We start from the raw sequence: 61185 nt of genomic DNA, 5'->3' as shown, positions 1-61185 counted from the left end.
GTCTGCAAGTGACTGCTTTAGTAGATGTTTGGGTCCCAGAACAAGCAGATCAATACTGGCTCTTGGGCGCCCCCTAGTGTATCAATAGGTAATGAGCTGGCGCCTATCCACCGCCTCTCTGCATTAAGTTCTGTCACCAGCTGTGGCTGTGAGGTCATGTGAGGCTGGAGCAGAGCACCCATCACATAGGCAAATGTGGCTTCTGGTTCCTTCCAGAGCTTGTGTGGTCTATTAAAGGGGGACAATGGGACATAGTAGGGTCTGCTGACAGACTGGGAAAGAGAGGCTGCCAATCTGACCCAGAGCAATCTATTCCAAGAAAGGTAAGATCAGCTGTGCCTCAAACACCGGGCAGAATTAGATCTTCAGGAACTCAACTGTCTCCTTTTCCTTTTGTCAGGAGGCATGGTTCCAGGATCCCCTGGTATGTTTCCCTTGCAGAAACCCAGACCCACTTCCATCCACAGAGCATCCACTGCAGTCTCAAGACATCACAGGGCATTACAGACTTTTAGTCACCTAGGTCTAACCAAAGTCTAGTCTAGACATTGGTAGAGACAGGCACCATGTCAGTTCGCTCCTTCGTGACCATGGATGAACTGGAGTTTAGAAACTTCCCAACGCATGACTCAGTAGGTACGATTCATCTGGGCAAAATGAGGGGCACAGGTACTTAGGGTGCAGCCAGAACTCAGTGAGTTTCCTGCTCATTGCACACTGCCAGTTCAGTCTTAGAGAACAAATGTGTGTACGTTAAGTTGTCATGTGCTGCTTGTGCGCAATGAGCTGGCTCTGAAGAGGGCCTTCCTACTTCACACCCAACCATATTTTGTCTCAAAAAGTCTACAACAGGCTTGTGATACGGAGAAAGGAAAACAGCAAAATAACCAGAGTAAAGGCCACAGTTTTGTTTCCAGTGGCTAAGAAAAAGATCCACACTAGGGTAGGTAGTCTAGGGATCAGCTGGAAGGCACCCCCTTGCCTCTGAGCACCAAGAGTCCCATGAACATACAGAATGTCCCCACATAGCTTGATCTTTGAGAGAAAAAGACAGACAGCAGCTGTTCTTTGTTCTTGTTAAATTTTATTGGCATCACGTTCGTCTCTTTACAGAAGAACTCAGCCTACACCCTAGAATGTAGACTTCTGAAGGGGAAGTGCTCCGGGAAGCAAGCCATGATGCAGGGCAGGACCTCGGGAAGGGACAGAACTGCCAGGGCTCAACCCAAGAGACGGTGGGTTAGTGCTGGGCCACACTTGGGTGGGTGGGAAAGGAGGAGGGTCTGCTAACCTACAGGTACCACAACCCTGAAAGGAGCGCCTTCTAGAACAAAGGTAGAGTCACTGGGACAGTGTGGTGGGCTCTCCTTCCTCTTTGAGTAGGATAGTGATATAAGGGCATCATAAAGTGTTGAATATAAGGAAAAAACAGAAAGGGAGAAAATGAGAATTTTAATTTTTGAAGTAACAGCAATTTATCCATTGTATACACTACTATATTATGCAAATCAACCTTTTGGAAAATTTAGCCACAGAAGGGAACTGTCTAGTTCAGTTCTCCCTTCAGAGAGATGAAAAGCTTTTTGGCTCTTAAGTCTGTGATAAAAGGCGTACATAATTCTTGTGTCTACTGTACAGAATACTGCCGCTAGCTGGACTTCCAAACTTGAGTCTCTAACACTCTGTAATCCAGACAGGGTTCAACCCTCCACCTTGCACGCCTGTGTTAGAGGACTTAAACACACAATCCAGGAATTCCTTACACTAATTTATACATTTTAATTGGTTGCATATATTAACATGTACTATAAGATTCTTTTCTAAGAAGCATTACATAATAAATGGATACTGTAAAAAGATCTGATTAGTTAAAAGTAACAAGCATTAACAGATACATACAAAACAGCCTGCTCAGAACGGAGCCTGGGCACCAGCCTTCCCACAGGACCTTCAAGGAGGGAGGGGTAAAAGACCACAAGACCGTTAAAAAAAAAAATCAGATAATTAGACACAGATGAACTGTGAACAGTTCTCTCACTCTCCAGTGGACAAAAAGAGTAAGCTTTCCATGCCCACTGCACCCCAGAGCACCCAGGGTCTCCGCCATATGCCTGCCATACACAGGGTTCACAGGGGGCAGCTGCCCCAGGAGCCCTGACAGGCACAGGCTGGAGTTTGCTTGCTGTGTGTGTGTTGTGTGTATGTGTTTGTGTGTGCACGAGTGTGTTTTGTGTATGTGTGTGTGTTGGATAACTGTTTGGTGGAGTTTCTTTTGGCAGCTGGATGTGAGAGCTCACGTTCTGGTCTGTTTGGAGAAGGAGGGACGCTTATTGAAGGCCTACGTGTGTGTTCTTGGTCTGTGAAGGACTCTGTGCTCACTGCCCCTTCAACAACTGCAGCTTTCTGCGGAGGCCTTGGCCCGGTCATTCTTGTCCAGTTTGATGGGTTCAGGGAATTCATTGTACAGCTCCACTTCTGTTTCCTGGATAGGAGGAGAAAGAGAGAGAGAGAGAGGGAGGTTGATGACTGGAGTCACAGGGACAGATCCTGACTGTGTACCCATAAGAAAGGGTGGCAGAATTTGTGAGGAGATTGTCAGCAGCAGCCACAGCCAGAAGTGTGCCAACTCAAGTTCTGACCACTGTGGTCCACACACAGCTAAGGTTCTGGATTATTCTGTCACAGGGCTCATGTCATTGCCAGTTCTTAACTGTCGGCTAGAGCTCTGCTCAAGGCTCCATGGTCTCAGGATGCTCGCCTTGCTCCCACCTCCCACTCAATCTTCTGGGCTGCTGGTTCTTCCCGGCCTTCGTTTCCACATAGCTGCTGAAGGGGCAGAGCTACCGTGATGCCTGCCGTCAGCGCCCACGCTGCATGGACTCGAGTCACTGGGGTCTTCGCCTGGGGAGTAACTGAGTGCCAAGCGCTAGGGCCCAACCCACACCACTGTACCTAAGAAGGGGAAAAAGGTTCCTAACAGTGTTATTTTCATTTTATTCACACTAACTAAAAATATACAGTAAGAGGTTTACTAGGGCCCAACACCCCAAGTGTGCATGCAACACACTGGTTTCGGTGTGGGCCACCATCACATCACATCAGAATGCTCATCACCCCAAAAGGAAACCCTGTGCTGAGTGAGCTGCTTATTCCCCAGCAACCAGTCATGTTCTCTCCTTCCCTCCAAATGCAGGAGTGGAAGCCAGGGCTCTACACATGCTAGGCAAGCCCTCTGCCTGCCAGTGGGCAGTTTTTTGTGTTAAATGTGTATATTAGTATTGACAGGAATATAAATTTATTGCTGTTTATAATAACCAAAAAGTCAAAACAGTGCAGATGTTCACAAACTGGTGACTGTCTCAGTAAGTTGGTCCCTGTGCTGCAGACAGCACTCTGCCAACACTCTCGGGGCAGGAGGAAGTCTGTAACACAGAGGCCAAAACAAATGCAAGCCCAGGCTGGGCTACAGAGGAAGTGCTAGTCCAGGGCCTTAAAAACAAATATAAGTGACAACCTTGGAGAGAATGGGTGTCAACCCCAAGTTTGTATGTTGAAGCCCTCACACCCCCACCCACCCCCATGTACCTATTTGTACCTAGAGTCTTCAGATTAGACAAAGTTATCTGTGGCATCAGCTCTCACAGAACTTCAATTTTCCTTTTCAGACAGGCTCTCATATGTATCCCAGGCTGGCCTTGAACTTGCTATGTAGTTGAACTCCTAAATCCTCCTGCCTCCACCTAGTGCTGGGAGTCTAAGACATGTATTACATAAGACATGTATGCTAGACTTATGTGGTACTAGAGATGGATTGGAGGATCTCACACATGCCAGGACAGCAATCTGTTACCAACTGACAACCCAGAGGGCATGTTAACATATCTGCTCTCTGAGCAATGCCACCCTGTGTGGACATAGCAAGAAGACAAGACAGCCATGTACAGGCCAGGAGAGTCCCAGACTGTACAACTGTGACAACAAAATAAAACCTTTTCTGTATAAGCTGTCTGATCTGTGGTATTTTGTTATGGCTAGACCAGTACAATTCCAACCAAAAACTCAACAAGCTGTCGGCCTGGGTGGGAGAGGGTTAGGGTAACCACAGGTTGGCAGGATGTACCCTAGATGCCAAAGTAGGGGCTGGAGAGGTGGCTCAGTGGTTAAGAGCACTGACTGCTCTTCAAGAGGTCATGAGTTCAATTCTCAGCAACCATATGGTGGCTTACAACCATCTGTAATGGGATCTGATACCCTCTTCTGGTGTGTCTGAAGGCAGTGACAGTGTATTCATAAAATTTAAGAGATGCTGAAATAAAGATGATCCAGCTAACTGTGATTCTCAACATGTGACTCATGACCACCTTAGGGGGTCACATGTCAGACATTCACATTACAATGTACTAACTAGCAAAATTACAGTTATGAAGAGTTGGGGGTCACTACAACATGAGGAACTGTATTCATGGGTTGCAGCCTTTGCAAGGTTGAGAACTACTGAGGTAAAGGAACCTAGCCATGGCCAGGGCAGTTTGTGCGTGCTGGAAGAGAAACATGAAGGACTTAAAGGACACACTTCAAGGGGACAATGGCTGCTTCCCAACACTCACATTCACTGGAAGCAGAGGTCTTTGAAGGGAGAAGGAACCTTTAAAATGTATCTGACACAAGAATGACTTTTTATTGTTAGGCTCTTTTATATCCCAGAATGGTTGCTGAGACTGTCCTTGAACTTCTGATCCTCCGGCCTCCACCTCTCAAATGCTGGTATGATAGCATGGTTCTAGCACATCTCCTGTTTTTTTCTGTGTAGTCTATGCTGTCCTGGAACTTGCTGTCCTCTCGCTAAGTGCTGAAATTGTAGGCAGATACCACCACACCCAGCTAAGATGGCCTTTTTTTTTCTATGACCAAAGGCTATCAAATAAAAGAACTCTGGGGGGTGGGGAGGAGTTGGAGGGTAGGTGAAGGTAATGTCTGTTCACCAAGAGTTCCTATGATCACTCTGGGAACACTCCTGAGGATTACATCAGAAAGGACCACATGTTGGTATATAAGGACCGTAAATGACTCGGAAGTAAAAAGCCCCATTCTAAAGGTATCCTGGTAGGGAGTATTCAAAAGGACACCAGTAAAGAAAAGACGAAACACGAAGATGTCCAACAAACCTCTTGAGAACATGCTGGCCATTCACAGTAGTGAGCCTAGAATGAGAGGCTCAAAGGGATGGTGCTTTGAAGGTGGCAACTGAGCATCAGCAGTTAGAGTTGGCACCCACAGCCTGTTGGTTGGAGGTCCCCAAGCCTACACTTTTTTTACTTAACCTCCCTCCCCCCAAACTGTAACAAACCCCAGGACCTTACATATGCTAGGCAAAGAACTCTGTATATCTCTCCAGCCCTTCTATGTTGCTGAAGCTGTCCTTGAACTTGCCATCCTGACTTGGCTTCTCCAATAGTTGGAATTATAGGCCTCTATCGTGCCCTAGCTGGGAGCTCTGGGCTCCTTGATGTTCTCTTATCTCTTACTTGTGCATGTACATACCTACTCCCAGGAAAAGCAAGGTCCTGGTCCTGAGTTGTTGGGTAATGACGGCCTCTGAAGCTGGCCTTGGTTCTGAATGAGGCGCACAGGCTCAGACACTAATGATTAAACAACAGCTGGGATGTGACTCAAGTTTATCTCATTAAACAGATCAGGGATCTGGTCAGAGACCCCTAAGCGGCCTGATTGGCTAAAATGCACATGAAAACCAACCAACCCAGGGACAAGCTCACACCTCCTTCACAAGGATGTCCCTGTTGTGTTCCTGAGGTTTTGCTGTGTCTGGACCAGGCTGCCCTGAAATGCTCTGTATCTTAGGTAAGTGTGCTATACCAAGCCATACCCCAACTCTGCCCCATGTCTTCCAGATGACTAATAAAGCCATAGACCTCACAGGAGCTGACGCAGAATCTGTCATGACCTAGCCATCCAGAGAAGCACGTTAGTTTTTCGCAGATGCAGGTAGGGGAGAGGCATCTAGGAGAGAACTCGAGACCTCACCAGAGGGCGCCTTGCAGCTTGAGGGCCCTGAGACCCACCTGTTTAAGAGCGTTCCGAGCAATCGTCTGGAAGGCCTGCTCCACATTGATGGCCTCCTTGGCACTGGTCTCGAAGTAAGGAATGTTGTTTTTGCTGTAGCACCAAGCCTGTGCCCTCTTTGTGGCCACCTGTGGGAGGGAGAAGGACACTAGTGACATGAACAGCAGACAATGACTCCTCCCAGGAAAATTACACGCCAGTGAGAATACATCTGGGAAGGAGGAAGAATGTGGCCTATAGACCTGCAGGTCAGCTCACTCTGCTGCCCACACGAGGGACCCAACTCCAGCTACCTCTGTCCATAGCCAGACCACGTGGCCCTTAGCCAAAGGAGAGAGATCCTGGGGTCCCCAGCTCATCTCTGATATGAACCCTGTTCTTCTCATCTAGAAGCGGCAGGCAGCACAGACTTTGCAGTGTTCACCCCTTAGATCTTTCCTGCCCCTGCCCCAGCCAAGAAACAACAGACAAAATCTGGAAAAGGAAAGAGATGTCAGAAATAAGCTGAGCTATAATTAACAAAGCTATGCTTCAACACAAGTGCCGTGTAGAGTTAAGGCAGAGCAACCTGATCAACCCCACAGCCTCCTCCTACCCCAAAATGAGAAAAGCAGTTCCTTTAAGGTACAGAAGGGTAACCAAGGCTCTGAGAATACAGGCTGCTCCACACCACTGGGGTCCGAGGGGCGACAAGCACGCCCACCAGCACCTTCCTTCCCACATTATTCTGAGCCTGGTAGAGAGCGCTCTGAACTCGCAGGTCCCAGAGGAGCGGGGCTTGTCTATAACGGTGACTGCAGTTGGCGCTTACTTGTCTGTTTTCCAGGTCAATCTTGTTTCCCAACACAACAAAAGGGAAGTTCTCGGGATCCCGGGGGCTGGCCTGGATGAGAAACTCGTCTCTCCAGCTGTCGAGGGTTTTGAAAGTGTTGGGGGCAGTCACATCAAACACCAGAACACAGCAATCTGCACCTCTGTAGAAGGCCACACCAAGAGACTGGAACCGTTCTTGACCGGCTGTGTCCCAGATCTGCAAGACACAAACACAAAACACCTGGCCTTTAGGAGATGCTGGGCAGTGTGTGTGTGTACATGTGTAGGAGTGACATGGCTCCTTTCTTCTCCCAGGTATGTACCTAGAACATGAAGCTACAGCTTCAAGACTAATGGATTCTGGGGGGAACTTTCTGCTATATGTATGTAGCCTAGGCAGGTCTTAAACTTGTAATCCTTCTGCCTCAGCTTCCTGGGTGTTGAGATTATAGGCTAAAGTTAGTATTTATCTATAGATTTTTAACAATGTCATTTCTTTAATCAAAAAGTGGTTTTTTGAGACACGGTTTCTCTGTGTAGCTCTGGCTATCCTGGAACTCACTTTGTAGACCAGGCTGGCCTCAAACTCAGAAATCCGCCTGCCTCTGCCTCCTGAGTGCTGGGATTAAAGGCGTGTGCCACCACGCCCGGCTCAAAAAGTGGTTCTTGTTTATAACTTAAAACCAAAATTGACCAAAAATCCTGATAAAAATATCTGGAGTTGAAGCAAGCAGTAAGTCCCACTGATTAAGCACAGACACCGTCCTACAGCGCCATGTTTAACTTGAACAGATGGTACACGGAATCCAAAGACATAGAACAGATATAAAAATGAAGGAAAATTGTGTCGTCATCCCAGCAAGTTTTGAAAATTACCTCCCCTTTAAACTTACAAAAGTATAATTCATATTTGTTAATTAACAAGAACAAAAATACAGCCCTATGTCTAATGGTCCTTTTAAACTTTCTAGAGTTTTCTGGAAGTTGGTGGTGGGAATGGAATCCAGGGCACTGTAAGCTCTGAGCAAGCTCTACTGCTCAACTACAGAGCCCCAAAGGAAATAGAATAGTTTCTTCTTTATTTCCAAAATTATATCCATCTATATTTTTAAAGAATTATTTATTTAATGTATATGAGTACACTGTAGCTGTCTTCAGACACATCATAACAGGACACTCCCTAATACAGATGGTTGTGAGTCACCATGTGGTTGCTGGGAATTAAACTCAGGACCTCTGAAAGAACAGTCAATGCTCTTAACTGCTGAGCAATCTCTCCAGCATATTCATATATTCTATATTCATATATTTATCTATCCATTACTGATAATTTGGGCAGATGCTACAGATGGACCTAACATGCATGATAAGCTGATAAGTTATAATATTGCCACTGTACTTATTTCATTATTTTTTAAAGAGTAAACCTATAGCCAGAGAGATGGCTCAGCAATTAAAACCACCACTGCTCTTCTAAGTATGTGGGTTTGGTTCAAAGCATCCACATAGCAGCTCATAATCTCAAATTCCAGGAGCTCAGATGCCTTCTGCTCCCTGGGCACCCCAGGCAGGAATGTGGTGCAGAGAGATACATATACATACATATAAGCACATGAAACACCACCTCAGTGACACGTGTTCTGAACTCTCCAGAAGTAAATGGTGCCTGAAGAAAACATCTTACACCAATAGTGCTCTGCTGTAAATCTCTTGCAACTCACCTTTGTTCACATCCAAACTCGCAGTATCTCACTGCCTTATGTTGTACTTTATTTCCTGGCCATTCATCCTACATGCAGGACTGCAATAATTACGCTTCTCTCCTCATGCCAAAAGTTAAGATGAGGTTTAAACGATTAGAAACAGAAACTGGGACTGGAGCAGTGGGACTGGGAAGAGCTGGTCCAGAGCAAGAGTGGGGTTAAGGCATGTCCAACCCCAGAAATCTCGTCCTGAGATGGGCAGCAGGAATAGGATTCCCCGCTTCCTACCCCCGGTTAAAGGAGCTATCCTGCTGAAGCCTGCCTGCTTAGAGTCTGCTCTGGCCATGCTCATTCATCTCCTGAGGTCTCCATCAGCCTCCAGGCATTCCCGACTCCATTTCTCTTAGGCCACAGGTTGTGACTGCCATGATCATGTTGTTATGGATGTGGGATCGGGGAGTGGAAACACAAGCTATGCTGGGAGATGTGGCCACATTGGAGGAGAGCACAGGACCTGCCTGCCTACCTCCACCTCCACATGACTCCAATTCCCTGAACCCTGGCTTCTGGCTATTAAGGTTTGTCTGTGACCTCTAGCTTCCTGTGGGCACACGCCCTTGTTCAGGGACTACTGAATGGAGAGTAATGCCATTCGGGGGTGGTTAAGTACTCAGACGAGCTTCACCTGTATGACTTGTTCTCGATCCTCTGCTTCCCATGTGCACATTTTTACTTTGTGCATTTTTTACCTCGGGTCCTGAAGCTTCTGGCTGCTCCACTTGAAGGTCTTGGTCCAGCCAAGTACAACCCGTGTCCCTTAGAGTTCCCAGCAAGGCCCCTGTCACCCGTGTCCACTGCTTCACTATCATAGCTTACCAAGCCTCGAGTGTTCATGCACACCTACCCAGCTGAGCCCAGCATTGCACACTGACTTGTAGCTTTCCTCAACAGTATCAGAACAGCCATCACTACTCCACCGGACCTTACAATGTGCAACGCCAATCCTGGTCTCCTTAGCATAGGAGCCAATGTAGGAGCCACACCTGAGCACTCAACTTAACAGCAGGCCCTGACTTTAGTCCTTTCATTATGCCTAGACAGTCTAATATACTCCCATGGGATTAGGTATTGTAAGTAATTACAAAATACTTACATTTAAAGTTAAAGTTGTACAGGGGGATGTCCTTACATTCTATATAGACATGACAAATCAATTTTATTTATAAAATGTGTTAACTGTTGTTTTATTCTATCAGTGTTTTGCCTGCATGTGTGTCTGTGCACCACTTGCATGCCTGGTGTCCAATTCCCTGGGACTGTAGTTACAGATGGTTCTAAGTCCCACTGTGCATGCTGGAATTCAAACCAAGGTCCTCTGGAAGGGAGTAGCCAGTGCTCTTAAACTGAGCCATCTCTCCAGCCTTTACATCTACCCTTTGTTTTTTGTTTTTTGTTTTTGTTTTTTCAAGACAGGGTTTCTCTGTGTAGCTCTGGGTGTCCTGGAACTCTGTAGACCAGGCTGGCCTCGAACTCAGAAATCCGCCTGCCTCTGCCTCCCGAGTGCTGGGATTAAAGGCATGTGCCACCTCGCCCGGCACATCTACCCTTTTAAAGATGGGATCTAATGTAGCCCACACTGACCTTGAACTCATTCTGTAGCTGAAGGTAGCCTTAAAACAATTCTGATCCTTCTGTCTGTAGCTCCCAAACACTGCTGTGATTACAGACATGCACCACCACACTCAGTTTTACCTTGTGCTTGGGACTGAATCCAGGACACTATGCAAGTAAGTGCTTGACCACCGAAACTACAAACCTGAAGGCTGCATTGTGGTGAGGAAGTTTCTTGGGCCAATCCTCAGTAGACGCCAAAGGCAAACACACATGCTTTCTTTGCTCCAGTTGCAGGGCCTCATACATTATAGCAAGCATTCTATCTCTGGTGACTCCTCTAGTCCTTTGTACTCAGGTCTACTTTATTCTTATATATTTGTCTTTGTGGTAAGGTGCTTGTGGAGGCTAAGAGAAAAAACCCTGTGCTTTTTATTATCAGTGTTCGACCCCCACCCCCACCACCACCCCAGTGCTCTGCTCTATCGAGCTGTCAAGCACATGCTTGCTGCTCCCCTGGCTCCCACGACCATGCTGGCATGGCTCCTCTTCAGTCTTGTGAGGGTGGGTATCACTGTTATTCATGTGTATTTTTAATTTATTCCTCCTGGAAGTTGAGATTTCGGGATCCCTGAACTGGTGTAATATCAGTTCTAGGAAATTCTTGTCAAATTTTATCTTTAATCTATTTTCTTTATTCCTTTATATTCTTTTATATACAGCTCAATGGAAATCACTTGCTGGGCATGTGTAAAGACATGGGGAAAACGTGTGGGTGTGGCCTCACCCAGCTTTCTTTTCTGTTTCTTTTTGCACATCCTCTCTGCTATGTCCAATCTACTGATAAGTGAAATTTCCTAAGTTCTAGAAACTTTTAATTCTTTTCTCCCCAAATCTATATTGCCTATTTGTTCTCTGCAGATGTAAGGTTTTGTTTTGTTTTCTTCCTTTTAAATTAAAACCAATGTACAGAGCTGGAGTCAGAGGTCTGTGGTAGAGCACCTAGTCTTGTAGGAGGCTCTAGGCTCAGGCCCTAATACAGCCAATCCCCTAAAGAGGGGAGGAGTTCTAATATGTTAACTGACAATTCCTGCTGGTATTCCTAGCACTTGGGAAGACACAGGTAAAACAATTGCAAGAGTTTGAGAGTAAGTAGCCTGGGCTATATAGAGTGAACCCTCACCTGTAAAAATAAATCAATTGTCATAGATGAGCCTAAACTAGCAGGGAAAGTGACCTGGCTCCTTTGTAAGTACAAAAAGCACTCTCAAAACCAAGGAGATCACCACTGGGTTCTTCTGTGTGATGTATTCCTTTTCTTATCTTTTACTACAACCTGCAAAAACTCCAGAGAAATATGGGGGGCTCACTCCAGACTCTGCACCATCATTCAGAAGTGGCTACCTCATCCTGCTCTCTCCTGGACCCTTCTGTGCTATGGGTCTCCAGTGTGGCTCATTTGACGCTATCTGTGGAATACACTGCAGCAGTGAGTGTGGCTCTCAACCCTGGGCTGGGCGCAGATGGTGCAGGTCTGTGCAGCTCCTGTTTTCCTACTGCTGGAAAGAACACCAGCCTCACTGCCCTTCCCCCAAGTCATGCGTTCTTTCTGGGGGCTCTTGGGCCTAGCATTTGGCTTCCTGCAGTCTTGAGTTCCTTTTTGTTTAATTTGTTTTGTTGTTTTTCCAAAACACCATCTTACTATGTAGCTCTGAATATATTTTCCTGTGTAGACCAGCCTGGCCTCAGAGAGGTCCACAGAACTGACAGAGGTCTACCTGCCTCTGCCTCCCAAATGCTGGGGTTATTGGCATGCGCCACTACACCTAGCCAGGCCTTCTGAACCCCTGCGCAACCCCCGAAGCTTGCCCATGCTTCTAGAGTTTAACGGTGTCTTTCACTTATTTTGATGTTTTTGCATTCCCCGGTTTTTTTAAGTTCTAAATTTTCCATATCCTCATTTCTTATAGCACTTTGTCCATTTTGGTTTCTATTCCTGTTTTAAGAAACGGTAGTCATTATGAAGGTAACTTGGGACAGGATTTCCTCAAATGGCCAGGAACATATATCCTCTCACTCCAACTGTAAGAGTCCTACGCAGTAATCTTACTTGTGTCAGTAATGGCATGTGTTTCTGTTAAATTCTTTAAGATAGAGGTCCCTATTCTTTGAAGAGTATAAACTTAAATTCTACACACATCAAGTTGAATCTAGGTGCACAAACCTTTAATTTTTGCTCCTGGGGAGGCTGAAACAAGAGATTTGCAAGTTCAAGGTCAGGGCCTAGGAATCAAAAGGACACCTTGTCTCAAGACCCTCATTTGAAAAGGTCTGGGGACAAAGCCCAACAGCAGAGCATTTGTCTACTAGCACCTAAGAGACTCTCGGTTCAATTCCAAGTTCTCCATTCCCTAAACACAGCACAGTAACCACCACACATGTGGACGGGGAGACAGTGGGGCAGGCAATCTCAAACCTCTGAGTCCCAGAAGTCTTGCCACATATTTGGCCTGTCTCCCTGTCCTGCTTTTACATTCTTTGTGGGGACTGGACATGTGGTGGACAGTGTGTGTTTGCTGGGGATGGAGTGGGGAGTACAGGGTGTTTCTCAGTTCTGACTCCACGCGTGAGTAGAAGCTTACATCTCTAGTCCTTTCAAAGTTAAAACTTAAAAATCATCCCAGCCCAACCCTCTGAGCCTATCACAATTTCACTTCCCTCTTTGTTCCAGAAATGTCCTTTCCCCAAATTTGGTCTCTTAACTTTCACTCAGGTATTTTGAGTATCTTCCAATGTATGTGCTAGGCAAGGCCGACTCACATTACCTCCATCCTAAACTGTGAGACAATTCAGAGTTCTTACCTTAATGCGCTTGCCTGTTTGTCTCCTGTCTCCCTGTTATAGTGCTCGACACATAGATGCGTCCCTTGTGTATCTGGTTTTACCTGTGCTCTGGGAATTTCAGCATGGATCCTCACATTTTGCAGAGCAAGCAAGGGCTTTCTTCTTCCATGGAGCCACCTTTCCAGCCCCACTTGTTTTTGTTGCTTTAGTTATGTGTATGTTTTGTGTATGTAGTAGAAAAACCAGAATATAAATTTCAAAGACCCTGTCTCAAATGGTGTACACCTTTAATCCTAGCAGTTAGGAGTTGATTTCTTCTGAGTTCAATGACAGCCAGGGCTACAAAGTGAGATCCTGCCTAAGAAAACGGATGGATGGATAGATGGATGGATAGATGGATGAACACCTGAAGTTGTTTTCTAACTGGCACACTCATTCCTTGGTACACATGTACCTATACACGTACACACACAACCACACCACACAAACATGTACGGTGACTGACCTCAGTTTTAATGTTTTAAACTCAACAAAAAAAAGATATTCTTCTGTTTCTTTAGTTTGGTGTCACTGTACCAACTACCTCAGTGAGATCATGGACCAGAAGGCAAGACAAAAATAGTGGGATTCTTTTTCAAGAGGTGTTCGTTCGTGCACAAGCCTGTGTACACACTACATAAAATGCCTCAACAACCATGTATACTAATACACATGGGGCATGAGGTGCGCAGACATATGGAAACACTAAATCAGCCTTACAGAGCTCAACTTTATAAAAATGTTTTTATTTATGTGTTTGCCTGCACTTGTGTACCAAATTGCCTAGAGAACAGAAGAGGGTATCAGGTCCCTTAGAACTGAAGTTATACACAGCAGTGCTGAGAACTGAAGCTGGGTCCTCTGTAAAGAGCAGCTAGTGCTTTAAATCACTTTTAATCACTGAGTCATCAATTTAGGATAGTCAACAATTAAATAGTTAACTACTACCTTAATATCTGCTGTCAGAAGTTAGGAAAACCCAGAAAGATTTCCGAGCTGAAGCACTGGACAAAGGCACTTAGATAAGCTACAGAAAGGCTCACGACTTTAAACCCAGCACCCCAGTGCAACTTTATGAGTTCAAGGTCAGTCATGAATACACAGACACCAATGCCTCCAAAAGAAAGAAAGATAAATAAAGACATTTTAGAACACAGAAGGAACCGGTAGGTTGCTAAGTTTAGAAAGGAAAAAGAAGGGACTGGAGAGATGGCTCAGCAGTGAAGAGCACTGACTGCTCTTCCGAAGGTCCTGAGTTCAATTCCCAGCAACCACATGGTAGCTCACAACCATCCTTAATGAGATCTGATGCCTTCTTCTGGAGTGTCTGAAGACAGCTACAGTGTACTTACATATAAATAAATAAATCTTTATTAAAAAAAAAAAGAAAGAAAGGAAAAAGAAGCTGGGCATGGTAGCAATGGTAGCACACGCCTTTGATCCCAGCACTTGGGAGGCAGAGGCAGGCGGATTTCTGAGTTTGAGGCCAGCCTGGTCTACAGAGTGAGTTCCAGGACAGCCAGGCTATGCAGGGAAACCCTATCTTGAAAAACCAAACATAAATAAATAGAAAGGGAAAAGAAATGAAAAAAAAAAAAAAAAGACAATAACTCTAGTTAAATTAAATTTTACAAAAATTCCTACTTATCTTGTAATATAAATTTCAAATTTAGGATTGGGGTGTGGCTCAGTGGCGGGAGCATGTGCACTCAGCCTGCATGGGGCTCAGGCTCCGTCTCCACCATGCTCCTGACCGTGCTTTTCCTGCTATTTTATCCAACAACCCTATTTGCAGCCAATTTTTCATTATCCACAAATATAACGAACGGTAAGTTTGAAAAGCATGGAGGTGTGACAGACAGTCTGGATGCAATCAACTGGGCCTACACGAGGGCTCAGCACAGAAGCTGCATGACCTGTGTTTAATCCCTACAACTCACAGAAGGAAGAAAGCGAGCCAACTCCACAAAGTTGTGTGTCCTCCTTCCCCTCCCCCTCCCACCCCCACCCCCACCCCCACCCACCATTTAAAAAAGACTCAGTAAACTGGCAGTCTGGCTCCCGGCTGAGCAGTGGCTCACCTGCATGGTAACAAGTCTGTCATCCACCATCACCTCCTTGGTCAGAAAGTCCGCTCCTATTGTGGCTTTGTACTGGTTACTGAACTTCTTATTCACATACTGGTTCATGAGAGATGTCTTTCCAACACTGAAATTGAACAAAACCCACATGTCTGAGTCAAATCAGGGACTGAAAGGGATTTGTGTTGACAATGTTCAAAGCAACCTGCCTGAGCTAGGAAGAGAGTTTAGTTGGTAGAGAGCTTGCCTGACACACACAAGGCCTGGGTTTACCTCCCGGTACTGCAACAGTTTAAAAACAAAACAAAGCATTTTACTAAAAGAACTTGCCTGTCATGATCGAGAGAAACATCTCCCTTACACACACACACACACACACACACACACACACACACACTCCCTCGTAAATGGAACTTTGTGATAAGATCACTCCAAAGGGCTTTGTAATCTCAGGTGTTTATGCATCACTCAGTGTGGTCAAGTAATACCCGGAGGAAGCCACTCAGCAGTATGTAGCCAGAAAGGAATGTTCCAAGACAGGTGTAGCCCCACATGCTTGAGAGATAGAGGCAGCAGCATTGAGAGCCTGAGGCTAGACTGGGCTGCACAGTGAGTTCAAGGGCATTGAGCCACAGTTTTTGTTTCAAAACTAAAGTCCAAGCAAAACAACAAAACAGGGCCTGTTTGATGGCTAAAGGGAAAGGCACCTATTGCCAAGCCCGAAAACTTAAATTCAATCCCAGGACTCCCAGAGCAGGAAGAAAAACAATTCTTGCAGGGACCTTCACACCCACATGCATATGCACATACATAACATTAAGAATATCCCTCCCAAGGAATTTTTTCACCAAGAAAACTCACCAACCAAGTGTTCAGTAAGATAAGGGTAGGGTCGGGGTAATGCAACCTAAAGAGAGCGCCAATGCTTTCCTTGTTCAAGGCTTTCCACAAAGAATGCACATACACACAGCCTAAGACAGTAGTGCTTGCCTTGCCAGGGATATAGCCATTGCGTCCACTGGTCTAAGGTGCTGGTTCTATCTCCAGTTCTGCAGCACAATTAGAATTTACAGAAGTAGAGTGAGGTCTGTAATCCTCAAAGGCCTTGAGACTCCTTTCAGACAGTATGCCATTTCTCACAGTCCTGGGCAGGAGACACTATTCCTATACTCTACCCCATTGGAATGCACTTTCAAAAACAAGAAAACAAGGGTTCCTTAAGCAATTCAATAGGCCAAACACAGGAAAGCCCAACAGTAAAGGATAGTGGCCAGGCCCAGAGCCGACTGTGGAACTGCCTTGAGATCAGTGAGGATGAAGCTCCAGGCCAATCAGAGGTCAGACTCATGAGAAACACTTACCCAGAGTCTCCCAGGATGATGACCTTCAGCAACACTTTCTTCCTAGAGGTCATCCTTGAAGCTGTAGGGAGGAGAGAGCACAGGTGAGCTGGAGAAACATTAAAGCAGACAGACATTGTCTACGGTGCAGCCACTCTAGTCCGCCAGGAGCCAAGCCCCAGCCCTCACTCAGACTGGCCCTGGGCCTGTGAACCCTTGAGCTAACCTAACAAGTCAGCAGGGCAGGGGCTGAAAGGATGCCGGAGTTCTCTCTCTCTCTCTCTCTCTCTCTCTCTCTCTCTCTCTCTCTCTCTCTCTCTCTCTCTCTCTCTCTCGCTGGGTCCATTGCTGGCCTCAGCAGTTGGGATTAACACTCCAAACAGACTCACAATCCCACAAGTGAAGATTAAGCACGACTTCCTCAGCAAAGGAACCTATTTCCTTCCTTCCTTCCTTTCCCTCTCTCCCTTCCTCCTTTCTTTCATTTTTTAGAATCAGGGTTTCTTTCTGTGTGGCTCTGGCTGACAAGATGGTCTTTAACTCTGAGACCTGTCTGCTCTGCCTCCTGGGTATTGGGATTACGAGAGTGCCACCACAGCCAGTTAGGAACCACTTTATTTAAGGAGCGCCCTGTGCTGGCTAGTTTTATGTCAACTTGACACAAGCTAAAGTCACCAGAGAGAAGGGAGCCTTAACTGAGAAAATACTTCTGTAATATTGCCTGTCAACAAGTCTGTAGGCCATTTTCTTAATTAGTAATTGATGGGAGAGGGCACGGCCTTTTGTGTGTAGTGCCAACCCTGCCTGGGATTTTGGTCCTGGATTCTATAAGAAAGAAGGCTGAGCAAGCCATGAGGCACAGTCCAGTAAACAGCAATCTTCCATAGCTTCTGCACCAGCTCCTGTTTTGGCTTCTCTCAATGAATTGTCACTTGGATATGTAGGCCAAATAAACCCTTCCCTCCGCAAGGCGCTTTTTGGTCATGATGTTTCATCCCAGCAACTGTAACCTAAGACACCACTCCCCCTCCCCCAACTACTGTTTGCTGCTTTAAAACACTTACATAGATCTAAATATATACTATCCATATTCTCCACTTTCTAACATTCTCCATGAGAACAGTTTTGTTTTCTATTTGCCTGGTGCCAAGTAAAGAATTATCACACACCAGACTACTGGATGAGCAATGCTTCACAGTGCCACTCTGTCTAGGGACAACCTTTTGCCAAAAAACTAGGCAGCCTTGGCTTCCATGACCGTACAGTATGTAACATGCTGACCCTTGGTTCACTCTTCCAGGTCTTGTCAATCCTTGATCCTTAACAAAGAAAGAGTTTACCAGAAAATGACTGGGTTTCAAAAATGCCACTTGTTAGCTGAGTATTGGGTGTAAACTGACAAGTACTGGTTGCTGTTATTTTAATATATGTCCCAAACACAGGTCAGACAGAGACCAGAACAGAGTCCAGATGACAAGGGAAGAAGTTCAGGGCCATCTGCCTACTGCCTTTTCAGTGGGTGATAGCACACCCAAGAACACACAGGAGATGCTGACCAACTGGCTCACAAGGAAGTGGAAACCTATGTCCCTCACAGTGACTGTTTCCATTGTTTCTGGCTATAGGGACAGCGTGGAAAGGGAGTGGTACCTCATGACTAATGAGCCTTTTGCTTAGGATAAAAAGCAGGTAATCCCTTGAAATGATTTCTTTTAGATCAGTTTCAAAGGCAACAGGGCAACTGCAAGAACTGTGGGCCCATAATAAGATCACGGTAGGGAGAGTGTGGAGTGAAACTGGTGCCATCACAATACCCAGAAAGCACACAGCAAGAAAGCCGGTGCATTAGACTTCCTCCCGTCCCTTTTATTCCATCAGCCTCCACCTCCCACCTGAAAGGTATGGGATGGTACCACCCACATTCAAAGACTGTCTCCCTACTTAACTGTCTCTGGGGTCAGTGAGATGGCTCAGCAGATAAAGGCTCCTGCCTCCAAACCTGATGACCTGAGCTCAATCCCTGGTCCTAAAGCCTGGAGAGAACCAGTTTGTGAAAGTTGTCCTCTGACCTCCACATGTATGCTGGGACATGCACACACATATACAACTATCAAGATCAACTATCAGACAAAGTCTGCCTATGCTCACTGCCCAATGCCCCCCCTCCGCCCCCCAGTGCCATACACATAGTGTATGACAGCCTGTTAAGCTCAGTGACACTGGTAAGAAAAACACCTGCAGGCTGTGTAAGGAAGCTGAACCCTCGGAGACTGCTTCCTTCAGCCACCTGTCCTATCTCGAGTTTTCTCACACTCTAAACCATACATTACATACATACATATGGAGTCTTATCCCCAGCCCCATCGTCCCAGAGTCTGTGTTGACTCAGCAAGGTTTCAGTCTCACTGAAGATCTAGTATCACCTTTTTGTTTTGTTTTTCGAGACAGGGTTTCTCCATGTAGCCCTGGCTGTCCTAGAACTCACTCTGTAGAGCAGAGATCTAAGAGATCTGCCTGCCTCTGCCTCCTAAGCACTTTAACCCCAAGGTTAAAGGTGTGCACCACCATTGCCTGGCTGGTATCACTTTTTGAGATGGATAACACTATATCGGTGGATACCTGCTGTAAAAACTTTTCTATTGGGGGAAGGGAGTTGTTAGACAAAGTCTCACTATGTAGACTAAGCAGGTCTAGAACTCAGAGACCCACCACTGCCTCTGTCTCTGCCTCCTGACGCTAGGATTAAATACGTGCACCATATATATGGCTTGGCCATAGCTTGATTCCTTAGTAGCCTTTTTGAGTATCAGAAAGGAAACACCTAACATGCTGACTCGGCCGCAGTGAAGTGAGACACCTTAAGAGTCACTTTCTTCAGCTTCCAACTCTGGAAACTACACAGGGTTGCTGTCCCATAGCCATTGAATTCCCACAACAGCAGACAGTGTTTTGAGCATAGGATTTGGTTATTTTGAGTCTCCCAGGTTGTTAATTTATGATAAATGTGGAAAGGAGAATGTTGTGAATGGGGCTAAGCACTGCTCTGGGCTCAGAGGGCATGTCTAGCCCATGCAAGGCCCTAGGTCTGATCCTCGGCACCAAGGAGAGGGAGAGAGGAACTAGAGAAAGGGAGAGGGGAAAGAGAGAGAAGTAGGCACCTCTGAATTCTGTCTGTGGGAGACTCTTCCTTGAGAGGCAGCAGGAGCTGAAGGAGGAGTCAGGAATGGAGAGTACACTCGGCAAGCAGGAGGCAGTGGGGGCTCGCTCCCACCCACAAGAGTCCACTCAGAATATGGTTGGGCTCACAGATATCAGAGTCACTCTTAGCAAAGCCATTTATTCCTTACAGCCATTTATTCCCAAGTGACTGTGCCCTCAGGGGGCCCACGGTGGGCTTCAGCATCCTACACCAGGGTATATTTTGCTTTTACCAATGCAGCTCAGGAGGCACAGGCGACACCAGCCTTCACTGGCTCTCAGCAAAACACCTAGCGCACATACACTGTGTAAAAAGATGTCTAAGTGAAAACTTGTTATGGTCTTGATAAAAATTAGACTATTTCTAAGATCAGTCTGTGAACACAACAGGGAAAGGAGAAAATATAAACATAACTTTGGACTTTTCATTCTGAGGAGTTTAAGATGAAAGGCTTTAGTAGCAGCTAATTCCACTGAGCACTGTATTTTCAAGCCTGGTCTACAGAGTGAGTTCCAGGGCTACATAGTTGAGATTCCGTCAAGAAGGAAAGAAAGAAAGAAAGAAAGAAAGAAAGAAAGAAAGAAAGAAAGAAAGAAAGAAAGAAAGAAAGAAAGAAAGAAAGAAGAGAGAGAGAGAGAAAGAGAGAGGAGAGAGAGAGAAAGAGAGAGAGAGAGAGAAAGAGAGAAAGAGAGAAAGAGAAAGAGAGAGAGAAAGAGAAAGAGAGAAAGAGAGAAAGAGAAAGAAAAAAGGAAGAAAGGAAGAAAGGACGAAAAACAACTCAGGTGAAAAAGGGTTCCCCTCAGCTGTATGCAAGCTGGCAGGACGGAGGGTGCCTAACAGCCCATGAGGGAAGAGGTCAAATGCAAGAGGGAGATCCTCTCAGCAGGGCCCAAACTCAATACACCACCTGTGTGGAAGCCCTCAGACCAAACGCCTTGTTTTCAGGTTAAGAACTTATTTCTAGAATTTTTTGGCTTTCCAAGCCCCACCTCTGCTTCACAGAGGGTCTTTTTCTCTGTGTGTCTGATATATACTCAACACCTTCCTTTAAAAATAAAAAATTTAAGAGTTTGGGGGCAGGAGAGATGGCTGAACACTTAAGAGCACTGGCTGCTCTTGCAGAGATCCTGATTTGCCAGCAACCACATGGTGGCTCACAGTCATATGGAATGAGATCTGATGGCCTCTTCTGGCATGCAGGCATACCTGCAGACAGAACACTCACATGGTCTGGAAAGCATGATGCGTAGGAAAACTTGGGGACAGATGTCGACTGGTCCTTTACAGGTAGGAATGAAGAACAGTCACTTAGAAAATAACCCAAGGGTGAAGAAAATTCAGTTAATCGGGGCTGGAGGATGAATTAGCAGTTCAGGGCATGGGAGTTCAATTCCCAGCACCCACAGTGGCTCACAACTGTCTATAATGGGATCTGATGTCTCCTTCTGGCATGCAGATGTACATGAGACAGAGGACTCACAGACATAAAATACACAAAATATTTTTTTAAAAATAAAAGAACATTCAGTAAGGCTCCCTCCTTGTGCTTGCTGGTGGGCTGGGTGAGGAGGACAGTGGCCGTGGCACTGAACACTGCCCAGGAGGAAATTAGCAAAGAGCCCAAGAGGCCAATCAGTGTAGAGAAGGCATGCCCACCAGTAACGGTCGCCATGACATTCTCTCTCAGAAATATGCCTGTTGCCCTCAAGAGAGCTGCAGATCTACATTTAGAAAGTCACAACCTTGAAAGAACTATAGTGAAAGAAGTCCACCCAGAAGCTGGAAGAAGGCCACACGTTTCCATTTTGCAATTGTTTTTATGGTTCTTATGGATCTAGCTGTGGAGTTAAGGAGAGCACCAGCATGTCTGGAGAACGAGGACTGGGGACTGACTATTTCATGACCCCAAAGTCTCAGAGTCCTGAACAGACCACCCTTCCACACCAAGCACACCTCTCTTCAGGGCAGCGAGACCACATTCAATTCTGTTCTTCTTGAATGTACTGTTCAACAACTTATGTAAAATAAACTTACACACAGGAAAACTGTACACAGGAGATGAAGGGAACATAATAGACTCTGGCTGGCAAGACGGCTCAGTGGGTAAATGGTCTTGCTGTTGAATCTGGCAATCTGAAATTAGTGCTTGAGACCCACAGAAATAACCCAACCTGCCCCAGCTGTCCCATGACCTCCACAAGCACCTCAAGTCACAAGAACACCTCCTAGCCCCAAAACGCACCCCAAGACAATATAAATGAAAAATGAGGTTTCTAAAGCAGAGAGCTCAGAAATACACTATTATTACCTTAAACAACACGAAGCTAAGGGACCGAAGTTGAACAGAACTGGAAATGGCAGTAAAATTTCACTAATTAAAACACGAAAGACCAACTGGAAATGCCAGGTCAGTCAGTACAAATGCTGGCATCCATCCCCTAGCGCAGTGGAGAGAGAAGGCAGGAAGCAGTGGCTCGGCTATACAGGATACAAGGCAGTCCAAGCAGAGCAAGGCAAAGGTAGGAACATGTCAGCAGTACTTCCTGGATAAGAAAAGGTCTCTGGGGCTGGGGAGATAGCTCAGCGGTTAAGAGTTCTGACTGCGAGCCGGGCGTGGTGGCGCACGCCTTTAATCCCAGCACTCGGGAGGCAGAGGCAGGCAGATTTCTGAGTTCGAGGCCAGCCTGGTCTACAAAGTGAGTTCCAGGACAGCCAGGGCTACACAGAGAAACCCTGTCTCGAAAAAAAAAAAAAAACAAAAAAAAAACAAAAAACAAGAGTTCTGACTGCTCTTCCAAAGGTCCTGAGTTCAAATCCCAGTAATCACCTAGTGGCTCACAACCATCTGTAATGATATCTGATGCCCTCTTGTGGAGTGTCTGAAGACAGCTACAGTGTACTTACATATAATAAATAAATAAATCTTTAAAAAAAGAAAAAGGTCTCTGAAGCAGCAAAATAATAAATGTTCCCTATGCTCTCCCTTACAAGGGGGGACCAATTTTATTTTTTTAAGATGTTATCGATCAAACATGCTGGCAGGATCTCACAAATGCTAAGCAGGTGTTTGTTCCCCCAGTTGGAAAGAATACTTCTTTTTGCTCAGTAGCCTGATTCCCTAAAGGGATGACTGAAGAAGAGAGCAAAAATCTAGGAAGATTAGAAGAAATCTAAAAACTAGAACTGGGCCGGGCGTGGTGGCGCACGTCTTTAATCCCAGCACTCGGGAGGCAGAGGCAGGCGGATTTCTGAGTTCGAGGCCAGCCTGGTCTACAAAGTGACTTCCTGGACAGCCAGAGCTATACAGAGAAACCCTGTCTCAAAAAACAGAACAAAACAAAGCAAACCAAAAAAACCCTAGAACTGGCAACTCCTCTCTCCATCAAATTTCAACAAATTCTGCCCATGGTCCTGTATCTTATTGCCATGAGGCAAGCTGGAATTCACTTACCAGACAAAAAAGCTAAATATTTGGAGGTTTTTGCTGCTAATTTCTACAAGTCAGTCTCAGTGCCCTTAGACACTATTGTCCCTTTGTGTAGGCACAGGGAGCTTATGTGGTGCTATCATAGGTGACAATGCTTGTAAGGTGACAAGAAAGAACCTTCCCTAACCGTGTGGCATCCACCTACACCACTAGGGAGAACTATTCTACCCGACACAGTACACATCCTCTCAGCAAATGGTAATTTGTTGCTTAGAACTTAAGGCCTACAGAGAATAAGGTTAAATGGTCACAGCTAAATATTATGAAGCCAGTATGCGATGTCAGATGGCATTTCTTGAGTCCCACTCTTCAATGACTTTAAAAAAAAAATGACAAGATTCATCCTCCAGCCCTTAAACATCCAATTTTCATGGGTAGCAAAATACCCAGCACCAGGCCAGGTTCTAATTATAGTTTTTCTTAAATGTGTGTGTGTGTGTTGAGTGTGTGGGTGTATTTATTTATTTGGTTGTTCGAAACAGGGTTTTTGTGTAGTCCTGGCTGTCCTAGAACTCAGAAATCCGCCTGCCTCTGCCTCCCAAGTGCTGGGATTAAAGGCATGCACCACCATGCCTTTAATTTTCTTTTGCTAGTCAGAATTACATGAGACCTCAAAACCAAACAACAAAATTGATACTATAAGAATGTTACCTAAAGACAAAGGATAACGGAGTCCTACAGCTCCTCCAAAGCTTCCCTCAGCTTTCAAGTTGTGAACTATACAAGTCACAAATATGATAGCCTTAGTAGTAGTCACAGCAACTGCTGACTCTAGGTTAGCCTTCACTATGCTACTATCTGCCATTAGTTTTTATCATGCATTCCCCAAAAGGATGCTAATCAATGACCAGGTGACCTTAGATCTAGTGGGCACAGTACATACACTCGTGCATCTATGGAATTAACAGCTTTGCTGTGCGCTAGGGAATGTTGCTATGTAGAGTGCAAGACCTGAAGACACTGTGGGAAAACGTCTAGAGACACAAATAGGAAGGGAGATTGGTAATGGGAAAAGCTTGTGGAACACTGGTCAATACTTGAATCTGCAATTTAGTCATCACTAACCACAGCTTGCTATACTTTAATGAAAACAACTCAATAAATTAAATACTTCTCTTCAGCAGCACTAGCTCCAGTTTAAGTGCTTAATTAATAGTCATCAGCTATAAAAGGCAGATATGGAGACTTATACCATGACACAAAGTTCTGCTGCACAGTGTGGATCTAAACATGTGAAGTATTGTACTAGGACTAATATATAGCCTACCAACTCAAATCTAAGCCTATAACCATTTTTGTTTCATTACCCAGTATCTGACCCATTTCTCCCCCTCCTGAAGGCACAGCATAAATCTTGGCTTTTCAATGTCAAACAATGAGTAATATCTGATATGTGAATTCTTCATGAGAATACATTTCAAAATATTTGTGACCATTGTCTCAGCAGACCATAGATGCTCCAACACTACCTGGAAGCCTGGACTAAGCTTGTCAACAGTCCTAACAACCATGAGTAACACCAGAGCAAAGAGAAATTCAACCAACGCACCAGAGGGTAAGAGCCTAGACAACACCATGTGCCTAACTAACTAACACCGAGCGCCTCAAGCCACGGTGCGCCTTTACAGCCTGTCCTAGCAGCACTACTGCAGCACACCAAAGGACACCTGCACACCCACACTCATTGCGGCCCGAATACAGGCCATCAGTCCAATAAACACCAAGAGATAAATGGATTAAAATGGGGACAGAGCAGCCACGGCAGAGAACACCTGTAATCTTAGTCCCTGGGAGGATCAGGAACTGGAGGTCAATCGCAGCTACACACTGAGTTTGCCATAAGACTGCCTCAAAAATTAACACACACACACACACCCCAGAAGAGAGGCCTGTGAGATGGCTCATTGTGTAAAAGCACTTGCAGAGCAAGTTGGCTGACCTAAGTTCAACTCTTAAAGCCCAAATGAAGGCAGAAGAACTGACTCCAAAAGTGTCAGGCTTCTCTAGAGTCACAGAACTTGTGGGTAGTCTCTATGCAGTGAGGGACTTTGTTATGATTTACAATCTGTAGTCCAACTCCTCGACAATGGTCAGCTGTGAATGGGAAGTCAAGGATCTAGTAGTTTCTCAGCCCCACAAGGCTAGTAGTAGATCCAACAGATGTGCTGGCAAGTAAATGCAAGCTGGCGAAGAAGAGTGATCTTCCTTCTTCCAATGTTTTTTATAGGTCTCCAGCAGAAGGTGAGGCTCAGATTAAAGGTGTGTACCACCACACCTGGATCTGGGACTAGTCTTGTCCTACGTTGACCTTGAACTCAGATCTCCTTGCCTTAGTCACCTGGGATTCATAGCCACTATGCCTCAAGATCTCCATGCCAAGATCCAGGTCAGAAACTTGTGTCTCCCAGCCTTAAGATCTGGATCACAGGTGAGCCTTCCAATTCTGGATTGTAGTTCATTTCAGATATAGTCAAGTTGACAACCAGGAATAGCCATTACAAATAGTGTACACATACATGCACAGTCATTTTTCAAGCCAGAAAAAAGGAGGGGAAATTACACACACACACACACACACACACACACCAGTATATTACCTAGCCATAAAGAAGACTAGAAGCTATCATTGGCTGAAAGTGAGCAGAACTGTAGGTCAGTACATTAAGTGCAGTGATCTAGACAGACAAATATATCATGTATATGAACAGTTAAAAATTTTTTTTGTTTGTTTGTTTGTTGTTGTTGTTTTTTTTTTTTTTTTTTTTTTTTTTGAGACAGGGTTTCCCTGTATAGTCCTGGCTATCCTGGAACTCACTCTGTAGACCAGGCTGGCCTCGAACTCAGAAATCCACCTGCCTCTGCCTCCCAAGTGCTGGGATTAAAGGCGTGCGCCACCACCGCCCGGCAAAAATTTTTTTCAAAGTAGAATAATGATCACTGGAGACTGGGAAAGATGTGGGGAAGGGTAGAAAATGGAGGCTAAATCTGATCAGTGTATATTTATCACTATATGCTTATCAAACAAATAACCCCACTAAATTCCATTAATACAACCAATACTATTAATGAACAGTCTTGAAAACAATACGTACAAAATAGCTAACAAATAGCAGTGGCTGGTGAGAAATGCTCACTATGTTTAATATCTAGAGTATCATCTCACATGCTGGAATGGCTGTTATCAAAAAGATCAAAGTAAAGGCAGCAAAGGTAAGCACAGAAAGGCTGTCCTTCATACAGTGCTGGTGGGGTCTGTTACAGGATCATTTGTCCTTCTCCCCTTCACCCCCCACCAAAATAAAAAAAAACTAGATCATGATGTATAAATCCCGTCACTGCATGCATACAGTAAATATGGGAACACGAGCATGTCAAGCCTATCTGCACATCCTGTCATCCAGTGTGACGCGATCTTGGATCTTGGAGATCTTGAGGCATAGTGGCTATAAATCCCAGGAGACCAAGGCAAGGTGATCTGAGTTCAAGGTCAGCGTGGGACAAGACAAGTCCCAGAACCAAGCATGGTGGTACACACCTTTAATCTGGGCCACACCTTCTGCTGGAGACCTACATAAGGACTTTGGAAGAAGGAAGATCACTCTTTTTCGCCAGCTTGCATTTACTTGCCAGCACATCTGTTGGATCTACTAGCCTTGTGGGACTGAACAAGATATGGAAATTAAGCCAACTATACTTCAACAGGTGAAAAAAAAATATGTCACAGAAAATAAGCCAGACACAGGAAGACACATTCAGCTGGATCTCAAACCCAAAGAGGCCTGGACAGCAGGTGGTAGTCACCCGTGGCCAGGCATGAAGAAGGGAATGCTTATACACTATGGTGACTAGTTAGTAACAATAGACTGGATACTGGAAAACTACAGAGTACATTTGAAAGTGTTCTCACCACAGAAAAACAGGAGTACACTAAATAGCTGGATGTGGCTATTCCACAATGTATTTGTATTAAAACAAACAAACAAAAAACCAAACATGTATACCATAAGCTTAAAAAAACTAAGGTAGCTGGGCGTGGTGGTGCATGCCTTTAATCCCAGCACTTGGGAGGCAGAGGCAGGTGGATTTTTTAGTTCAAGGCCAGCCTGGTCTACAAAGTGAGTTCCAGGACAGCCAAGGCTACACAGAGAAACCCTGTCTTGAAAAACCAAAAAAAAAAAAAAAAAAAAAACCCAACTAAGGTGTTTCACGTAGTTGCATTTCTCATACAAACTAATTCTTGTTCACTTCCTCAACAGCATCTCAAAGGGAAGTAAAAGCAGCCAGGTAAATAGTAATCTATACTCACACTTGGAAGTTTAAAGTTCCAAAATCAGAGCTGAGTGTGGTGGTACACATCCTCTAGGCAGGTGGAATCAGAAGGATCAAGAGTTCAAAGCCAGCCTCAGCTACAGAGCAAATCTGAAGACAATCTGGGATAGATGAGCGAGCCTGTCTCAAAAAAAGACAAAAAAGCTCAAAAAAATATAAATGTACCAAATGATGCAGAGCCTACCATCAACCATCAAGCTTGTAAAAACCTGCCTCCTCTCCCATAACCCAGAGGTTTCGAAGTGAGGAGTTGAGGATGTGGGTTCAATTCCCAGTACCCACATGGTGGCTCACAAACATCTGTAACTCCAATTCCAGGGGATCCAATTCCAGTCTCTACAGGCACCAGTCATACATGTGATGCATATACATTGCAGGCATGTAAAAATAAAAATAAAATGGGCAATGGTGGTACACACCTTTCCCCCCCCCAAATATTTATTTATTCATTATATGTAAGTACACAGTAGCTGTCTTCAGACACTCCAGAAGAGGGCATTAGATCTCATTACAGATGGTTGTGAGCCACCATGTGGTTACTAGGATTTGAACTCAGGACCTTAGGAAGAGCAGTCATTGTTCTTAACTCCTGAGCCATCTTTCCAGCCCAGTGGTGCACACCTTTAATCACTTTAAGCCAGCACATGGGAGGCCAGGAGAATCACTGTGAGTTCAAGTCTAGCCAGATCTACAGAGGAAGTTCAAGGACAGTCAAGGCTATAAGAGAGACCCTGTCTTGAATAACCAAAATAAACAAACAACAAAACACTACACAGAGTACGACTATTTGTCAGAAGGCCTGAAGGTCACATGATATGGCTAACACCCTCAGCAGAGGTTTGAAGCAGAAAAAAATTCCAAGGATGTCAGTTTTAAATATCAAAGTGGGAATGTAGCTACTACCTGTGAGGCTCTGAGTCTGACCCCAGTACTTAAACACACACATCTCCAAACCCTAAAGCACATTAGCAAGTTATACCTAAAGTATAACATAGGACTTAGGTTTACAAGGATGTCCAGATGGCCTCTGGTAGAAGAAACTCACCAAGGGCTGAAATTTGTTATTCTGTGTAAGCAGAGGCTAAGCAATTTGGCCTTCCTGGCCTAACACAGATTTTCTAAATCTATAGAAGATGTATGATCCCATGGAACTATAAACAAACAGATCTATGGTATGTCACCTTTAAAGTAGTGCTTCCTGGTTGGCAAGCACAGCAGCTCCTTCCTAAAGCCCAGGGTAGCACTCCACAGGCTCTAGGGACCACTTGTGTGTCTACCATGTTTCAGTTAGTACTGGTACCCGTCCTTGATTTTGTTGAAACAGGCATCCCTAGATAGCCCAGGCTGACCTTGAATTTCCAACAACGCACCTGTCCTGCTTCTACCTCCCAGGGCTGAGGGTGACAGGTGTGTGCCGCAGACCAGTGCCGTTTCTCTCTGAATAGTTACAAATTAAGAAAACTGCAACAGACCTTTCTTTCTCTTTTCTTAGTAAGTTGCTGGCTCTCAAAGATTTAACTTGGGGGCTGGAGAATGGTTTAACACACTTGTTCTTGCAGAGAACCTGGGTTTGACTCCCAGCACACACGGTAGCTTACAACCATCTGTAATTCCAATTCCAGGATGTCCTGTTCTGGCCTTTGCAGAAGTAGGCACCCTCATAGAATATATACATACACTGAGGGATGTATGTTGGGATAAGTCACCCCACACACATTGTATCAATTGGCTATGAAGGTATGTCTCTGTATTCTCAATTGTTAATTGCTGTGCCAGTAATTCCTCACCTCCCAAAAAAGAAAGGCAAGCTGCCCTGGGGGAGGAATCTCTCCCACTATGCTAATAGCTTTTTTGTAGAAGAAAGAGGTGTGGCGTTTGAGCAGTAAAGTGCTGGGCAAAGCTGGAGCCAAAAGAGAAAGAGATCAGGAGCAGAGTAGGGAGGGAGAGCAGAGGGAGCCATGCAGAACGAGATGGTGAAGAAGAACTAAAGTTAGATTAGATGGGCTAGCTGAGAGACTGCCCAGGAAACAGGCCCACAGCTTTCTACTACACACGTCTCCACTTCCTTATTAAACCCCAAGCAGGACCCCCAAAGTCCCAAAACTGAGGAAAAACATTCACACCATAACACAAATAAACTAATAACTTTAAAAATCACTTGCATTATCTGTACAAAAACCAAGGCAGCAGCAACAGCAGAAGCATGGCATAGCGGCACATGCCTGGGAGGTGAGAAAGCCTTCCCACCAGCAGGATAGAAAGGCCTACTACACAAACAAAACCAACCCAGTCCCACCCTGCAAACAATAAAAAACAACACCATTTCAACTTGGATTTTTTTCCGAGAAGAAACCTGAGAAATGAGCTTTCTTAAATTCAGGGTTTTTTTTTTTTTTAAGATTTTATTTATATGAGTACACTGCAGCTGTCTTCAGACACACTAGAAGAGGCTGTCAGACCCCATTACAGATGGTTGTGAGGCACCATGTGGTTTCTGGGATTTGAACTCAGGACCTTTGGAAGAGCAGTCAGTGCTCTTAGCTGCTGAGCCATCTCTCCAGCCCAAATTCAGTTTTTCTTAAACAACTGTCACTGGCTCTTCACTCTTTCACTTGAGCAGAAAGAATGATGCAAAGGTCAGGTAGGCAGATGGGGATGCAAAGTCCCTCGTCGCAGGCAGCACAGCTGGCCAATGTGAGACAACATTGTGCACAGCCTCTTAACCTACTTTATGACTGGCTTCTTTCCTCCTCTTCCCCACTGTGCACTCTCCTGGTGTCCAGTGGGAAAGGTCATGAAAGTCAATGCAGGAGCCCTTCTGTGTACTGGTGACTAGAATTCAGTTTAAACTAGTCTTATCTCAGGGCTAGAGAGATAGCTCGGGGGTTAAAAGCTCTGATTGCTTTTCCAGGAGTCCTGAGTTCAATTCCCAGCAAGCACATGATGGCTCACAACCCATCTGTAATGGGATCTGATTTCCGGTTCTGGGTGGGTTCTGGGTGTGTAAACCTCTTTGAGAGGTTTTTTTTTTTTTTTTTTTTTAGACTAAAATCAAAAGCTGAAGAGCTGGAGAGCTGACTCAGCAGTTAAGAGCATTTTCTACTCTGTCACAGGACCCCACTTCACAAGAAACAAAATAGAAACCCACCCAACATCAGAATGTTGTCACCAGCTACACTGGAGTGTAGGGAACTCTTCATCTTAGACAAGCACTATACTAGATGACCATAGTTGCAGTTTAAGAATTACAGCTGGGCACTGGTGACACATACCTTTAATCCCAGCACTTGGTGGGCGGGGACGGAGGTGGAGGTGGAGGCGGAGGCAGAGGCAGACGATTTGTGAGTTTGAGGCCAGCCTGGTCTACAGAATGAATTCCAGGACAGCCAGGGCTACACAGAGAAACCCTGTCTCGAAAATAATAATAATTAATACTAATATGATAATAATTATTATTATGGAGGATAACAGACCACAGGACCTTACAGTAGGAAAAGACATGAAAGACATGCACAGAGCATATTTTCGGCCTCTATCTGACTTCCTCAAGTGTCCCACTCAAATGCTTCCCACATAAGCACCCTCAGAGACACAGCCAGAACAATTTTGAGGTAAGGACGTGGGCAACCAAGGTCTAATCAAGTCAACAAGTGTGGTCACACCTAGAGAGACATGAAACCTAATCAAGCATCCATTTGTGGTTTCAAGTAAGATGGGCTGCTGTGACACTCAAGAGCTTTTCTCTTTTTTGCGTGGTGTGATTGGAAAGGTGGGACTTGAGGATGGTGCGAGGGGGCTGCAGAGAGAGAGAGAAGAAGGAAGGATACAGAGAAGAGATGGACCATGAGCACATGGCCAGGACCAGCAAGTAACAAGGGACATTATGGCCAGAAAATAAGTCAGAATAGCTCCAAACCTGCTCCATCTAGGCTTATGGCTTGTAAATAAAATACCTAGATTGTGTCTTTTTTACAGGTTAGATAGAACAATTAATTCCATTTATAACTGGTACCCAACGTAGGGTGCCAAAATGTTGTGGTAAATATTATTTGGGGGTTTCTCCTCAACTTGAGCATTTAGTTCCCAAATAAGAGACACATAACCTATATAATAAGCTTTAAGGCACTAGAGCTGAGCAGATATCAACCCTCTATGCTATTTTGTCTACTTCTCTGTCAGTAACCCCAAGATATCCACTTGCCATGTTCTACCTGGCGCTAGCACTCATGTAAATACCAGCGACACATGATGGCCTGTCAGTAATTCCAGCAGGCAGGAACAGAGGTAAGAGACCCTGGAGCAAGTTGGCAACCTAGACTAGCTGAACCAGCACAAGCTCTGAGACCCAACCTCTCAATATGTACAATGAACAGTAACAGAAGACAGTATGAGCTCTTCCCAGAACCGCATGTATGCATGAGCCACCCATACACACACACACACAAACACACACATCCCATATACATACACACAAACCAAAAATGTGCCTTCAACAACATAAAATAAGCAAGAAGATTAAAAATGGCCAATTTTACATCACATACATTGTTACCACAATAAAAATTCAATTTAAAAATGTCAACTATGAAGCCAGGCGTGGTGGCACACACCTTTAATCCCAGCACTCAGGAGGCAGAGGCAGGTAGATTTCTGAGTTTGAGGCCAGCCTGGTCTACAAAGTGAGTTCCAGGACAGCCAGGGCTACACAGAGAAAGAAACCCTGTCTCGGAAAAAAAAAAAAAAAAAAAAAAAGTCAAGAATATGTTTGTTACTATGCTCTTGCTATTATCAACAGGCACTAAACTTAGGAGGAAAAAAGATTATAAACCAAAATCTAAACTTGTGCCAATGCCATGCTGCTGTGATTGGAGCAGCTTTATTTGGGGAAGTTTCACTGTGTTTAAGGAAGTAGGGCCTGGTCTGGACTCGTCATCTGCCTGCCTCAGCCTCCAGAGAGCTGGGATTTCAGGTGTGATTTTCTGTTATGCCTGGCTTGCTCTGATGTAAAATTTGAAATCATGAACTATGACTCCACCACAACCTAGTTCTGAGCAGTCAAGACAATTTGGACATTCAGAAATCCATGAGATAGAAGATAAATTTTGGGTTGGTTATAATTTTGCTTGCTTTTCGAAACAGAATCTTACTATGCTGTAACACCAGGCTGGCCTTAAACTCTTGATCCTTCTGCCTTTGCTAGCTAAATTAGCTCAAGTTACAGGTGTATGCTGCAATACCCAGAAAAGGTAGATAATTAAAACTGGGAGTGTTCTTTCAGGCTGTGGTAGCACTTACCTTTAATCCCAGCACTCAGAAGGCAGAGGCAGGCAGATCTGAGTTCAAGGCCATCCTGGTCTACAGACTGAGTTCCAGGACAGCCAGGACTATACAGAGAACCCGTCTTGATAAACAAAAGCAAAAAAATTAGGGATATTGAAGTGGAAACGTAAGGAGTCTTTGGAAAGTCAGTCCGATGTTGTTTTGCTAGGGCAAACACGTGAAGGAACACTTTGTTAAAGTGGACACAGGTGTGAAAGGCTAAGGCAGACTCTTGAAAAAAACGTTTCCCTGAAGCAGACACAGGAGAGGATGTTCTGCTAAAGCAAGCACGTGAAAGGACACGTGATGAAGGATTTTTGAAGACAGACTTGTAGCGCTAGCTGTCCTAGAACTCTCTATGTAGTTCAGGCTGGCCTCAAATTCAGAGATCTGCCTGAGTCTGCCTCCTCAGTGTTGGATTTAAAGACACTCATCACTATGACAGGCTAGTGCTTTGGCTACTGTTTGCTGCCTTTTCACTGAACAGGGAAGACCTACCTTAAATGAGAGCAACTTGGGCTGGAGTCAGGGTCTGAAAGACAGGAGATAAGCTCACCACCAGTACGCATCAGAGAGGTAAGTAGTCACCACTTTATGCTCCTACTGCCATGTTTTTCCACTATGATAGGCTGTCCATTTTCTTTTTTTTTTTAAGATTTATTTATTATTATATCTTAAGTACACTGTAGCTGACTTCAGACACACCAGAAGAGGGCATCAGATCCCATTACAAATGGTTGTGAGCCACCATGTGGTTGCTGGGAATTGAACTCAGGACCTTCGGAAGAGCAGTCAGTGCTCTTAACCGCTGAGCCATCTCTCCAGCCCCGGTTGTCCATTTTCAAACTGCAAACCAAAACAACCACTTCTTCCTTTAATGGATTCTTCTCAGACAGTTATCACGGCCTCTTCAATGTCTGAAGCTCAGAGGCTAACAGCACTTGCTGCTCTTGCAGAGGGAGGGCAGGGGTTTGGTTCCCAGTACCCACACGGTGGCTCGTGACCATTTTCTGGTGATCCAATGCCCTCTTCAGACCTCCTCAAAGCACCAGGCATACACATGCTACACATAACACACACATACCAAGCACTTATATACATTGAAGAAATCTTTTAAAACAATGTATTTGTGTGTGTGTGTGTGTGTGAGAGAGAGAGAGAGAGAGAGAGAAAGAATGTGTGTTGCACCACACTGCAGAATCCAGACTAGCTAGCCCCCAAGCTTCTGCTTTCTGCTTCTCTTTTTCCCCTAGGAGTGACAGGATTAAGATGCACACTGCTGCATCTGGTCTTCTATGTAGGTCCTACAGATTTTCTTGGGTCATGACACTTGTGGTGGTTTAAAGAAAATGGCCCCCACAGGCTTGTACCAGGGAGTGGAAGTCCTTGACAGGGTTAAAAAGCTTAGATAATGAAGTGCGTCGCTGAGTGTGGACTTTGCAGTTTCAAAAGCCCAGGCCAGACCCAGGTGTCTCTGTCAGCCTGTGGATCAGCATGTAGCTCAACGACCTCTCCAGCACCATGTCTACCATGCTCCTGCCATGAGGATAATGGACTAGGCCTCTGAAACCATAAGCCAGCCCCAGTTAAACACTTTCTCTTGTAAGAGTTGTCATGTCTCTTCACAGTAGCACAGTAACTAAGTGACTGAGACATTGTATGGCTGCCACTTTTGGTCGTTTAGTCATCTCTCTGGCACTTCACTCTCTCTCATCAGTATTTTGTGACTTTGTTTCGTCTAACCTGGTTAGTTATTTTCCATGCTTTTACAAATGAAATGATTTTATTAACTTCCTTTTGAGATGATTAATGTATAGAACTGTGACTTTAGCATTCAGGAGGCAGAGGAAGGCGGGTATCTGTGAGTTCAAGACCAGCCTAGTCTACACAAGGAGCCAAGGACAGCCAGAGTTCTGTTAGAGAAACCTGGTGTCAAAATACACGCATACAAATGCCTCAAACAAACCAAGACTTCAAGACTTTTAGGCAATTCTGCCTGTATCCACTGATACCCTGTACTGTATCCACCTTGAAATTTTACTTCTGAATAAATCCCTTGTATTTTGTGGGAGTGGAGAATTCTTTCTGTACAACTAGATCTGTAAATAAAACCATTGCTCAGGCATTACAGCACAAGCCTTGGGAGGCAGATGCAGGAGGATTTATGTGAGTTTGGGGCCAGCCTGGTCTACAAAGTGAGTTCTAGAATATCCAGGACTACACAGAGACCCTGTGTCACAAAAGAATAACAACAAAATTACTGTTTGTTCACAAAGGTGGAGGTGAAGTTGTGGCTCAATGGTAGATGGTTGTCTACCCTGCACAGAGCCACGGGTTCAGCAACCCCAAACTACAAAATAATACAAAAAGCCACTAGTAATATACGAAAGTCACTGAAATCTTAACTTTGAGTATGGCATGTAATATCTTTATACTATTTTCTTTTGCTGATGGCACTTCCTTATTAATTTTTAATTTATGTACTTAAGTTATTTGGTCCCTCCACAGGCCTTTCTATAGCACAGTGCTCAGCATCATGCATCCTGAGGCTGCCTGCGTGCTGACTATACTTTCACTTCCCCTGAATCCCAAGGATAGAACTCAGTGTTCTCTACAGCAGCAAGAAGAAACAGAAAAGCCAACTCACTGCTCAGTTTCTGACCAGCACTGTTAGAACAAGTGACATTACTAATTAACTATACATGCCATCTGCCCATCACACACACACACACACATTCATTCTAACTACACACACTAACCATACGAAAGGGGAGTCTTTCTAATCAGGCCTGCTTTAAAACCCTACTTGGCTTTAAAAAACCTTGCGCAGAAGGGTCTATCCTTCAGGGATAACCAGCAGATAGATCCTCTACAACTTCAGACCACATCATGAGTTCACAGACTTGCAAGCCACAAAGATATCCATTTGGCAGGAACAGCCGAGTAAGTGCAGAGACAGACTTCATATGACACGGACAAATGTTAGCTCAGCCTCCAGAAGACAATGAAAAGCGGGAAGACCTGGCCGACCCAGGAACTTCAGAAGGCAATCATTTTCTTCGACTTAGACGGCTAAAGGTTCCTTGAAAGGAAAAACTGGCCCAATGGTCTAGTCTGTAAAACCTACTTGTCTCTTGATCTGCCAAAATAAGAGGTGGCTCAGCAACTACGGGTACTGACCACTCTTCCAAAGAATAAGCACCACATGGTGGCTCACGGCCATCTGTAACTCCAATCTCAGTGAGTCAGATACCTTCTTCAGGCCCCCTTGAGGAATCAGGCTCAGGAGTGCTGCCTGACATACAGGCAAGATATCCAAACATATAAAATAAAAAATTTTTCAATTAATAAAACAAAAAATCCACCATTAACAACTCTCCACAGGAGTGATGAACCCAGTTCAAAGACAACAATTAACAAACAGTAATTCATCTAGATTATGAAGTAACTGTTCCTGTGAACTTTTTGTTGTTATTGATCGGTGCCAGTGCATGCTCCCAGGTGTTTGTGTGTGAGGTGTGTAAGCCAGAGGCTGACACTAGGTGTCTCACCTATTGCTCTCCAACTTGGATCTTGAAACAGTCTCTCACTGAAGCCACAGCTCACCATTTCAGCTACAGCTGCTGGCCAGCAAGTCCCTAAGATCTACCTTTGCCTCCTACCTATGCTGGAGTCACGGAAGTGCCCCCCCCCCCCCCCCCCCCCGCTCTTTGTAGGTACTGATCCACTCAGGTCCTCCAGCTTGCACAGCAAGCATGTTACAGACTGGCACTTGCTTAAGAACCCAGGGCTCTGGGCGTGGTGGCGCAAGCCTTTAATCCCAGCACTCGGGAGGCAGAGGCAGGTGGATTTCTGAGTTCGAGGCCAGCCTGGTCTACAAAGTGAGCTCCAGGACAGCCAGAGCTATAAAAAGAAACCCTGTCTCGAAAAACCAAAAAAAAAAAAAAAAAAAAAAAAAAAGAACCCAGGGCTCTTAGGAGTCAAAACACATCTTCTACCACTCTACAGATGTAACCAGTGGACAACTACGCAGTACCCAATATCTGTATCACATACACTAACAGGGCAAGTACTTAGCTGCTTCACTTTTTGAGGACACCTTAGGAAAAGGTTCCTCTCTAAGTAACCAGCAGACTCTAGATGACTGAGGCTGCTGTCACACTGATTAATGGACTAGAGTAAGTGACCAGTATTTAAGCAACTTCAGTGGAGTTCTATGAAGGACAGAGAACTGCCTGGCTTACCCAAACACAACATAAAGCAGAAGGAAACTGCCCCAGAGACTGAGGAAAAGACATGAGCAAAGGGGGAGAAGTGGAAAAGGGTATATGTGGGGGAGAGGGGGACAGAGAGACGTGAATTCATGTAATAACAGTATCTCGAGAATGAGGACCAGACAAGACAATTAAGCACTAAACAACAGTCAGCTGGAGAAAGATTCTGGCCAAAACAAAACATCATACATGGGCCAAGGAAGGGCTACAAGCAGGGGAGGGGGAACACTAAAAGCTAAGTTACACTGCAGAATTACAGGTGCAGAATTTTAAATCTTTAAATGAGGCTGAGATGTGGGAAGAAGCAAAGTCATATAATACTTCAAACTAAGATCTGATTTTCGAAGTTCAAGATCATTCAGCCAAAAAGTTGGTAGTCTGATGCCACATATACCAACCTGAACAGCAATAAGAACAGCAAGAGCCCAGCTTCTAGCGTGTGCATGAGGAACTCCACCGCTTTAAGGACACGGTGTCAGATCATCAGACTCTGCTGTTCAAGCCCCCTCTGCTATTATGAGCTGTTGTCTCCACACAGGTGAAGCCCATGAGGGATGGGTCAAGATCAAAGATCAAGAAAGCAAAGAGAAAAGAGCACAGGGATGGCCACGAACCACACTGAGTCGTTCTGGTTTTCTCAGAAAGCTCAGAGCAGTCATCCCTGCATTACTTTTTTCCTTTCTGAGGAGCTAAGGGATCAAGTCCAGGCTCAGGCATGTGCTGAGCATCTCTCGGCCTCGACCTCTTACACAGCTAAGCAGCACTGTTAGTAATCTCAAACTCGGGCACACTGCTCTAGGAACTAACTCCGTCTTACCCACTCCAGGTCTCCCTGCACTGGTAAGGGAAAAGGAGGCCACAAAGGGTCAGCTTCTGTGAGCAGCAGCCCTGTCCATTAAAGTGAAAGAGACAGCTAAATTATGGCCCACCCTTGCCCATGCATTCCAAGCTGGGCCCCAAATCAGAATGGGACTTACTGATCTTTACAGGGGTTACAGGCTAGATGAGGTCATTAGGGTTGGCCCTTAGCATAGCTAAAAGGAGGTGGTCAGAACACACACAAACAAGGGTGCTGATATGAAAGACAGAGAAGAGGTTTCAAAAGCCCTTTCTGTCCATCCGCAGCTCAGGTGCATAGTCTCCAGAACTGTAAGGAATACACTGCTGCTGTTTAAACTACTGGTTCATGGAACACAGACAGACACTGACTAAACCCCGCCTTTCCACTTTTTATTCATTCATTTATATTTTGAAACAGAGCCGGGCATGGTGTTGCACACCTTTAATCCCAGCACTCGGGAGGCAAAGGCAGGCGGATTTCTGAATTCGAGGCCAGCCTGGTCTACAGAGTGAGTTCCAGGACAGCCAGGACTACACAGAGAAACCCTGCCTCGAAAAACCAAAAAAAGAAAAAAGAAAAGGAAACACAGGCTTTCCTTCATATGTTAGCTCCCCAGGCTGACCTTCAACTCCTAGGCTCAAGAGATGGTCCTGCACCAGGTGCAGAGTAACAAGACTTCAGATGCACACCACATCAATGAAATATTATGGTGTAATGAAAATGGAATTAAAACCACACATGACACAGGTTTCAGAGATACAGAGAATGACTGCACAGTGCATGATTCCATTCACACAAAGGAATCCAAACCAAGCAAGATTAGTCACCGTGTTAGAAATCAGCTGCAGCTGGCTTCACGTCCTGAGCGTGGGAGTGGGATGGGACCGGGGTTAGAGAAGATGTTCAATAAATAGCTTTACAAAGATGAAAAAAACCCTACACTTGAGTTAACAGCAGTAAGGAGATAATGGATTGAAAAAGGCACAAGGAGTGAAAATTTGTGAAAATTCTCTTATTTTTATATTTATTTCCATATAGATGTGTGCCTATTTAAAAAGTGGGGCCGGGAGTGGTGGCACACGCCTTTAATCCCAGCACTTGGGAGACAGAGGCAGGACAGCCAAACTAACCAGGACCATCTCAACAAGTAACACAGGCAACAACAAGTGCCCAAAAAATTGTATGTCCCGGGACCTGGAAGGACGGGAATGCTGGGTAGGAGGGCCTAGACAAGACAGTGATGCTCTTCCGCAGTCACTCAATGACAGACACGGGATGAAGAGCTGCTTTTCTTTTTCTTTTCTTTTCTTTTCTTTTCTTTTTTTCTTTTTTTTTTTTTTTTTTTTTTGGACAGGCTCTTTCTTTGTAGCTCTGGCTGCCTTGGAACTATGTTGACCAGGCCGGCCTCACTCACAGAGAGCCAACTGCTAAGACTAAGACTAAAGATGTGTGCCAACATATCCAACCTACATTTTAATTTAAAGGCAGGGTCTCAAAAGGTATATGCCACCACACCCTAGAAACAGTTCTATACTAGGGACTGCAAAAATGACCTATAGTTTCTTCAAGGTCCCAAAATCTGAAAGTACATGGAGAATTTTTGGCAGCTTTCAAAAGGAAATGCATGTGTATGCATGTGTGAGGGGCCACTATTTTTCATAAAATGCAGTTTCAAGTTTTTAAAGTCATAGTAACTTTGTTATTGTGTGGTCAATTCAAAACTAAATTGAAATAACTTTAAAAATCACACTGATACAAGAACAGAATAAATGGCATTAACTATTTTAATTTTATTGACATGTATTTATGACATTGTCATACTTATATGTGCAGTTCATGCACAGTAACTGTTATAGAGTTGGTTCCTGGTTCCTGAAGTAAAGTAAATTAACTCCCTGAAGAGGCTACTGTCACCTGACGCTGGGAAGCATCCAGAATCTCCTTCCTTCTGCCTGGCAGCACCATCAGCAAGGCTGATGAAGGAGCAGGCCAAGCTGTGCGATCCCTACAGACTGCTCAGGTCCTCAGGCTGCCTCAAATCTGCTCTGTGCCAACACAGGCAATCCTAGGAGACCAGGAAACGGATAACAGAATCAATCACATCTTCAAACCAGTGATGACATCACCAAAACAGACCTCTGGCTGGACTCCCACCCTGTGCATTAATTACTGCATCTTAAGCAGCTGAACAGGCGAATGCATCACCACTGGAATCAAATCCCAAGCTTTCTTCTTTCCTTAAGGGGACATTTTGCAAGTAGCTGTTCTAAATTTGGTGTTGGAATCAGTCTGCATTACTAAAATGGAAAGTGGTCAGGGAGAGTCCTCAAGGCGGCTCTGATGTAAACTATCATGTCACACTCACCTCTGGGTTACAGTCACTGCTCACAACCACTGCTTACAGCCAGGCTTTGGTTTTGTTTTATTTAAACTTTAAAACAAAGATGCAAATGATCTCTAGTCTTTAATGTTCTCTAAAAGGTGAACAATGTAAGGATAAATAACAAGCAAGAAAACATTCTGCAAAATGTCTGCAGCAACTGCGGACAGTGCAGTACCCAGACCACAGAGCAGAGCACAGACCAGCACAGGTAAGGGCCTTGGTCACAATGAGAAGAGCAACACCAAGAAAGAAGGACATAAAGATAAGGAAGTTTCCGAACTCTTCTAAAGAGGAGCTGCTGTTCAGCTCAGACTAGGAGGCCACCTCCTAGTTACCCAGGGAAACTCATCTATCTCAGCCCCATTTGCCAACTTGGATGGAACTTAGATGATTTATCATTGAAAAAAATTAAAGACTGATGCCAGACCCCGGGAAGGATAGATGCAGAAGATGACGACTGAACCTTTGAATCTGGGTTCACACCATATTTTCATAGAAAGTTACTGACAAATACACGTAAAAGTATTACTAGTGCAGACCTCTCTGAAGACAGAGTAACAGCACAGCCAATGCTCAAACTTCCTTGCCTCATTTGGTGGTGGAGCCAGAAACTGATTCACAACTCCTCTCATACAAGGACGGCGTTTACAGGGTTAGGATCTCTGAATATGAACCACAACTGACACCAAAAAAAGGCAACCAGAAAAGTCACCATGTGGTTGCCAGCAGTCACCTGGAAGACTTCACTAATAAAGCTATTTTTAGAGCGCATGCCAGTTCCACTCTCCTTCCTTTACTCCCGAGGTTCTACCTTCAGTGTAAAACCTGGGCCCCTGAATGGAGGGAACCAGAGAGCCATGGCAAGCAGAGGACACAGGGCTTCTCCAGCATGCATCACTAAATCTAGCAGAGCCAAGTAAGCTTTCTTGTCAGCTAAAAAGGAAAATCCATCCTCTGCTCCCACGTGACAGCGCACTGGACGAAGTGGCATCTAATTCCCCTCGAGGGAGGACAAAAATATCATACAACAAAAAGGGAATCACGTTTAGGGCTGGTGGTTACTCTTTAAAAGAGGTGATCGGTCATTCACCAGACTATGGCCCTCTCTCTCTTACAGGAGCAAACCTAATGCTGACAGAGATAGGGGCAGAAGTTGGCTCAGTTGTCAGACAAGTGTAAGGACCTGAGTACAGATCCCAGGACCCACATTTAAATCAAGAAAAAGAAAAGGAGAGGCAGGCAGATTTCTGAGTTCGAGGCTAGCCTGGTCTACAGAGTGAGTTCAAGGACAGCCAGGGCTATACAGAGAAACCATGTCTCAAAAAACCAAAAATAAAAAAGTAAAAAACCAAAAAAAAAAAAAAAAAAAGGAAAAAGAAAAAGGGTGGGTACAGAAGCATCTGTAACACCCGTGCATGTGTGTGCACGTGTGTGCATGCGTGCACTCACTGGCTAGCCTGCTAGCAGTGGATAGGCTCCAGGGTCAGGGAAGAGACCCTGTCTTCAAAAAATTAAAAATTAAAAAGGCGGGCAGTTAAGTAAGACACCCAATACCCACCTCAGGCCCACACAGATGCACATGTGCATGCATACACCACACACAAAAAGTTGGCAAATATTTCAAGTTGTTAGCCAGAACAATACACTATCTAATTCACCTGAGGGAATAAAATAAAATAAAAACTACTTTTTGAAGAAGCCTCCGATTCTTTCTACATCCAAGTCATTCCTTCCTAAATAGCTCCTGGCTCTGAGACTCATCATTTTACAATTCTCTGAGGACACAACCCAGCCATGCCTTCATCCCTGAGTCAGGACCCAGTAATGCCTGACACACATGTGGAAGAAAAACATCTCCTAAATGAAGGTGCCAACCACTTGTCTTCTCCAGCCTCTGCTCACACATGACAGTGCACTGGACGAAGTGGCATCTAATTCCCCTCGAGGGAGGACAAAAATATCATACAACAAAAAGGGAATCATGTTTAGTGATTCCTCTTCTAAACTCATTACATAGGTTTACCAGGCCGGGTAGCAAACTAAACAACTGACAACCGAGGGCACCAAACTAGCCTGGCCAGCTTCAGAAGTTATAATTCACTTTCCAGCTCTTACACTCAATTCTGATCCAATATTACCAAGATCGAAGAGAAACATGTCAACAAAAGATTTTATTAACTCAATCATGTGGGTATCAGTTGCTGAAGTCACAAGAAAGAGACAAGAGTTTATTCTTTGGGAAGCGAAAGACACAATATTTTCAATGGTGAAGAGTCAACAGGTTAGGTTGTTGTAGAAATTCTTGTAGAAAGGTGCACACAGTAGGCATGCCAGACCTGACTCACATTAAAGAGCTGGCTAGGAAACCTATTCAAATCCAATATATACCTTGCCAGAATTCAAAATCTTCTGGTTTGATGACACTACACTACCTTATATGCCTTGTAAGTCACAAGTGCAAATACAACACGGCTTTAAGGTAGGACTAAGAGGCTCTCAAATGACATCACTAGACAGGAGGTGGAAGGGGGTGCTGATGGACAGATAACTAACAGGTGGCAAGTTTTGGGGGCATCTAAAGTACAAGAGGCCAGAGGCCAGTAAGTGCTAAGTAGTCTAGCTGCCTGTTTCAACCTCTCACTCTGAAATTTATCAGAGGTGTGACCTTGGTCGAGTGCCTTAGCCTCTCTGTTCTTCGCTTTCTCTGTAAGTGGGCAGTGCCTCGGTGCTTCGGAGGGGCTGTTGGGAGAACAGGGCAATTTGTGCGGTCTTTCCACGCTGCCCAGCAGACGAGAAATCTCAAATCTTCACAACCTTACTCTCAACATCGGCACGATTATGAGCCAGGAGGACACCTGGCCATTTGAAAGGCACTCGGGAGGTCCTTCTTCCTGGAACTTCGGAAACGGGATTTACCCTGCAGGACCCTGAAAGCTCCTGTCTCCCAGTGCCAGCGGGCGGGCGGGGGCATGTGACGCGCCTGGCAGCACTGCCTCGGTGGCCGGCCGGCTGGTAGTTCTTCCCACCCAGAAGGTTGCCGGCGGGGACGCGCCCAGCCCGAGGATCCCCGTACCCGCCACCCACCGATCGCCCTGCGCCCTCCGACCTCCGCCCGCTGGGCGCCGCCCCGCCTGGCCCGGCCCAGCTCGGCGCTCGGCTCGCCGAGGACGCCAGGCCCGGAGGCCCAAGCGGCGGCGGGGGAAGGGCGGCCGGGGCCCGCTGCTCACCGCAGGGTCAACGGAGGAGGAGACACAACGCAGGCCGCAACAGAGACGTCCGATTCTGGCTCCAGCAGGCTCCTCGGAGCTGCCCGGCCCCAAACACCGTCGCCAACGCCGCCGCCTTGGGCTTTATGGTCAAAGCTCCGGCCTTGCTCCCACTTCCGCCACCGCCGCCGCCCCGAGCGGAAGTGTCTGTCACGAGACGTCCGACGCCAGGGTTGGAGGGAGGAGCCCCACCTCCACTCTGCGTCACGTTCCGGTCGCGTCAGGCCCTAGCCTGGCGTCTGGTGGCTTAAATATGGCCGTTTCTAGATGGGGGCTGCCATCTTTGAAGGCTGTGCAGAAGCTGGAGCGCACCATATTGGGCCAAGAACTGATAATGCAGTGGTCCCCCCACCCAACCCCGCTTCCATAAACAGAGCTAAAGGAGGGAGAGTCACTTGGTCTTTCCAGAGTGTCCCCCTCTGGAACACGCCAGTCAGTCAGCCATGTGTCAGGCAGGGTGTAGTCCAGGGTCTTCTGAGTCCACTGGGTACAATCTCTAATGTGGATGGAAATGATCAGTTACAGTGTCCCCAGTGTTGGAGATCCAGTGATGAAATAGGAGCTACTGAATACCTGTGCAGGGCAGATGATTCAGGAAAATGGAAAGAGAGCTTAGGAGTTGCTGAACTGAAGAGACATGAGGCTGATTTTAGTGTCACGCCCACCAAAAGTAAAACAAAGGCCTAATCCATCAAAGTCCATATCGTTCTGGGAAAGTCTCAAAATGTACTAACCTTGCTTTTTAGCTTCTGTAGTTCTGTTTATGGCTAACAGTTCTTGTTAACTGAAGTATGTCAACCCAGAACATGGTTTTTGTGTGCTTAAAAGCTCACCCTGAGAAAGACTCAGGTTGTCCTGGGGTATTGAACACCCAGTGCAGTAACCAGCTGCCATCTGTTAGCTTAAACCCATGTGTGAGTAGTCTTCTCTGGTGAATACCCCACAACACTAGTACATGTTCTAGCATGAAGGTTTAAGGAATAGGGAAGGTTTGTAGGTCCTAAGGAATAGGGGAAACCAAGACCTTTCTGCCAAGATCCTCACCATTTGATATAATAGACACACACACACACACAATGAAAAGTTTGCTCAGTTTCAATCATTAGTTAATTATTACTTGGCCATTCGACTGAATACTTTGAAACTAAGATATGAACAGCCGGGCGTGGTGGCGCACGCCTTTAATCCCAGCACTCGGGAGGCAGAGGCAGGCAGATTTCTGAGTTCGAGGCCAGCCTGGTCTACAAAGTGAGTTCCAGGACAGCCAGAGCTATACAGAGAAACCTTGTCTCGAAAAACCAAAAAAAAATAAAAAATAAAAAATAAAAGATAAGATATGAACAAAGGAAGTCTATGTAGATTCATATGCAAAGTGAAATCTTCAAGAAATATGAAGTGACAAAGTAGGGTGCAAAGATGTATATGTGACAGTTCTTGGTTCTTGTTGGGGAAAAAAAAAACCACATACTTACTGGGTACAAATTTCAGCAACTAGTTATCTGGGTCATCTATTAAAATTTGACTGGAAAATAGGACCCATATGAATCAGGTGGTCGAGTCAGACTTTCCACAGTTGTAGGGATGCAGGAAGCTGGTTCAGGCCCTGTCTCACTACCCATGTTGGATGTAGCATCAGCCTCCACATGGCAGTTAGACCAGCAGTCTGGAAACAAAGCTGGATATGGCTAAGAGCAGTGATACACTAGACCTAAGGAGGAAAGTGGGAGACAACCATGAGGCCCAACAAGACCTGTGTCTGCTTTTCATCTCTTCTGACTTTAGTGCCCCTGGAATAACTCACAGAGGAGCCAATACCCTATTCTAACTTCCACGGGAACTGCATGCACAAGTTGCCTTTATATACATTCAGGCAAAACACTCATACAAGTAAAAAAGGGGTAGGGGTAGATAAAAACTAGATAGAAAGTGGATAGGTGTGGTGGCTCACACCTTTAATCCTAGCATTCAGCAGGCAGAGGCTGGTAGATCTCTGTGAGTTCCAGGCCGGTCTAGTCAACAGTGAGTTCAAGGTCAGCCAGGGATGCTTAGACCCTGTCTCAAAACAAACAAAAACTACATATTTTTTGGTTTTGGTTTTGTTTTTGTTTTTTGTTTGTTTGTTTGTTTGTTTGTTTGTTTGTTTGAGACAGGGCTTCTCTGTATATCCCTGGCTGTCCTGGAACTCACTTTGTAGACCAGGCTGGCCTCGAACTCAGAAATCCGCCTGCCTCTGCCTCCCAAATGCTGGGATTAAAGGTGTACACCACCAGTGAGCCACCATGCCCAGCTTGTTTTTATTTTTCAAGAGACAGGGTTTCTCTGTGTAGCTCTGAGTGCTGGGATTAAAGGTGTGTGCCACCACCATCCACAGGTATTGGGTTTGTAGAAAGTAACTGAAGACACTGACATTGAACTCTGACCTCCTTATGTGTGCACAAACACACACCAACCACCCACCCCGGCCTGCGTAAAAGGAAAGTAAGCAAATCCATTAAGTAATCAGTGCAGTGCAGGTGATAAAATGATGTTATGCAGCCAGACATGGTAAGCTTAGCCTGTAACCCTAGCAATGGGGAAACTGACACCAGAGGATCACCAAGGGGATAAGAGCCAGACTGGGGTACATATAGAAAGCCCATCTCAATAAACAAAGAAAATGCTAAGGAATGGTGATGGCAAATAGATGATACCAGGCATGGGTGTCCTGAAAGTCATGTCTGAGGAGGCAACATTTGAGCAGGACGAGCTGACACACGCACATGTGAACAGAAAGTGCTGCATGTAGCCATAACAACAGAGCAAAAGTTTTGCACAGAAGAAAGCATTTTGCCCAAGAAATAGCAGCAGCCAGTGTGGTTGAAGCAGAGCTGGTGAGGGAGAAGAAACTGGGGGAGAGAAGTAGAGCCAGATACTACAGTGGCTTTGGAGTCATGGCCTTTATACCCCATGTGAAAAGGAGAGAGAGAGTGAGAGAGAGACTGTCCTAGGCATCACCCTTTCCTCTTGTTTCCTTGAATGAACCTCATGGCCATGGAAAGATCTTGACACAGCCTCATGACTCAGCTTGATGTCTGATTTTGTGTGAACGAGGGCTCCTCCTACTTCCTTCTACTTGGCTGTGCCACATCTGTTTTGTCAGTGCTGTAGTTGCATGCAGGCAAGCTACCAACTGAGCTACACCCTAGCCCCTGATTTTGATTTATTTATTTATGTGTGTATTTATTTATTTTTGGAGGAGACACGGTCTCTCTATGTAAGCCTCGGTGTTCTAGAATCCCCTTGGTAGACCAGGCAGGCTAGCCTTGAACTCACAGCCAGCCTACATAGTGATATCCTGCAAAAACAAAACAAAACAAAATCATCACTTTTAGCCAAGAATGTTGAAACATGCCTGCAAGCCCAGCACTCAGAAGGCAGATGTAGAGACTCTCTTGTACTGTATGGAAATATGCCCTGTAAATAAAATGCTGTTGGCCTATTAGCTGAGGTAGAAGATAGGAAGGAGGAAGTTCCACTACAGAGAGAGGATTCTGGGAAATCATCAGGTACGGGAGATTCCCAGAAGACCGCATGAAACTGAAACTGAGGACCAGGTAACCAGCCATGTGGCATGTCTTAGAATAAAATAAATGGGTAATTAAAATATGAGCTAGCTAGGGAACAAAGTCAAAGCTATTGGCCTCAGCATTTACTTACATATATAAAGTCTGAGTTGTTATTTCTGGGAATAAAGTGAACAAGTGGAAAACCCCAAGGTTACACATGGTTTTAACTACAGGCAGAGACAGGCAGATCTGTGAACTTTAGGCTAGTCTGGTCTACAGAGTAAGTTCCAGAACTATGCAGCAAATACCTGTCTCTAAATAAATAAATAAATAAGCTCACAATAATCAGAGGAGAGAGAAAAGTGTATTATTATTGTGGCCAGTTTGGGCCACAATTCTTCCCTAGAAAGTTCTCATTGGTCTCTGGCAGGCTGTGTGCGCTTGCCCAGCTGCCCCCTCCTCTTCCACCTTTGGTTACCCCAACCCTCTTCTGGCTTCCATGACAACTCTGATTTTGATAGCAACTCTGAGCTCTCTTGAGCTTCAATGCAATTGTTTACCACATACGATGTGGTGGATAATAAGCCTCACCTCACTGTGGGAGATTGTGTGTGGACAAGATGAACACACACCTTCTGATACCGCGGAGTGACTGAAGCCTGGCGGTTGCCAGGTAAGGGAAACTGTGGGCAGTGGCTTAAGGCAATTGTCTGCTAGGTGCTAAGGAAACGAAGGTTAGCTCATCCAATCATTCACAAGCTACTAATCTGACCATGACCCCCTACACACAGAATACTGCACTAATTGGACACATGGGTTAAACATTAAACAACAAACAAACGAAGGAGGCTGTTAAGTTGGGAGATATGCTGAGGAAATGGGGTCCAGGATCTGATCCTTAGCACCACATAAACTGAGCTAATCTCCAGTCCTTGATTTTGATATCTTATATTTTTACATAATTTTTATGTTCATTAGTGTTTTCCTCCGTGTATGTTTGTATGAGGGTATAAGAAGCCCCAGACCTGGAGTTACAGTGAGGTGTAAGCTGTCATGTGGGTGCTGGAAAGTGAACCCAGGGCTTCTGCAAGAGTAGCTAGTATTCTTAATCACAAAGCCATCTCTCCAGCTCCAATTTTGATATTTTAAATGATCATTGCAGCCAAGTGTGGTGACCTGTAACTCCAGCATTCAGGAGGAAGAGGAGGCAGAAGGATCAAAAGTTTAAAGGTGCTGGAGAGATGGCTCAGCGGTTAAGAGCACTGACTGCTCTTCTGAAGGTCCTGAGTTCAAATCCCAGCAACCACATGATGACTCACAACCATCTGTAATGAGATCTGACCCCCTTTACTGGGGTGTCTGAAGACAGCTACAGTGTACTTACATATCACAAATAAATAATTCTTTAAAAAAAAGTTCAAAGCCATCTTCATCCTCAGCTATATAGAGAACTCAAAGGTAGTCTGTCCCACAGAAGACGCTGTCTTTAAAACAGCAACAAACAAAACTACACCCGCAAACAGAGCACCTTACATAGGGAAATGTCTAAGAATAGAAGTTTATTTCCTGAAGGTTGGGAAGTTGGGAAGTCCAGGTTCAAGGCATCAGCATAGTCAGTGTCTGGTGGGGGCTGTGGCTTTCTGCTTCCAACACGGAGTGTCCTTGCTGTATCCTCACTTGGCAGAAGCAGGCAAAGGAAAGACCAGACTCCCTGAGCCATGGTCTACAGCCAACTGCATCTGTAACTGTAGGGGCCTCATGAATAAGTTAATCACCTTCCAAAGACTTAGAACCATAATCTTGGGGATCATATTTCTTTCTTTTGATTTTCCAACTCTGCTCTTTTTTATTTTTTCTTTTTCTCTTTCTTTCTTTCTTGCTTTCTTTTTTTTTTTTTTTTTTTTTTTTTTTTTTTGAGACAGGGTTTCTCTGTGTAGCCCTGGCTGTCCTGGAACTCACTCTGAAGACCAGGTTGGCCTCAAAATCAGAGATCTGCCTGCCTCTACCTCCTGGGTGCTGGGATTAAAGGCGTGTGCCACCTTTGCCCTTGGGCTCTTTTTACATTTTATGTTATTTTAATTTTATTTTATGTGCATGAATGCTTTTACCCCTGCATGTATGCCTATGCACCACATGTGTTGCTGGTGCTCTCTGAGGCCAGAAGAGGACATCAGAGCCCCTCAAATGAGTCAGAGATGGTTGTGAACAGTCATGTGGGTGCTGGGGACGGAACTCTGATCCTCTGGCTTCCCTCAAGCTCACATTCAACTCTCTCACACTTCCCAGGACCACCTGCCCAGGGTTGTACTCCCCGTAGTGGGCTGGGCCCTCCAATCAATCAATCAATCAATCAATCAATCAATCAATCAAGAAAGTGTTCCATCAGACATGGGTACTGGCCAGTCTGATGGAGGCATTTTCTCAGTTGCATTACCCTCTTCTCAGATGGCCCTAGCTTGTGTCAAGTTGACAAAAACTTAATTAGCACAGACAGGAACCTCCAAAGCCATATGTTGGGGGCAGGGGAGTTGTTTGCTTGTTCAATTTACTAGTGTGTATATGTACATATATGCCTGGTGTGTGTGCATGTGTGTGTGCAGGCACCTGGTTTGAACATCCAAAACCATAAGCCAAAATAAGCCTTTCCTCTTCAACTGCACTTGATCTTAAGCCAAAGGCCAAGAGACAATCCTATTGTCTTCATAAATTTGTCAGGCATTTGTTACAGTGATCTAACTAACACAATTTCACAGGGTAAACTAAGGAGCTAGACTCTGAATTTGGAGAGGGGCTAAAAGGTGAAGCCTTCATATGACCAGCTTCTCTAGAGATAGCCCCGGGGGCCAGGGCTGTCAGAATTGAGTGTGTGTGCTGACACTATCCATAGCCATCTATACTTCATGCTTAACCGTGCATCCTGCGTTTGATCGGGCAGTCCTCTGTGGATGGATGGAGCACTGGGCTGCTTGGACAGGTTATGAACCACCTCTATATTTTCTTCTTTTCTTCTACAGCAGCCTTGCTGCCCTAGGTTGGATGCCACAGTCAGCAACAAGCCATTGAGCTTTGTTCTCGGCCTCTGTCCTAGGCTGCCAAGACACACGTGCCAATTCAAACAATTCCACCTCTTACCTCCAGAGTCCCAGGTACTTAACCTCATTTCCTCTTTTATGGGATAAGTATGATAAAGTATGATAATCCCTGCTGGGTGCAAGGGCCTTTACTCCTGAAGGCAGAGGCAGATAGATATCTGTGAGTTCAAGGCCAGCCTGGTCTACAAAGAGAGTTCAAGGACAACCAGAGTTCTTGCACAGAGAAACTCTCTTTTTTTTTTTTTTTTTTTTGGTTTTTCGAGACAGGGTTTCTCTGTGTAGCCCTGGCTGTCCTGGAACTCACTTTGTAGACCAGGCTGGCCTCGAACTCAGAAATCCACCTGCCTCTGCCTCCCGAGTGCTGGGATCAAAGGCGTGTGCCACCATGCCCGGCTGAGAAACTCTCTCTTTACAACCCTCCCCCAGCATGCCTTTAATCTCAGCACTCGGGAGGCAGAGGCAGGCGGATTTCTGAGTTTGAGGTCAGCCTGGTCTACAGAGTGAGTTCCAGGACAGCCAGGGCTACACAGAGAAACCCTGTCTCGAAAACAAAAAAACCAAACAAACAAAAAGTCTCCCCCCAAAGGATACCAATCCCTTCCACATAGACAGGGTGTCCACTCCATGATCTCTCCATAGTCATGTGTTAGTCTCTTTCTAGGACCTTCAATAACAACCTGAGATAACTATCACAGAGAGGGAAGAATGACAGCATGGGAAGTTTCAGTCCACATCTGCCACAGCATTATGGCAGAAGGGCATGGTAGAGAAAAGCTGCTCACCCGATGGTTCAGGAAGCAGAAAGAGATCACAGACAAGGTGACCCTTCAGGCACTTCCACCCCATGATCCCTCCAACCAGGCCCTGCTTCCTACCAGCCTGATGTTTATGTTCATTCCTGACAGCCCCTGAAAATGAGCTGTCCAAAGGATCAACCCACTGAATCCAGCTGTGACCCACTCACCTCTGCTGATTCACCAGCCTTGGACTGAACCTCCTACACCTGAGCCTTCAACACTCAATACCCAACACCCCAGAAGGCAGGCACGTGAGCCCAGAGCTGCAGAAAAGACACCATGACTGTGGGTTCCTCTCAGCACTTCACACAGCCGACATCTCCTTAATTCTGCCTCAGCTGACTTCTGCGGCCACCCGTTCCCAGCCTATCCCTTCACACTCATAAATATCAGAGATGCTTCCATTTCCCCACTATTTCTACACAGTAGGCTAAAGCTCTGGCTTTATCCTGACCTGGCTGAGAGTCACTTGCCTTATTTTCTCTGTGTGCATCTCAGATACTCTCTGCCTTGAAGGCTCTATTCCCATCCAACTTGTGTGCATCGTTCATTAATTCACTTAGCAAGCATACGCTAAACATTATGCCTGGCAGGCACAGACAGATTGAGGTAGCACTGGTTAGGAGACTGAAGTGAATAAGACCAGTAAAAGCCCCTCCCCTCCTGGAATGTATGTTTTTATGAAAGAGACAGAAAACAGAGCAGGTTAAGTGTGCACATATAGCTCTACCTAACATGCACGGGGCCCAGAGTTCAATTTTCAGGAGTGCAAAATAAAAATCAAACTGGAGACAGGTGAGCGAGGGAAATGTGTGGTGTAGTATGTTAGACCGTGTCAAACAAGGAAGCAGTGAGGAGCCACCTGCCTAGTCCAACCTCGCCTCCACCTTTCTCACAGAGCGGCCTTTCCCCATCACCATTTGGAAAGAACTCTACACTGAAGGGTTCACATGGCCAGTGATTCTTCCCCGCTAAAACTCGCGCCCTTGTCTGTCTTGTTCAGTGGTAGAACCCGTGTGGAGCCTGAACTCCCTGGCCCTCAGCAAGATCCACAGCATTGCATATCTGCTCCATGCTCCTTTGTCCCCCTTCCCTTCACTGGAAAAAAAAAAGCCCCCATTTTTCTTTGAGAGCAGTCTAGCAAAGAGGTAGTCCTGCAAGGAGTGCATAGAACATTAAGGTATGGGTATGTTCTAAGTAAGACAGCCCTAGATGCTATGCAATATATCTGGCCTAGGGCCATACCACCTTTGTTGCACCCAACCTTATCTAATCTTAGACGCTAAGGATTTAGGGCTACTTAGTACTTGGATTCGAGACAACTCCGTCTCCACAGAAATTCCATTTCAAACAAAATAAAAGCAGATGTCTTCCTTCCATCAACAGATCCAAGGTACCATTTGAGAGCCATTCATTCTTCAGCACTATTCCAAAGCAGCTTGTCATTGTCTATAGACAGCTGATTACAGGACAAGTGTGTCGAGAGGCACACCCACTTAGTGACACATCACTCTGCTCACATACCTGTGGCAGGAGCAACTTGTATGACCACTCCCACAAGCCAGGGAAGCTTCGACCTGGGGCTCCAGTTTGGACAGCTTCTTTCTAGCCACAGGCATATGCCATGGAAAGGAATAATAGTTTGTGGACAACTTTTTGTCTCTGCCATTGGTCCAGCAGAATAAATGCTATCTGAAGAAAGCAAAGAAGCTGGAGTGAGCCGGGAGAAGCTCCTAATGTCATCAGAGAGGTGGGACACTCAGGGAGTACTTCCCAGAGGAGGCAGCTATCAGGTGACTCAGGAAGGCAAAACCTATTCTGCCAGTATAGGAAGAGGAAGGTTATTGTCAGCAGAGAGACAAGCATATGTGAGGTATGGAGAGAAGACAGGGTGTCGTAACTCATCCTAGAAACTGCTGATGGCTACATTGCTCAGCTACACCGTCAGAAAGCAGGAAACTAGACCAAGACATCCAAGCAGAGGGCAAATTGTGGTGGGTTCCTGGCTCAGGATGGATGGGGGACTTTTCCCATTTTCCTGGTATTGACAACTGGGAGCCATAATCGAAGGCAGGATAGAGTGGACCTCACATGTTAGGTGAAATTCAGAAAGTCTATTAAGAATGGAGAAAAACAGGTTCTTGGAGTTCACTAGCAAGTGGCAGAAGTGGACCACTACAGTCTCCTCCCTCAACATGCCCAGGGAAGCAGCTAGGAAAGGTGAGGGAGGGAGCTCACATAAATCACTGACTGCTGTAGGGTTCAGGCATATGGGTTCTCCTTCCCTGCTGCTGCCAAAAAGAGTCCTAAGACGTGTGTTCTTAAGGCCTGAGACACGAGACAGCCAGGATCACAGGTTTCCTCAGGAAGCCTGTAAGGAGGCAGGGCATGGTTTTGGTCTGGTTCTCAGTCTTCCAAGAGCTGGGAAGGAGAGCAAGGCAGTGTAGGGGTAGGGGATGGAGACTTCAGGGGTTGCTGCCTGCTAGCCACCTCTGGGAGGGTAGAATACCAGACTTTCCAACCATTGCTCCAGGAGGACAATGGGCCAAATCTTTGTATCCCTTAACCTTTGCTGCAAAACATAAACCCTACAGCTTAATGCTGAAGCCCAGCATGACAGCATGACAGCTAGTTAGATTAGCCAAATCAGAGGGCACTCTGGACATCAACCTCTGTCCTCCATAGGCGTATGCTTACATGGGAACACACACACACACACACACAGGGGATGGGGGTGAGGGGTACAGAAGTAGTACTCAAGCCAGACTGTGCACGGTGGCTCAGGTCTGTAATCCCAGCATTTAGGAGGTTAAAGTACAAATCTGAGGCCACACTGGGCTATAAAGTGAAATTCTCAGCAGGCATGATGGCACACACCTTTAATCCCAGCATCTGGGAGGCAGCAGGATATTTTTGAGTTTGAGGCCAACCTGGCCTCCATAGCTAGTTCCATGTCATCCCAGAGTACATAGAGAGACTGTCTCAATAATCCCCCAAACCACCACCATCACACAAAGTAAGAGCCATACTTTCTTCCTTCCTTCCTTCCTTCCTCCCTCCCTCCCTCCCTCCCTCCCTCCCTCCCTCCCTCTCTCTCTCTCTCTCTCTCTCTCTCTCCCTTTCTTTCTTTCTTTCTTTCTTTCTTTCTTTCTTTCTTTCTTTCTTTCTTTCTTTCTTTTAAAGCAAAGCTTGGTGGTTCACATCTGTCATGATCCCCTCCCCTGAGGAGTCAGAAGCAGACGCACTGGGCAGACGGCTGAGTCTACTGGGAGCCCACCTGGATGTTTCAAAGACAGGGTGGCACCTGAAGAATTAAACTGGGGGTTTTCCTCCCAACTGTGTGCATACACACACATACACACACACACACACACACACAAACCTGAAAGGGTTGCTTATAAAAAGGCCTACTGTTAACTTGAACAATTCTCTAACTGCTTCATTCTTACCCCAGCATATCAAGGAGAGGGCTCCCCTGATTTGTCAGGACATCCGGAATTATATTACCACACCCAGCCTTGCAATTTGATTTTTAAATTAACTTTAAAAGTTTTAAATCTAGTCTGTTTTAATTTGTGTTGCTCAGGCTGCAACTCAGAGCTTTGAGCATGCTAGGCAAGTGCTTTTGTTTCTACAAGTTTTATTTACTTATAAAAAACAAAAAAACCTTAAACTCACATAGTGGGGGAGGGGAGAGTGTGAATGTCAGCTAGTGCATGTGAGAGTTAAAGAATAAAGGTCAAAGGAGTCTGGTCCCTCCTATCATCACTGGATCCTGGGAATCCAGCTCAGGTAACAGGTTTGCCTGACTGAGCTGTCTTGATAGCCCCAAAGTGAATGCAGGCTGGCCTTGATTCTCCTGCCTCAGTCTTTTTAGCATATTTCGCTGGTGTGCACCATCACAACAGGACCGATCAGTTCTTTAAGATTTATATTTTGTAAGCATATGTATATGTGTGTATCTCTGTGTGGGTATCCATGGGGGCCAGAAGTGTTGAATTCCCTAGATTCAACACTGGAGTTACAGGTAGTTTGGGGGTTCTCAGGTCCCCTGGAAGAGCAGTACATGCTCTTAGCTGCTGAGCCATCTCTCCAGCACCTTATTTACTTTTTAAAGTCAAAGTACATGCATATGGTTAAACAAAACAAACCCTGAACAGCACTAAGTTGTGTTAGTACAGATGTCTGCCTCACTTCTTCCTGTCCCGGGACTGCTATAAGCAGCTGTCACTCTTTCTGTTGTTGATATTTTGTTTTTTGAGACAGGAACTCCAGTTGCCCACGCTGGTCTCAAACTTGCTATGTAGCAAAGGATGATCTTGTACTCCTGGTACTTTCCAAGGGTTGGGAATCAGCCGTGTACCACCCCACCTCACTGTGGACGCCACACTCAGGCTGTTCTGTTCTTGTCATTGGTTGTCCTGGTAGTTACTTTTACAGCTCTGAACAATGTGCGCGCTTCTTGCTATTAAGAATGGCTTCCTGTTCTCTGTTGTGTGAGTTTAATTCACCTATAGTTTGCCCTCTCTGTTTTCCAGGGAGAGTTTGTCCTTGTAATTCAAGTCTTTCTGTGTATGCCAGTCAGCTTCAGATAGTATGAGTCCCCCAGTTTTGTTAAGCATGGCTATCCCAGATATTACTTTTCCTTTTGGGGGTGGGGGTCGGGTTCAGAACATGATACCCCAAAGCATGAGCATTTGGTGTGCTTGATTACTGTGAACCGAAGGATGTAGTCTTAGACCCAAGTCTCTCTCTGACACTCCCTCCTCTTTCCTGCTGCTCTTTCTCCTCCAAGGCAAATCCCATTGCTAGACTTCACTTCCAAGTGTCTTCTCAGGGCTGGGGGGCATTGAGTTGAAAGCTCATGAAAGTTCCTCAGAGCATGGTTCTGGTAGGCGTTGTAAGATGTGGGTGGTGCATGAGTCACTGGAATTATGCCTATGAAGGGAATTGTGAGAGCCTGGGTCTCTGTCTCTCTCCTCTGCCTTTGCTTGTGCCTACCGGACATTTCTATCATGATTCATTTCTTGCCAGGAGGCAAGCCAATGGAGCCAACTGACCGTGTACCCAGGAGCTTCAACACACAAACTCACCAAATCTCTCTTCACTTCACCAGTCCCAGCCTCATGATCTGCACACTTGGTGCTGATTGGTAGTGCTGTGTAGCAGAGGTTATGGAATCTTTAGGAGACAGAGCCTCGCCAGTCTCAGTATATAACTGGGGTAGGCTTTGAGAGTTTATAGTCTCCGCCCACTTCCAGATCATTCCCCTTGCTCCTTTCCTGTGGACAGGACATAATCTTTCAGTTTCCTGCTCTGGCCATCTGCTGGCAAGTCTGCATCATGCCCCTCCCTCCCTCCCTCCCTCCCTCCCTCCCTCCCTCCCTCCCTCCCTCCCTCCTTCTTTCTCTCTCTCCTTCTTTAACTCTCTCTCCTTCCTTCTCTCTCTTCTCTCTCTCGCTCTCTGGATCTGCAAACCAAAATAAATTCTCCCTTCCAAAACTTGATTAAGATCATTGTTAGAATATGCGGCACAATTCCGGTATTTTATCATAGCAAAAGAGAAGGAAGTAACCGGGGGCTGGTGAGATGGCTCAGTGGGTAAGAGCACCCGACTGCTCTTCCGAACGTCCAGAGTTCAAATCCCAGCAACCACATGGTGGCTCACAACCATCCGCAACGAGATCTGGCGCCCTCTTCTGGAGTATCTGAAGACAGCTACAGTGAACTTGCATATAATAAATAAATCTTTAAAAAAAAAAAAAAAAAAAAAAGAAGGAAGTAACCAGTACATCACAGAGATGGGAAGCAGCCAGTACAATATCTTACAGACCTGTGCCCTTGAATAGTAACTCCATTCTCATCTCTCTCAACCTTCCCTAGCCCCTATTACTTCGGTTTCTAAGAAGTCAACTATTCATCCAGGAGTGGGTGGAGGTGGAGGTGTAGAAAGTGGGGGAAGGCGGTGGGTGGCACATGCCTTTGATCCCAGCACTCAGGAGGCAAAGGCAGGCAGATCTCTATGCCTGGTCTACAGGAGCAAGATCCAGGCCGCCCAGGGTTACATAGGAAAACCCTGTCTTGAAAACCCAAAGGCAAGGAAAGAAGTCAGCCGTCAACCGTTCACTACTTTGACCTCTTAAAAATGGAGCCTTGCTGTGTTTGTCTTCACTCCCTAGCTTGAGTTCTGATGTCGCTCTGGCTGGCCTGGAACTCACAAAGATCCTCCTGTCTCTGCTTCTTGAGATTAAACACCTGTGCCCCCATGCCTGGTTTGCTTGTTTGCTTGTTTGTTTTTGGACAAGGTCTCTTGTAGTCCATGCTGGCCTTGAACTCGTTGTGTAGTAAAGAGTGACCCTGAACTCCTGCTCTTCCTGCCTTTATCTCCCCAGTTCTGAGATTAGAAGTGAATGGCATCATGCTAATGTATGCAGTGCTGGCACTGAACTCAGGCCCTGTGCATGTAGGTAGGCACTCTACAAACCTAGGACCTCAAAATTTCTTTCTTTTAAAAACTTGGGGTTTTTTGTTTGTTTGTTTGCTTGTTTTTGTTTTTGAGGGGAAGTGGGGGCTGGGAAATTAACAGAATTCCTTGTGGTCTTTGCTAGGCTCAAAGTCACTAAGGTAGACCAGGCTAGCCTCCAACTTGTAGTGACCATCCTGCACCACCTAACCTCCTATGTGCTGGAATTATAAGCTTGTCTACCATTCTCTACTTTCTCATGTTCAATAAATATGATGCTTTGTTTAGCTCTTCATCCACTGGTGGACATTTGGCTTTTATCTGTTGGATACTACTGTCTGTATGCGCACCAGGTACATTTTTGGCACACCTCTGAAGAGGCGGTTGTAGAGATCAGGAGAGAAGGTCAAGGCTCTAGAACTAAAGATACAGATGTTTACAAATCTCTGTGGCTGCTGGGAATCCAAACTGGGTCCTCTGCAAGAACAGCAAAAAAAAAAAAAAAAAAAAAAAAGTTGTACATCAGTCAGATGTGGTAGGCAGCACATACCTTTAAGTCCAGCTCTTAGGAGGCAGAGGCAAGCCGGGTGTGGTGGCGCACGCCTTTAATCCCAGCACTCGGGAGGCAGAGGCAGGCGGATTTCTGAGTTCGAGGCCAGCCTGGTCTACAAAGTGAGTTCCAGGACAGCCAGGGCTACACAGAGAAACCCTGTCTCGAAAAACCAAAAAAAAAAAAAAAAAAAAAAAAAACCAGGAGGCAGAGGCAAGATGGTCTCTGTGAATTCAGGGTCAGCCTGGTTTATTTATCAAGTTCCAGGATTGCCATTGCCATATAACTACATAGAGAGACCTTGACTTAAAATAAAACAAAACAAAAATAATTCTCCACAGGAAAAGTTGCACATATTTAAGGTATATAACATATATGCACATATACATGTTTACTTATGTTTATGATGATTCTATTTAGGTTCTTGCTTTCCATACCAGCTATACTACTTTTGTTCCTGATGGTGTGGGAAATATTAAAAAGAAACCCACACATTTCCTGCACTTGAGTTGGCAACTCTCTGCCCCGGTGGCCTGGCCAGCCATGCACTGGCGGGCAATGGCTGACCTCTTTTTAATCTCTTGGAGACTCTCTGGCCCAGAGCTCCTGAAATGTCTCCACCAAGCTTGCCAAGTTCCCACTGGTGGCTCGCTAACAAGCCAACCCCGTGCTTCAAATCCCCCATGGCCTTTGTGGGTGGCACACATCAGGCAAACTCACACTTTGCCCGCTGTACCTTTCTCTCTAGAACCCAGATGAGCTGCTGTGTGAAGGAAAATGCAGCACAAACTTAGTTCAGAAACTACAGTAACTCAATTGCTGGGCACAACAACGAAAATCTTAACTTGTAAGCCTTATTAAATCTAAATCCTCCGGTGGTGAATCCTGATTTATCTGCGCCATTGAAACCAGGAGACACTTGTAATTAAATCTTGTCCTCATGCTATCCCTGTCCAAAAGGACCTAACTCTCTCCTGCTTCCTCTCTTCCCCTCTCCAACCCTAAAGTCCCATCTACTGCCCAGTAATTGGCTCCTTTATTCATTAGGGATTGGTTCACAAGAAGTCACCTGAGTATGACTCACTCCTTGTCTACAACCCCTCCTAGGAGAGGAGAGTGGAATTAGCATCAACATACAAACAACACCAACCCAGTCCACAACACTTACTTTCCATTTCTTTTTTAGCTATTGGTTTTGTTTGCTTTAGTAATACTTAATCTTGTTTTGTTTTTTCGAGGCAGGGTTTCTCTGTATAGCTCTAGCTGTCCTGGAACTTACTCTGTAGACCAGGCTGGCCTTGAACTCAGAAATCCGCCTGCCTCTGCCTCCCAAGTGCTGGGATTAAAGGCATGCGCCACCACCGCCTGGCCAGTAATACTTATCCTAACTAATGTGATATGGTCCTATTGCAGTTTGGTTTTCGTTTCTCTCACTCTAGCACTATTGAATATTATTCCATGTGTTTATTGACTCTCCAGGGTAGAGATGCTTATTTAACTCCTTTGCCCACTGTCATGAGTTGTGTTATGAAATGTTTGTTCCCTACACTGGGCTCACACCCTAGAGCTTGGTCCCCAGATGGTGGGGCTTTGGAGGGGATGGGTCCTCACAGTGTTAGTTAGTTTCATCATGGATTAGCCCATGGCTGGACTATACTGAATGGGCATTCCAGTGTGCTGTTGAGGGACTATGTGGCCCCTGGTTCTTTCCCCACCTTCCACTTCCTGGCCACCTGACCACTTCCTGCACGTCATCACATGTTCCCTTTCGTAATGTTCACCTCAGCACAGCCCATGCTGGTGGAGTCAAGGAAGTAAGGACTGAAGCCTTGACCAAGTCAGTCTTTCCTCCTTTAAGTGGTTTTTCCTAAGCACAAAACAAGCACACTCATTCTTGTTTGGATTTTGTTTTTTAATTTATAAGGAAATAAGCTAGGCCTGGTGGTGGTGGTGGTGGTGGTGGTGGGACACCCTGCCCTGTAATTTCAGCAGCTGTGAAACTGGAAGCAAGAGGACCAGGAGAACTAGGAAAGCCTGGGATTCAGGAGATATCTTAAAACAAATAAGTTAACTGGAAAAAAAAATCAAGATATATAGTATAATAAACAAAAATTTTCTATTTGAAATATTTTGCGTAGTGTTCCATAGAGTTCTACATTGTTGAAGTGTGTTGTTTTAAACTGTGTTGTTCAACAGCATCATGAAATATAAGAAATATACATATTAGGGCCTCAAAAGATGGCTCAATGGTTAAGAGCATTGGCTGCTCTTCTAGAGGACCCGAGTTCCTAGCATCCAGCTGGTGACTTACAACCCTCTGTAGCTCCAGTTCCAGGGGATCTGACTCCCCTTCTGGCCTCTGAGTACACCCGCATTGCAAGAGGCACACAGACATAAATGCAGGCTAAGCACTCATACATATAAAATAAAGCTAATTTAAAAAAAAAAAGAAATATACACAATTGCTTCCTGCCCTAGGAAAACCCTCGAATAGGATTCTGGGAACCTCTTTAATTCCCTGAGCAATAGGAGTGCGTGTACGACATTTTGTCCTTGTGCTTGATTTCTTTTTAAGATTTATTTATTATATGTAAGTACACTGTAGCTGTCTTCAGACACTCCAGAAGAGGGCACCAGATCTCGTTACGGATGGTTGTGAGCCACCATGTGGTTGCTGGGATTTGAACTCCGGACCTTCGGAAGAGCAGTTGGGTGCTCTTACCCACTGAGCCATCTCACCAGCCCCTTGTGCTTGATTTCAACCATGACTCTGACACTTGAAACTTCCTGGGTTATATGAACATTTTTTTTTAAATGTAAAAAGAAGGTTTCTCTGTGGAGCCCTGGCTGTCCTGGAACTCGCTCTTTAGACCAGACCGATCTCGAATTCACAGAGCTCTGCCTCTGCCTCCCAAGAGCTGGGATTGAAGTGTGCACCAGCATGTCCGACTGATATGAGCATCTTATGATCTAATAAACAACTGTTGCAGAAAATGAAGATGGTGATGATCACCAGCTGTTTCAAAAACCCAAAGGATGGGGTTAGGCAGCTCCTGGGGCTGACTGGACAGGAGCTCCCGGAGGGTTGCACACCTGCTAGGATGTATGAGCCTAAGGGGAAGAAGCTC

General features: G+C 45.4%; 1 protein-coding gene across 1 annotated transcript; it reads right to left on the bottom strand.

Annotated features, from left to right (window-relative positions):
• Positions 1-1435: 1435 nt before the first annotated feature.
• Positions 1436-43753, bottom strand: Rab7a (RAB7A, member RAS oncogene family). The gene is made up of 6 exons (XM_085840362.1): positions 43572-43753; positions 16534-16594; positions 15173-15299; positions 6893-7111; positions 6081-6209; positions 1436-2482 (listed from the first exon to the last, which is right to left on the bottom strand). Exons 2-6 carry the CDS (start codon positions 16584-16586, stop codon positions 2387-2389), a joined length of 624 nt encoding a protein of 207 aa, XP_085696488.1. The 5' UTR covers positions 16587-16594; positions 43572-43753; the 3' UTR covers positions 1436-2386.
• Positions 43754-61185: the final 17432 nt, after the last annotated feature.

This window comes from Mus caroli, unplaced genomic scaffold (assembly GCF_978045245.1).
Source record: "Mus caroli unplaced genomic scaffold, Mus_caroli_1 scaffold_7, whole genome shotgun sequence".
In the NCBI taxonomy this organism is placed as follows: Eukaryota; Metazoa; Chordata; class Mammalia; order Rodentia; family Muridae; genus Mus; species Mus caroli.
This window is presented reverse-complemented; position numbering and strand designations above follow the sequence as displayed.

Coding starts and splice junctions, on each gene's coding strand:
- Rab7a (XM_085840362.1), bottom strand. CDS start 16,586: ATGACCTCTAGGAAGAAAGTGTTGCTGAAGGTCATCATCCTGGGAGAC. Junction 15,300..16,533: donor ATCATCCTGGGAGACTCTGG/GTAAGTGTTTCT, acceptor GTTCAATTTCAG/TGTTGGAAAGACATCTCTCA. Junction 6,210..6,892: donor TTGACCTGGAAAACAGACAA/GTAAGCGCCAAC, acceptor TCCCTCCCACAG/GTGGCCACAAAGAGGGCACA.